General features: G+C 38.3%; 1 protein-coding gene across 2 annotated transcripts; it reads left to right on the top strand.

The window, feature by feature from the left end:
* Window positions 1-2,014: 2,014 nt before the first annotated feature.
* On the top strand, window positions 2,015-24,433 carry LOC126754102 (uncharacterized). 2 transcript variants are annotated; one of them, XR_007666255.1, is made up of 4 exons: window positions 2,015-4,825; window positions 4,880-5,095; window positions 23,878-24,026; window positions 24,127-24,433. XR_007666255.1 is itself a non-coding variant. In XM_050466008.1 (2 exons), exons 1-2 carry the CDS (start codon window positions 3,806-3,808, stop codon window positions 5,075-5,077), a joined length of 1,218 nt encoding a protein of 405 aa, XP_050321965.1. In that variant the 5' UTR covers window positions 2,015-3,805; the 3' UTR covers window positions 5,078-5,282. The 2 variants fall into 2 exon arrangements, 1 of the variants encoding a protein (XP_050321965.1); XM_050466008.1 differs by lacking the exons at window positions 23,878-24,026; window positions 24,127-24,433 and having other exon boundaries at window positions 4,880-5,282.
* The last annotated feature ends 47,656 nt before the right edge of the window (window positions 24,434-72,089 follow it).

Genomic DNA, 72,089 nt, shown 5'->3' on the forward strand with positions numbered 1-72,089 from the left:
GAAATTAAAGTAAAAGTGTTACTGTACTGAAATTTCCGTATATACATATGTATATGAATATATAGGGTGCTCTTGGAAATATTAGATTTTCTATAGGAAAATTTGTCACACCAGCTTTCAACCAAAAAACACCTGTCTTTGACATTTATGCACGATATTCTGTTAGGAAAACTTTCATTATTTCTTTTTATACCCTGAACAGGGTAAGTAGGCCACGATGTTTGTAACATCCAGAAGGAAGCGTCAGAGACATTGTAAAATATATACCATATATGAAATCAGCATGACGATGTGAATCGACGTCGCTATGTCCATCTGTCTGTCCGATTCAGGGTATGTTCATTATCATTCGAACGAACATACTTTGGCATTTATTTTTTGAAGACTATCTTTTTTTAAATGTTGGCCTACGTCTCAGGATTGTCCATCTGTTGAGTCCAATTTTTGATGACCCGATCGAGCATTTCGACTGGTAACTGACGAATGACACGCATGATGTTTTATTCAAAGGCCTGAATTGAAGCGGGAATGTCTGCATAGACTTTAGACTTTACATATCCCCACAGGAAAAAGTCCAAGGGTGTGATATAACGTGATCTTGGTGGCCCAAAACAGGAAACGATGACTGATTTGATGTGTTGGAAGTAGTGCCGTCTTGTTGAAACTAAATATCGCCGGGATGGCGAGCTTCAATTTTAATGATTAAATAGTCGGTTATTATGGTGCAATAACGATCGCCATAGAGGGTTAGGTGCTCACCGGCATTATTTTTGAAAAAATATGAAGCGATGATTCCACCGGCCCACAAACGACACCAAAACGTTGTTATTTCTGCATAAAATGGCAGCCCTTGAAGCTCTTCTGATTGATCTTCGTCCCAAATGCGGGAATTTTACTTGTACCCATACCCATTGAACCAGAAATGGGCCTCAACGCTGTACAAAATTTAGCTTGAAAATGTCAGACCTTCTTGTAACTTTCAAAGAGCTCATAGAGCAAAGTGATGTCGCGTAGGTAAGAGGCTTGAGTTTTTGCACAAGCGTTATTCTGTACGCTTTCACTCACAGCTACAGCCGCTATATTTTCTTCACTGCTGGACGTGACCTATTCGGTCGAATATTATTCAATAATGAATGCTGGGTCTCAAGATGGATGATGGTATTGCGAATAGTACACTCAGTGTGTATTAACCATAAGTTGTGAACCACATAAAGTTCCCTCTAAGCTCTTTTCATACAGAAAAAACTTACCAACTTCGGATCTCTTATTTGAACATATTTTTTGGGCGGCGCCACGCCCACTTTCAATTTTTTAAAAAAGCCTGGGTGCAGCTTCCTTTTACCATTTCTTCCGTAAAATTTAGTGTTTCTGACGTTTTTGGTTAGTTGGTTAACGCACTTTTAGTGATTTTCAACATAACCTTTGTATGGGAGGTGGGCGTGGTTATTATCCGATTTCTTCCATTTTTGAACTGTATATGGAAATGCCTTAAGAAAACGACTCTGTAGAGTTTGGTTGACATAGCTATAGTAGTTTCCGAGATATGTACAAAAAACTTAGTAGGGGGCGGGGCCACGCCCACTTTTCCAAAACAATTGCGTCCAAATATGCTCCTCCCTAATGCGATCCTTTGTGCCAAATTTCACTTTAATATCTTTATTTATGGCTTAGTTATGACACTTTATAGGTTTTCGGTTTCCGCCATTTTGTGGGCGTGGCAGTGGGCCGATTTTGCCCATCTTCGAACTTAACCTTCTTCTTATGGAGCCAAGGAATACGTGTACCAAGTTTCATCATGATATCTCAATTTTTACTCAAGTTACAGCTTGCACGGACGGACGGACAGACGGACGGACGGACAGACAGACATCCGGATTTCAACTCTACTCGTCGCCCTGATCACTTTGGTATATATAACCCTATATCTGACTCTTTTAGTTTTAGGACTTACAAACAACCGTTATGTGAACAAAACTATAATACTCTCGTTAGCAACATTGTTGCGAGAGTATAAAAATCCGGTTTACGCTGTTAAATAGGAGACGTTAGAACCACTTGAAAACTAAAAAGAACACCAAGAAAGGGCCCACACCTCCCAAAAGAGACCCTCTACAAATACGTGTATAGCGGTTACAATCAAAATGAACAAACGATACAACCACAATCAGTGTCATGATGCTTTTCGCTGTCGCTCTCGTTGTTGTTGTTGTTTACATTCCTTTTTGGTTTTGTTTATACTAGTATTGCTGTTGTTTTTGTTGTTTACTTGCCAAAATGTAACTCAGCTAAACCGCAGTTTATGCGTGTTCCACTTGTTTTGCGTGTTATTTTATGTTTTCCGCCACATTTTTTACGTGCAGTAGTGCTCGCTGTTTTGCTTGTCATTCGCTAAGCATGCGAAATGGCGCAGAACTACACGCACACACACACACACATCTAAATTTAATGTGCTTGTAGCCTTTTTATTCTATTTTATGTGCATGTGTATGTGCGCTCTGTGCTATGTACAAATAACGCAGATGCTTTGAGTAGTAACACTTTAATATCGTGTAACGTTTCGCCATAACCACAAGCTAAAATAACGCGCCCACACAGCAATATACATATAAATACATAAGTATGTATTTACAATTACTGAACGCAATGTGCGTAATGACAGCAAACGCAACATTTTACATGATTCATGAAGCATGCTCAGGGATATTAATTTATATGAGAACTGCTAGCCTCCCCTCTTTCGATAGAGGCACTCAATCTCTCTGTCTCTCTCTCTCTTGATTTACATAAGACTTTCATAGTATATGTTTCGATATGTTATATTATACTACTATGAGCAAAACATATGAAGACTTTATTCCGAAGTCCTCCTCCAACATTTCCAGAAATTTGATTCCGCACACGAAATTTAATGGCACTACTTTGTTGAATAATTTCACTCATATTAAAAATGGTCGAATGCACTTTCTTTCACTCCCCAAGCGACATCGCTTCACTCTATGGGATCTTGAAGAGTTCCAAGAAGATCCGACGTTTTCGACCCAATTGTTCAGCGATGAGGGCTGGCCAGTTCCGGCTCAATGGTGTATATAATCAGGCACAATTTACGCGCAGAGCAATCTGATGAGATTCAAGACGGTCAATGGTGACCATTATAGCGCCATGTTACCGACTATTTGATCCCCGAAATCGAAGCTCGCGATCTCAACGACATTTGGTGTCAAGAAGACGGCGCCACATCCCGCAAATTGCCTTAAACAATGGATTTATTGAGAGAAAACTTCGGTGAGCAGATTATTTCACATTTTGAGCCGTTCGATTGGCCAACAAGATCACTTGATATCATACTGTTAGACTTTTTGCTGTGGGGATATGAAAAGTCTAAACTCTATGCGAAGAATCCCGCTTCGGTTCAGGTCTTGAAGCAAAGCATCAGGCGTGTCATTCGCCAGTTACCAGACGAAGTGCTCGAACAAGTCATCGAAAATTGGACACAACGGATGGATCATCTGAGACGTTGCCGCGGCCAACATTTGAAATATATGATCTTAAAAAAATAATGATCTTTCCAATGATAATAAACATTCGCTATTAAATTTGAAGTTTCTGCATTTTTTCCTTAAATAGCAGGGAACCTCGAAATGCATCACCCTTTACTTACTTCAAATACGTTTTCACAATGAGCATCTATTAAGTTAATGACTTTGATAATGGTTAAATTACACGGAAAAACCTTGACGAAATGGGTTAGTCACTTTCATCGCCGATAGTTGTAATTTCTGGTTTTTCACTTCACACCTCGCCGAAGATGGCGCCGGACTTGTTTGCTGTTGGTGTGCTCTGTTATTATAAACTCCTGCGTTTGCTTCACTTCACCGACTTGTATTACAATGCAACTTTAAAGCGTCTTGAGTTTCAACCTCGATATTCCCGGTTACGGCGAGTCATACTTAAAATTTATTATTCGATTTTCGGCATTTACGCAACATATTTCATAACTATACTTTTGTTAGTCGTAATCAGTTTAACGGAGGAACCAGATATATATACAACACTTGAAGTGGTGAGCGTAGCATACGTAACCCTTGTATTATCGATGTATATGGCGACTTTTCTTATAATCTCACACCAAATACGCAAGAAAAAGACGCAAAAGTTTTTGAAACAGTTTTTTAACAAACTTTTTGAAATGCATCAAAATATCTTACGGCTGACCGGACAACATGTAGTTATGGAGATACCCACAGCCTTACTGCTGATGGTAAAATTAATATTCATTGTTTGGATTTTATTCGCATCTTGGCAGATAACCAGCTATGTGAGAAATTTAGCAGCTTTTCCCATTTTCGAACTCGCCTTTATTGCAAACTATTTAGTCATTGCCAGATTGTTGAAACTCCAGCAAGAGTTAAGCAAATGGATTGAAAATCACGAGGCTCAATACAGTTTCAAATTTCAATGCACAGCGGCATGCAAAACGAGCAACTACCCGATTCTAAAGGCAATCTCTTTGTGGAGTCAATCGTGTAAAATAACAGCAAACTTTCTGAATCAGTTCATTTGGTATGAAAAACTGGTTCTACTCGAAAATATATTCTGCATTTATTTGTCCCATCAATTCATTGTGTGCATATTTTTTAAACAATATTATCATGGAGCTCTGCTGCCAGATGCTCTAAACCACACTTTCAATATGCTCCTCATTGGCATGGTTAATGATTCGTTGAAGTATGAGGAAGATTCTCTCAACAACACAATGACGGCATTGGTCGCCAAATTGACACACCAAACACGGTTGTGCAAGAGCTGTAGAGATCTTCAAAGAGCGGTGAGTACTCTTTATTGATTATGCCTGTTCTAACATATATTTCCTTATCCGTAGATCGATATTTGCTTCTGTTGCCGAAATGTGCGTTCCAATGGCATCTATATTTTCGGGAGTTTCTGGACCAGAGGTTACGTAATCGATATTATTCAAAGCTTAGTATTATTGGGAGTTAGTATCACGCAATTTGATACACAGGGAACGTACAATTGTAACTTTGACCCTGAATATTTGGACACATTTGAAGCGCTCTAATGCACCAGGACATGACAGGTATTGCCCACTATATCCAGTAACGAACTTCCTTTTTAAAGCATGTACTGGAGGCTAAAAATTGACGCACAATCATTAAAGCACTTGTCGGAAATAAAATGGAATTTGTCCACACATTTAAGGCTGAGATTCATAACTGTTTCTCTTCCTTTTAAGCACAGCTTCCATTAGTGTAATTTTCTTCAAAACGTACATTTTTATTCACTGCAAATAAATTATTGACTTCGAATTGATTTCTTTTATCTTCAAGGACATAACTTCGGTTAACACCGAACCGAACCGTTACCGCGATTCAAAAAAAGTTCATTGGATCTCTAAATATATCAGTGATAACTGCCAAATGTCACGCGTGATGTTTTGCTCACAGCTTTAATCGAAGAGGGGTGGTTCACATAGACTTAAGTCCAACGGTTTAAGGATCTTGGTGGCCAACCTTAAACTTAAAATTAACTGCTCACCAAATTATTCTCTCAATAAATTCATTAATTGTTGACAAATGTCACCGAGATCGCGAGCTTCAATTTCAGACATCAAATAGTTGGTTACCATGGCTCGATAACGGTCGCCATTGACGATTCCATTCTCACCGGTATCATTTCTGAAGAAATATGGTCGGATAATTCCATAGGCCCACAAACCCCACAAAACCATTTTTTTCTGGATGAAATAGCAGCTCTTGAATCTCATGTGGTTGCTCTTCGCGGCAGTTTCTCTTCTTTACTAGTACATACCCATTGAGCTAGATATGGACCTCATCTCTAAACAAAATTTGGCTCGAAGCCGTCTGAACTTCTTGGGTCTTTTCTCGCTTGAGAAGCTCCACCGACCTCAGCTCTTGTACAAGCTATATGTTGAACGCTTTCAATTTAAGATCTCGAAGTAAAATGCGTCAAGTCGTTCCATACGTCAGACCGAACTTCGTGTACACTCTCAACTACGGCTGTTATATTTTCTTCAGTGCTACTGGCTACTGCTCGACACGACTCACGTGCGATCTGTCAAAAAACTCGTTTTTATATATTTTCTTCAAAACTGGGCTGATGGAACGTAGAGAAACAAAGTACTTGTATAATGAGCTTTTCTTGCAACTTCAGGAATTCAGTTCACAATGCCTTGCATACATTCAGACATCTACCATCAAAAAGTTCAATGACGAAAAACACAAAGCAGTGAAAGAAAACCTGTTTGAGTAAACACCCTAGAATACACACAGCCACGCATTCTTGAGCAGCATCTGAGTATAATGCTTTCAATGCCGTTGTGACCATTTGTCGATCATGTATCAACCTAACTGACCGTTTGCGTTAAGCCTTTTTTATGCCGCAACGCACCAAAATCCGCACACCTCGCACACCTCGCACTTCCTGCACCAAAACTGTCTTCGCCTCTTATGTTTCCCCAATACAAGCACACACTTATAGTGGACGTATGCTGCAGTGGCCTACATGCTAGCTCTGTGTTATCCTTACACAGGACATGGCATTTCTAGGTTAATTGCTTTTAATGCGACTGTCGCACTGAGCTGCGAGTGAGAGGAGGCCACTCGGCAAAAACAAAAGAAAACGGAAAACAAATACAAATACGTACAAGTAAGGAAGGGCTAAATACATGCGTGGCCGAATATTATATACTCTCGTCTTACTCTTTGAGCTATGCATACGGTTTGAAGTCAGTGAGAAGACATTGATGCTACACCATGCCAAGGGGTTATGGGTAATACTGAAGAAACTTTGACCATTATTCCATAGTATCTGTTGCTGTCTGTCCGCTTAAATAATTTCCTTAACATTTTTCCTAAATCAACAGAAATTCTCAGTGTTAAGTCAGCGGTGGGAATGGGGTTCTCATATTCGCTGGCGTAGACAACGCTTACGCGGTTATAGCCGAGTTAACAACGGCGCGCCAGTCGTTTCTTCTTTTCGCAAGGTGGCGCCAATTGGAGATTCTAAGGGAACTCAGGTCCTTCTCCACCTGGTCTTTTCAACAGAATGGGAGTCTCCCCCTTCTTCTGCTTCCCCCGTCGGGTACTGTGTCGAAAACTTATAGAGCTAAAGTGTTTTCGTCCATTCGGATGACATGACCTAGCCAACATAGCCGCTGTCTTTTAATTCGCTGAACTATGTCAATGTCGTCGAATATCTCATACAGCTCATCGTTCCATCGACTGCGATATTCGCCGTGGCCAACGCGCAAAAGACCATAAATCTTTCAAATAACCTTTTTCTCGAAAACTCGTCACATCGACTCATCAGATGTTGTCATCGTCCATGCCTCTGCGGCATATTGCAGGACGGGAATAACGAGTGACTTATAGAGTTTGGTTTTTGTTCGTAGAAAGAGGACTTTACTTCTCAATTGCCTACTCATTCCGAAGTACCACTTGTTGGCAAAAGTTAATTTGGGTTGGATTTCGAGGCTGACATTATTGTTGGTGTTGATACTGGTTCGAAGATGTTCGAAATTATCTACGACTTCGAAGATATAATTGTCAACAATGACATGAGAGCCATGAGGCGATCTTTGATGACAGGAGATATTTTGCTTTGCCTTCGTTCACCACCAGACCCATTTGCCTCGCTTTATTATCCGTTCTGGAGATGGCAGAACTAACTGCGCGGTTCTTGAGACCAATGATGACGACCGTACGCCAACATTTGTACACTTTTATAGAAGATATTACCTTCCCCATTTAGTTTTGCATATTCGGCATCTGGGGGCTAAACAAGGAAAGGTCGACTTCGACAGATTGAAAATTTTCTCAAGAGGGACTGGTGCCAGTTCTCTAATTTTGAATATATTCGTCATAGAGCCCACACTACCATCCCAATATATAAAGAGACTCAAGGAAAGCCCGTAGCAACAGACAGAGGGAGATTAAGTGAGCAAAATCTTTATACCCTGCGCCGCATGTTGCGAGTGTATGAATTCGCACGACACCAAAGCACAAATGAAAATGCATAGAGCGAACACTTGAACGCAGGACGAACAGCAATTGTGCCAACATAATCTGGTGCTAAGTCCAAGTCGATACGAGTCAACTGGACGGCCAAAGACTGCGAGCACTTATGAAGGTGCACTTGACGCCAATGCAGGGCTTCCAATTCAACAGACTGAAGCACGCACTTAAAATGCTGCCGGCGCTTAGCGCTGACGAACGGCACGGCCAAGCAACGAAGGAGGCATGCAACCCATACACTTTTCACTGTTTTCATTGTTGTTGCTGTTGTTATTATTAGTAGTAGTGTTTCGGTTTTTTTCCGCCCTGCTTTTTATGTGTGCTTTGTATTGGAGTGTTGTAGTTAATCTGCCGAAAGGACTAACGCAAGTGAAATGGCATTTGTGTCAGTTAGTACCAGTGTAAGTAGTGAATTTTTCGGAACGCAGAAGTGGCGTTACGGCAATGAGGACAAGTGCGCCAATAAGCGCTGCTCTGTACGTGTGTTGCACGTTGTGCCAATAGCATGGGGCCAGCCAGAGAATTATTGCCGCTTACTGCTCGTAACACATAAATATACGGTACAAGTAATTGTGACAATTTTTTCTACAACAACGAACACACTCACAGTGTACGTTACACATTGCCATGTGTTTTAGGATTCGTGCGCCTTTGACTACCAATTCAATGCTTTGCGAGAATTCAACGTAAACCTGCCCTAATCAGCTCGATAATTCAGCCTCACAATACACGGAGACAATTATTTGCTTTCAGAACAGTCGCAGCTTATCTTCGTTTTGCACCTTTCAGGCTTCGCTATTTGTTTCGACTTTCCATTCGCAATCACCTTGGCTGTAGTCCAAAGGGCTTAATAATCTGCTTAAACTTGCTACGGATTACTTGTGAAATGCTTGCGCTTCTGTGCAATGAAGAGGTGACAAGAGACGTTTAATTTGTTTTCCATTAAGCCAATTCGGGCTGATGAATTACGAACTGAAACTGGCGACTGGGAAAATTGAAGATTTATAATATTGTACAGTGAGAACTCATACAGGGTGCAACAAAAAAAAATCATCATTATCATTCCGCATCACATAATAAATATACGCTTTCTTAAAATCATTACTGCTACGAACTAACACGGCATTTGTATATTTCCTTCCATATCCGGCATTTTCGCGACGATTGCTTTATATGTTCTCCTGTTTTTTATTATCGTACTATCGACGGAACAGTGAAGAAAATATGGCAGCCGTAACTGAGAGTGTACAGGAAGACCGTGGAGATTCGATTTGAGCCGTTCGCAGCAACTCGGAGTGACGTATAGAACGACTTAGCGCATTTTACGTAGAGATCTTAAATCGAAAGCCTACAATAAACGATTTGTGCAAGAACTGAAGCCATTCGTCCTTTCCAAGCCACATCGTTTCGTTCTATGGGCTCTTGAAAAGTTCCAAGAAGATCCGACGTTTACGAGCCAAAATGTAAAGAAGAAAAATTGTAGATATTCAATAGCTGCCATTTCGTCTAGAAAAAGACGGTTTGGTGTGGTTTGTGGGCCGATAGAATCATCCGTCCATTTTTCTGCACCAAGATCGTATGATACCAAACAATTAGACTTTTTCCTGTAGGGATATGTAAGGTTCAGAGTCTTTGCGAACAATCTCGCTACGATTCCGGCCTTGGAGTAAAACATTACGCGTGTTATTCGCCAGTCTAAAATTGAAATCAACGAATGGACCACCTGAGACGTAGCCGCGATCAACATTTGAAAGAGATAATCTCCCAAAAATATATGCCAAAAAATGTTCAGTCGAACAAAAATAAATATTCCCGATTAAATTTGAAGTTTCTGTGTTTTTTTCTTTAAAAAAAAATTGTCACATCAAACAAGGCTCTGCAGAGATCTACAAAAAGCGGCGAGTACTTTCATATACATATGTATAAAGCCAGTTGCAGCATATATTTTTATCTATCGATGTTTATTTCTGATTCTGGATTATGCGTCCCAATGAGGTTAATATTTTTGAAAGCTGAGAAGCTTGGCAAAAATTAAACAGTTACTGAAAGCTTTTGCAAATTCGACAATGATGCTGTCAATATCTTGCATGCTTGTCGGTTAAAAGTTTCATTCCCTAATGAAAGATGAATAAATCCCAATATTTTTGTAAGCAAATTTTTCGGACAGCTGCAGAAGTACATAAATTTCTGAGGACCCTTTCCTAATTGTTCCCTTAATATTTATTTAGAGCCTTTATTAGTATAATCATGTTATTACGTTTCATTACTTTTACCGCTTCTAAGCTCGTTTCGTCCAGTATATGTATCTTCATTAATAATTACTGACTTCATTAAGGATACCGAAAAAATTTAGTTTGGAAGTTCAAAAAAGGATTAAAATATTGAAAGAACAGCATAAATATTGAAAACATAGGAAAAGTGTTTAATATTTGTATTAATCTTTAAGGTAAAATAAGCCGCATTCACAATAACAACAACAGCCACCACTTACACGTACAACAACCAATATCAAACAACCTAGAAAGACACAACTGAATTTCAGCGCGCCTTCAACAGCCTTTTAAGGTGAGGTGAAGGTGCTCCTGAGATGCCATAATGCTTATAATATATAGTAAAAATATACATACATACAAATATACCGTAGCCATTATCAACTGCCTGAATGCCCACCGCATCGACGCTTAAACAAACAGATACCGTGTTGCGTCATCTTCACCGTGAACAGCACTCGACAGCGACACAAAGAAAATGTCGAGAAAGCTATGAATTCACAAATGCAAAGTGAAGTGGAAAGGATAATGGCACGACAAGGAGACGGCCACACCATACACAGACGACCAAACGCCGCGGGACGGGCGCAGCAACAAGGCACGTCTGGTGGAGTGTATGTAAACTGAAGCCAACAGAGTTGAACGTGAGCCGAGTAAATGAAGTACGAGGAGTGAGACGGTAATGGCTTGCCAACCTGCCGTCAGCCGAAAGAAACCGCCTTGTGGGCAGTGGGGAGAGAGGGGCGCAAGTATGCCTTGGTGTATTTAGTTGTATACTTCAGTGGTTAGTTGTGTCGGGTTGACTACCCCGTCTGAATATTTGATCGGTTTTTGTGCTGTTGTTGCTATAAGTTTAGCATAAGTAAATGTTTGCATAGGTAAATTGGCTTCTAGCTTGTTACAGACTGCTGGCTAAATTTTAACATTTGTAATACTTACTCTTCCGATAGACTTCATGCTTTCTTCTTTCGCACATTTCGCTTTACCTTTCAGCTCAACTACTCAATGTTTTAAAATATTTGCCTTGCACACAGTGTTTTGATTACTCAACTTCGATTCTATGCAGTTAATTCTACTTTACAGCGGTAAAGAGTTGTATGAACAACTCTGGTACATATAAATATTTTTGGCTTCAATGCCAGCAGTTGGATTGGAATTGATATCGGAAAGCGCTAGTTCTGGGAATTCGTACAAAAAACTTAAATTTTTAATGAAAAACAGCAGCGCCGTTATTGCAACAGTAGTTACAGCATTTGAGCGAAATTCCGCAGCATTTACAGTTAGGCACGAAAACTCCGCTAAATACAAGCCTGTCAAAAACGACTATTCAACCACATGCCCGGCAAATCAAACGTAAATTACTTTTCCATTTGCCAGCAACGCCATTTATGTGTTGCCCTCAACAATGTCTCAGGAAATTTATTTGCATTTCATTTCAGTGGCATCAGTGGCAGTCCAATAGCCGGGTTCATTGCATTCTGGATGGGCCACTTGAGGTCACGTCAAAAGCGCCTGCAAGTGCGCAACAATCGACTGCACTTCAAAGCGACTGGCCTCAGCCCACTTCAATGCCGACGAACTATGAGCAACTGCCACGCTACCAACGACTCAGCAAAAACAACAATAATATAAATGCACACAAAATACAATAAAGGGAAACACTAAAATAAACGAATGCAAAACTATTAAGCCGAGAAGGTATGCTACGCTCCTGCAACATTGTAGGCAAACAATGAAAAATTGCACTCAAATTTTTTCCATGCCATTTGCGCCGCAACAACAGAGGAAAGCAATAAAAAGCTGCAGCACGTATGTATGTAGTCGGAGCGTGTTGTTTGTACGCTACAGAGCGACAACCTGCCATTTTCGAGGTCGAACACAGAGGCGGTACGTCGACGGAATGCCACTTCAAAGGGCTCTCAATATCTCAAGCTGATGGCGGCTTGGAAAAATGTGGCAGCATGCGTGGCTATATAAATAATATTTAACGCGCTATTTGTTTAAGCAATTTGTTTGTTTACTTAACAAATTATTACATAATTAATTGTAAGCATTTAAAATGCAGTTCATCAATAATTTGGCGTCATTATCATTGCTTGTCTTATTTGCATTCGAGTAAAGCTTTTCAACAATTGCATACAATAAATTTCTCTATGCCTCTTGAAGCAATGGTGCATTACTAATTTATATTGTTGTTGTAGTAAATATCTTTGCTTTGCTTATCATTGTCTTCCTGCATTTTATTTCTTGTGACAATGGCTCACCTCAATTTGGTGGCAGCGCCAACTTACCTCACTTCACAACTCACCTAAAATTCATCTCACCTCACCTCACCTAAAATTCAATTCTTCGTCTTATCTTATTGTCATATTGGCTTTCCACTCCACGGCGTTTGCACTCTTTACTAAAAATAAAGACAGTTACAATTTCATGGCACACGCCCAAATAATACACCAAAACGCTTACAGCGTGTGCATGCCCTTGCAACTGTTACTTGCAACATTGGTATAAAAAACCATAATTTGTAATTTTACACGCTTGATTGGTGCTCCAGCAGGCATGAAGCATTGAAATTACTGCTAGAAGATGGAAATCGATAATTGCAAAATAGCTTAAAAGAAAGCAGATATTGAATGTTGACACTTTTTCCAGCTTTGGATGAAATTATTCACCGACAATACGCTTACCGCTTATAAGTGAGAAACAGGGTTAATCTTGTACTGCGACGTATATTAGGGACCTTCGTTTTTTTTAGGAACAGATAGTCAAAAAAATCTTTGAGGTTTTCAAATATATAGAAAATAAACAAGGATAAGAAGAAATATTAGAGTTAAACTTGGTATCTCGTGACATACTTTAAAAAATAGCGAGTAACACAGTATGACTCTTCCGTGAACCCTGAAACGTGAAAAAAGTATTTTACAAATAAATTTGCTACGAAGTTTTTAACACCCACACTCAAGGAAACGTCGGAGAACTTATGAAATATATACACAAATTATTAGAGCGGCGATGTGAGTCGTTTAAGCCATTTCTATCTGTCTGTGTATACGCGAACTATTTTTTCAGTTTTTGAATTTTTTGAAGATTTAAAAGCATCCTACACACATAGTCGATCTCCGTAGGTTAGGTTATTCTTCTTTTTTATTGGCGTAGATAACGCTTACGCAGTAATAGCACAACAGTCGTTCGTGGAGGTCTTCCTCTTTCTCTGCTTCCCCCGGCGGGTACTGTGTCGAGCACTCTCAGAGCCGGGGTGTTTTCATTCATTCGGCCGACATGTATGACATGTATCTCGTACAGCTCATCTTGCCATCGACTGCAGTAATCGCGGTTGCCAATGCGCAAAAGACCATACACCCTTGACTCTTAAGGCCGACTCATTAGATATTGTCATGGTCCATGCCTCTGCACCATAAAGCAGGACAGGAATAATGAGTGGCTTATAGAGTATTTTTTTTGTGCGTCGAGAGAGGTCTTTACTTCGCAATTGACTACTTAGTCCGCATAGTTTACAAGAGTTATTCTGCTATGGATATCGAGGCTGATGTTAATTGCCTAGGTTAGGTTAGGATATTTGGTAGGCTGATAATCGTGCTCTCAAATAATCCCACTTGGACTTCTAGAGACACTTCTCCGTTACGATGAACGGTACTCCTAAGTATAGATCAAAAGAACCTTCATATATCTACAAAGAGCCTAAAGCCAGCCACAAATTTCTTCATGTCGCTAAAATCCACTCAAGCAAATTCGCCGGGTTCGTATTAAGTATGGCAAACAAGTTGCTTCAAACTTGGTCTTGTGAAAATTGAACTATGAAAAAGAAAGTGTCTAGCTGTGTCAACCTCAACTTCCTCTCTGCAACTATGACATGTTGCGCCCACCAATATGACCATGTGAACCTTGCTAAGAGCGAGTAGCTTCATGGACCTTTAGCGTTCCACTGTGATCAGAAGGCTTTCCCAACCAAACAAGTGCTGGTCGCTAACCAATGCTTACTGAGCTCGCCCGAGGCCCATAGATACAGCGCCTGAGTGCGCGATGACAAAGGAACATATTTATTCGTTCTCATCCTAATAGGATTTGAGTAAGAGTGTCCTTTCTAGTGATCTCACTGACTTTACAGTTTCGGACGATTCCGCTATGGTCAGGCACCCAGACTTTATTATGAACGTAGCTTGCTGCCACAACTAATGAGGTAATGCATTCTTCGGCTAGCTTTGAGCTCACTGTCACAATCTCCCTATCTCGGCAGCGATTCGGCAACGTCGCGAGCACCGATACCGGGCTTTTCTCATCGACTCGGTTATGTGACTGTGTTAAATATGGATATTTTATATGTTCCATGGGACGCGCGCAATACTCGAGTCCGGTGATACCGTTAAGAAAACTCCGTCATCATAGTCAAGAATATCCGAAATAAGGATAAAATTCGTTTTTTTAGGAGAATCCATAAATTAATAAACTATCAATCATTAACTTTCACGTTTTGAGGAATAGTGTTTCTTTAAAGATAACATTTAATTGTAGAATAATATAGTTAGTTCCAGCTGATAAACACACGCTGGCATTATCCTTACTTCAAACCGCAGTTGAGCAAATACCGCACAACGTATACATTCACCCAGAATTTCATAGTATCTCGTACAAATACGTCTATTACTATGGCGAATAGAAATTTCCAAACAGCTTTAGACATTTGCATGACTGGCTCAGAACGCTTGTATATGTGTGTATGCCACTGCGTATGTAGCTGTGTGCACAGTTAAGAGCTGCTTTTAATGCAAACCAAATTGCTGCTAACGACGGCCGACGCAACGGCTGACAATGACGCCGCACATTTTAGCGCTCAATAATGTCAGCAGCAAAAACAACAACACCGCCCACCAGACCACGCGCGCCAGCTGAAATGCTGTCATTATTGACAGCGCCAGCGGCAGCAACAAAATACTTACGGTACATATGTATAAAGCACTCAATGAAATCGGATATACAACCAGTGAGCGTGCACACTCATCCGCCCGCACATATGCATAAGCTGTGGCACCCCCATCCCCCCATCCGGGCTGAAGGACTGCCAAAAGAGCCGCACGAACATATGTAGGTATGTATTTGCTTGCGCCGGAAGTGCTGGCATTGCATGCGCCGCCGCCATGCTGTGTCGTCTCACCTGGCTTTTGTCAGAAGCCGTCAAGTAAGCACAACAGCAACAACAACGGCGCATAGTTTGTATTTAAATGTGAAACGTTAATTGCAGTCGAGCATTTATCTTAATTAAGCACTTCCTGCGCACCAAGCCAGAGAGCCAGAGTTGACTGCGTACTTGCTTCGTACACAAAATGGCACAACGTCGCCCCTTCTGTGCGCCACCAATAAGCAGCTTTGCTTGCAACGGAGCTGAAGCCAGCCAGGCAGCACATACTCCATAACTGTCGCTATTGGCATGTGTAGCAATATTGTTGGCTGCTGCTGTGCTGTCGTCGGAAATCTTGACGCTGGCAGCCTCGGCTCGAGTTCCTCGTCCGTCACACGTCGCAGGCCGACATTCAGACAGCTCGAGCTCGCTTTAATAGAGCGAAATGACGTTCGGTGTTGCGGTTGCTGCATGTTTTTGTTGCAATTAATTTATGCGCAGCATGTGCGGTGTGCTGCCGTGCGGTTAACGGTAGTGCTGTAACACTGTGCAATGCGATTGCATTCCTGTCACTGTCATTTAATGTTTTGTGGACTTTTTTTTTTGTTTTTGGCAAGTCAGCCAAAAAATCAGAGCAGAAATGATTCGAACACGCAACGTCGCACTGCCAACTCGGTGATTATTGAGGTCATTTGCCATGCAAATGCTGCCCTTACGCCTGCGAATATGCGCACAAACCTTGGCACTAATGGATATTAAATTGAGAGATCACATGGGTTTAAATGTCGTAAGCCAAAATTTCATTTAATTTTATAATTTTAAGGAAAAGATGTCAGAAAGCAGTTAACTGCTTGTTATTATGGGATAAAGTTGTGGAAGTTCAAATGTTAATACATAAATAGCCAAGTACTTAAGTTGTTGTTGTAGCGACAGAGTTCTGCCAAGTTGACAGTCCTTGGCCGGATCCGTTCCGGTTACGTAGACCCGACTGTCATGGGAACGGCTACTTAAACTCCTCATGGCTCAATGTGGGTCGGTAAGAGAGAATATCATATGAGAATTCTGTTTACGGTGGGTTCTTCAAAGGTGTCGCCACTGACATATTTCAATCTCAATCCGGCAAAAGCCGGTCCATAAAGGTCCTCCAGGACCATGAAAATATTTAGTCGCACTCCTTGTATACTTATTGGACAGTATTCAGTCGGAAGATCTACAACTGCCTTTTGGTCAGAAAGATGGCGCATCCGCACAAGTTCTGGTGTTGACCGGCGTTTTCTGAGCGCACTGAAGATACATTGGTATAGCGCTAGAACGCAAGATAACAACGAAAAACTACACGCTTCAAATCCGATTACATTGCAGTAAGCGTGTTTTCCCCAGCAAGCTCATGGGCGTTGCAGTTTCCGATGTTTCCGCTGTGATTGGGCACCCATGCAAGTCTAATACCGAAAACTGTTGAGGCTATTGCTAATGTATTGCATATCTTTGACTAGTTTTAAGTGCTTAGTCAGCGAGCTTAGAACCCGTATAGCCACTTGGATACCAGAGTGCGTGTGAAAAGGTGGTAACTCTGTTCGAATTCGAGTACCTTATCTAAATAATTAATTACCAAAAAAATGTTTAATAATGCGTTCCACATTCTACTTCTCTACACAACCACTTCTATTTCAACATAATCAGAGTACCAAATTTGATGAAGACAGCTACTCAATCATGAAACTAGTCAGCCAGCCAAGCAGTGAAGAAGACGGCGTACATCAATTTTAGCCTAAACGTCATTACCTTGAAAATTGTAGCTGAAAGCGCAGACGTGCCTCACAAGTCAAGTTCTTTACAAGTGTGTGGCAATATGTTAATATAGGAGCTCAACAGCTATGATTGAACACATGAGGAGCAGCAGCCCCATAACACAGTGCACGTGGAAGTAATTATACGAGTTCGTAGAATTCATATTAGTACTACTCAAGTCATTACTCCGTCGCTCACTAAAATTTAGATCTCTTGTCGATAAACTTTCATGTGAAAGCAGCAACAGAGTTATCAAGTCGAAATTAAGACAAGAGATTGTATGAAGGACTTATTAAAGTGTTATAATTGCTTGATATTCAAAGCTCATTAGATTATACCAGTCTGTGTTATTTATGCCAGTTGATGTTCGATTCACCACTCTTCAATTTCGATGAATTGTAGACAATACACTGCAATTATTTGTATAAACGAATGTAGTGTTTGAATTGTTTGTATGTTTACACATACAGGATGGGCCATTTGGTGTTTTTACCACATGCCACTTTAGCCGCATTGCTCGTTGGAAGTTTATACCAGATAATCTTAGTATGAACATTGACTTAGTATGAAGATTGGCATAATGCGTTATACCCAGTATTTCTTGTGTAAAAAGTATCGAATGCCAGAAATAGTAGACATTTTGTTCACTTTTACCCCACCCTGTATGTTATTATAATTGATTACAACATTTCCAACAAACATACGTAACAAGACGATGTGATGAATACCCCAACATCAATTGTATTGAATTACTCGTTAACTCAGCAGCAGGTAATGAAAATCCGAAGCAAGAATTTAGTGTTGTAGATAATTTGGCAGATACTTCAGCTATCTGAACATGCATCCACACACTTTGAGTTACGTGTCTACAATATCTATGTATAAATCACACGACCCTACATGCCGACGAGACAGACATTTTGCTTCAGCATGCAATTATCGATAATTTCGCACTGTAATCAAAGTAATTACTGCTAAATGATTGCCGTGTGCGCTATTTGGAGATTACAATGTTAATTTTACCGCAAGTCATTAGGTATATATGTAAATATAGGTTGGAACCCGTGTCGTTTATATTCGAGCAGCTCTTTAAAATTACTAGTAGAAGCATGTAAATTTATGAACTCAATTCTATAGAAATCGATCGTAGTCTGGCAAACCAAAGTTCGTCTATTGCAGTCCTCTGGAAAGCCTTCCTTTCAAGTATTTGCCATCTTCAGCTTTCCAGCTCAATCTATATCATCAGAAGCTCTAAGAAATCTAAAACTTTCTCTGCCTTGCGTCCAAGCCTTAAGGAAGAAATAATGCCGCTAACGTGTTGGTTTCTCTTCGTTGAATGTAGGAAAATCCTTTGGTAGACATCAGTTGACGAATGAATGAGTACCGATCGGCTAAAAGAAGTACGGAACACATAAAGACTGAATAAATTTAAGTAATAAGTAGTTAGAGGGAACAGCTGCGAGTCGTGTCAATAAAGAACTGCGATGGGATAGTGAAACAAGTTGATGAGTTCTGATAATAAAAGAGGATAAGAACTAATTCCCGTAGTAAACAAAAATCAGAGTGATAAAAGTTGTTGGATTAGGTTAATCTAGTAGGCCAATAAGCCACGAATAGACCAGTATGATCCTTTGCGGTACCAGATAAATTTAGTTGATAGGTCCAAGAAGAATAGTCATCCTTTAGGATGCCTGCCCTTGACGGGAATTTCAACAGTTTCTGTGGCCTCATTTTCGATACCTCCTTCAGTATATAATACTTTGGAGGCCACAGCTACTTACAGCGTAGTCTTGCCAAAGCGGGACAAGTGCACATTTTCGGCAATCTAATCGAACTCTCAGCCCCACCCTGCGGTCGTGTATCGCCACCAGACACTAACCAGTTAGTATTCCTCATGACTTTTGCAGTTATGCACCTAGGAAGCTCATTCCATCGGATTTTGGTCTTCTTTACTATGCTTCTGTCAAGATCGTGGTATAAACAATGCATGGGTTTCCCAATGTTGATCACGATTTCGGATGTTAGCCGTACACTACTGCGCCTTGATATCTAGTTGGCTGTCTACGTAGGTGTTGACTCTGGATTTGCCTGCAGGCTCATTAGAGGCAAACTCCACGTCTTTCGCAATAGTAAAGACCTCAGCTGCAACTTAAAACGTTGTATTAAGCCTAACTCTGGGCAGTTTATTCCAGCACCAGCTCAATCGTCCACTTTCGAGCCATCCGTATAGACGTTTACAGTGTTGCCCGTAACTAACAACCAAACTGAACCTAAAATATGGAATATCGCATAGCCGACGAGCGGACGCTGGAATGGACGTAATTTCGATAAACGACAAGCTCGTAAAAAATGCTAAGCCACGTGCAGTGCTGTCGTGATCTTAAGTATTTAATGTGTTTTTGATGGCGTGTCACAAGCCCAGCGGAAGTTGGCCACACAAAGCGATGTAATACGTAGATATCACAACAAAAGCAGCAACAACGACTGTAATACTATTTGTAACGGCACTTATGCTCTACTTTGGTCGTGTTTGCTTGTGTATGTATTTACAGCGAGCAGTAGGCGCTGATGGACAGTAACCGAGTGACACTTTGGCCTAAGCACTCTTTCAAGCTTGTTTAAAAGTCATAAAAAGCTACAGGCTGCGCTAACGACACTTTCGATCTAAGAACAAATATCGCCCGCTAGCAGGTAGATAGAGCAGTCAGCGGCCAGGGGCCGACTTGCGTATCACACTCATATGCCTTTGAGCGACCACCACCACTCACACCACCTCAGTGTCATATAATCTTCTTCGGTTTCACATGGCAACAATTGGCACATCCACAGCAACTTAAGCACAAAGTTTCTACATTTGTATTCCAAACAACTCACACTACTTTTCGCTACTCATCTTCACCTGTCTTGACTCGCATTTGGCAGCAGGTGTCCGTAGTTTGCGAACGAAAGCACATCAAAGCACTTTAACTTTGCCCACCCACGTACTTACTTTGTGTGCGCGCTCGCTTTTATGCTTCAAATGAGTTGTTAAGGACAGTTGTTTGTGTTGTTGTTTCCGCTATAAAGAAAGGGCACTAAAAAATGGCATCGAATTTAAACCCAAAAACGCAAAAGCGTCGGTCATGCGCCCAATTGAAGGCCACAAATGGGCAGCAATTTGGTGTGAAAGTGTCGGTTGGTGGCTGCCTTTAAAGTGGAAAGTAAAAAGGGATAAAATTCCATAAACTCTGAAGTATGTTGTGCGTGTATTATTTTTAAAGAAAAGCTCAGATACATACACTAACACAATTCGCTTTGCGATAGGAGGAACCTATAAAGTTTTTAGGTCTTCTATACACCTTGAAGCCTTTCTTTAGACTCTTTAGTTTATTTTCCAAAACTAGAATTCGCATTGATCATAAGTCTCCCATAACATCCAAAAGTGTTGTTGAAGACAGCAGAAAGCAACTTTAGCAAATATATTTCCCAGCAGCACCCTAACCTGACCACGTGCATATAATATACGAAACGTAATGTGATATAAGATTGTCAGGTTTTATGCGAGGCGCACGTGACCGGAAAATATTATTACTAGGCCCGAAGCTATGGCTGAGTGATCACAAGCAACAGCAACCGTCTTCGGCCAACCTTACCAAAAGCGATTGTTGTGTAAAGCCGCACCCAAACAAGTTTACTTCCGTTAAACCCTTATGCATAATTCCGAAAATGGCATTGATGAGTTTCTCGCCTTCGATTTAAGCTGTGAGCAGAAGAGCAGTGAGGAGGAGAAAGGGAGCGGTTAGGAAAGAAATGTGTCCACTTTTACGCATCTGCTCATTCGTCCGTTCGCTCATGAGTGATAGTGGTGATTACTGTTGGCCGGTAATAGTCTCTAAGTCACTCTCACTTAGACACAATTTCACCTGACCACCTACGTGCGCCAGAAGTTTTAAGTCGAGTGGGGAAACTCATAAAAGTGTGAGTAGATGCACAGAGCGTTCACATATCATTGTATGTGGCGTTATTTCTTGCATGCATCCGCTGAAAATGAATGTGGATTTAAGGTTGCTTGTACTCGTGAGATGAAATGTAGCTAGAAATTTATTTGGATTTTTCTTCCCATTTCTGTCTCTGATCCACTTAAAATATTATTTAGTAAATATTTTATCGTTTTATTTTAACATCAAAGATTTAAGACACAAAAAGTCAGCTGTCAAAGTTCATTCAATAATCCGTCTTCCTCACCAACTAACTCTAAACGAATCTTAGCTTCACCATCTTCCATATAAGTTACTAACAACACCCTCTATTTGATATTTGAATTATCAACTTCTTAGCATTGAGAATCGCCAAAGCTCATTCCATACAAAATAAGCGAAAACTTTCTCGAAAACAACTTCAAAAAGACTCATTGTCTCAAGAAAGCCAATAGAAAACAAAAAACAATCTGCAATGACCTGGATCGCTCATACAATTTAATGGTTTTCAGCAAAACGAAGAGCAGAAAAACTCAACAACAAATGCAGCAATCTCAGCAAATAGATTGACAATAATGTTCGAACGATACTTAACAAATACTTAAAGATAAATAAATAGATACATTTTTCGTGCGCCAGAAAAGTTGTCCGGCTGACAGTCGATTTGGTTGGAATGTGTAAATTCTGTGGACAAAAGCGAATGAATCGAACGAGAGTAATTTGTAGACATCGCCAGTGGCATCAAGGCATCATTAGCACAGTAATAAGAGCAACAACGAAACAAAAAATAATAAAAAAAGAAACACGAAAACATTTGGGCGACTGATAACGGTAATGTTAAGCGAAAAGCAAATACGAACGACAAGAGTTTGAAGCGAGAATGAAGTGACGAGGCATTGTGACACAACATTAATCCGTTGCCAAGCGCTGCGAAGAGTTGGCGATTTGCTGAAGAGCCCAGCGAGCATTTCGGCACTACGTTTTGTACACATATACTTGGGTACAAGACTTGTATGTTTTTATAGTAAACTGAGCCGATGCCGTTTGTATATAAAGTACACGTTCGAAGTGCTATGTTGCAGGTTTCTTAGTAAGATATCCAGTCCTTTTTTGTTGTTGCATCGCCATGTTCAATGAAAATTTTACTAAATCACAAAAGAACTTGGCTTATATGCCGATCAAAACTATAAACGGTAGATGGCGCTGAAATACTTGATAGTACTAAGACTTACCAGTCTAAACTGGGTTAGATCTCCGTAATAACAGCTCTTGGACGGATAAAATCCGCAATTCCGTCGACTAGAACCGGTTATTCTGGGAGTTGGTTTCGCAAGGTGATGTCCTCTCCCTGCTATTGTTTAACTTCTACATCTCGCAACTCCCACAACCACCAGAGGCAGTTTCTCTGTGTTGAAAGGTTAACCAAATCCACAGCGACCATATTTACAAACTGGACGAAGGAGTACAGACTTGGTCTTAATATGGCCACCATGGCGTCAAGATTCCGACTGTCAATAATCCCAGAATTTTAGGTGTAACTTCACTCCTCATAGAAGCCACAAGAAAATCCTCAAGTCGTGAGCCTGCAGCACATGGGAAAGGACAAAGAAACGTTGTTAGCAACTAACAGGGCAGTCGGCTGGCCAGTCCTTAACTACGCTGTACCAATATGGTCCCTGGATGCAGTGAAACGCAGACGAGGAAGCTTCGGACCAGTCGGAATACTGCACTCCTACCACTGGACTACGACTGGATGCCTCTTGATGTATGAGGCCCGTATGTTTCCTGTTAAGAAGCATAATGAAATCCTCTTGAAGAAGTTCTTTCGCAGAAATCATCTTTGCAGTCTCCTGCTTCCTAGGCACATCAAGAGGTCATAACTTAACTACGTCCACGACATCAGATAATACGCCGCTCAAATTTCGGACGCAACAAACTTCCGACAAGCACTGAGTCCTGCGTGCAATGAGTCTCCGCATGCCAAGCCCACCTCTTTGCATGCACCACCCATTGTCTGGACGTAGATGCCATCGAAACAGTTGTCGCTCCCATTGGATAATGTCGAAATTGATTCCCATCCTAAAGGGGACCAGGAACCAGCTAAAACAACAACAACAAAAACACTTCATAGTACTGGAAACTAAAATCCGATATCAGAAATCATATCTATAATATTATATAAAAAGCTAAATATATTTTTTCTGGGTATTACACCAAACCAATTTTTCCGAGAGATTTAATCTTCTTTTGTGAAGGTCCAAGTTCGATCTTCACTTATACACAGTTGACTTGCCACCTATAAAAGCTCGATTTTTCACTAATAACAATTTTTGAAAATTGAAAACTCTCAAAATTATATCTTTTAGCCCTTCTACAAACATGATCTATGCATTTCTCTGCAACGAATTTCATTTTCAAACTTTCCACTAAAACCCTAAAAAAGCTCTAAAATTTCGGGATTTAGCCATTCCTACCTGGTTTATTTGAAGCATGGTTCGAATATGAACCTATATTAGTCTCATTCAACCGCCCGTCACTTCGGCACCTTATACATGTGATGGGCTCACCATGTTCTACTTTAAGTACATTTGTCTTTTCCTACTTTTCGTGCCTGCATTTTTTATATTCTGGCTTATTTAATGCTTTCATTTCTCTATTTTGACTGTTTACATGTTTAGGCACATGAAAGAGGACAATTGAGGCCACATGATGAAACTAACCGTGGAAGATGAATGGCGGAAAGGAAATAAATTGTATAGTGAAAACAGTAAAACTTGAAGAAATAGTAAAAAATGGCCGGCAGCAGCTAATACAAACAGTTTTACAAGTAAGAGAATAGAATTTAGAAATAATACGTATACGCCCCTGCACACTGCTAGAATAACAACTAAATATTGATTTAAATTTTTTTTTGTGAAATTTTATAGAATAAGACCAACCTTTATGGCAACGCAGAGGACTGCATATGACAGTTCAAGTGCAATCTTTGGAGCAGCCATCAAACTTAACCTAACCTAACACTTTACATTTATCCCCCGCAGACATAGTTATATGCGTCCACATGCTTGCAGCAATTTCGATATTAAAAACGCACGAAAAAGTAAATTATCAAATCGATTGCAAAGAAAATAAAATACGTACGCTATTTGCAAATGCAGCATGCATGTCGAAGCTTTAAGCTCGCCCGCATTTGTGGCTGCTAGCAGCTGTAGACATAACCATATAAGTCTAACCATAAAATAAATGCAATAAAGAGAGAGCAAACACACTTTAAATTCAACAACACATACTCGCACATGTACACATAAGTGAGGACAAGTGCCTGTGCATGTGTGAGTTGTTGAAAATCTCAGACCTTTCAATGCAGATTTCGAACACATTTTTCATCTTTTTGCACAGCCGCCGACCCATCCCGCAACATGCTCTTCCCACTCATGTGCGGTGCTACATTTCTTTTATATATTCGCTATATTATTTCGCTCAACTACAAACGCTATTTTTGCTTGTTTTTTCATTTTCTGTATTTTCCTTTCTTGCGCTTGCCATTCGGTTTATTGTTCGTGTTCCCTGTTGGCAAAGATTGATGACTTTCTTGGCACCCACACTGTCGCCTGCAGCGCGTTTTAATGGCGGCGGTTAAGACATGCCAAGCGCGTACAAATACAAACATACTGGCATGTCTATTTTTAGCTTCGCTTTTTTTCGTTTGGAGAACAACACATGCACATCTTTGTAGCGCCTTTTACTTGTGTTGCTTTAATCTCGCGTTTTTTAAAGAAGCACACCGCTTTCATGTGGCAGTGATGTTACTGTATGTATACTGTGGGAAATAAGCATAGCGATAGCGTTTTTTTTTTGCTGTGGGCATCACCAAGTCAACAAAGCAAGGCACAGGCTTGTTCGAAGAGATTGGCTGATTTAAGATAGTCAACATTGCAATTCGGGGATAGAATTAGTTCCCCATATAGATAGGTGTATAGAGAAGACTATCTTAAAATTTTAAGTCGGTCCAGGAGAACTTGAAAACTCACAGGCATCGTTTAAAAAAAGACAGTCTCGAAAAAAAGGTTAAATTTTCTATTTTAACCGAACCAGATTGGATGCCGGGTCAATAAAATTTTTGCACCTCCGATAATAATTTGAACTTTGAAAAATCTTCTCTACACGTAATCTTGAATAGTTTACCTTTGAATGTTAAAAAAAATGATATTTTTATGTCCAGGCTAGAATACTCTCTTAACGACGCTGAACTCATCTGCTTGTTTGGTAGAAATCAAGAAGAAGAAGCTTTTAAATTTTTAGTTTTAGGCCAAAAACTACATCGATTCTTGTATTCTCGCAATATGCCTTTCAAATATGCAGCAATACGCTTAAGTATTGACAGCCCCTCTCAATAATCCCACTCAGCTGTCAGCAGAACACTGCGTATGAGCAACATTTCGTACATTGCAAATGACTGCCAAATTAAATTAAGCCCATCATTTCCTTAATACATATGATACAGTTATCTACAAAACACCGTTCATTTACGCTGCAAGTGTTTCCATACCGAGTTCTGCAAGTTTTTTATTTCTTTTCAGTAGCTTAAATAGAATACGCGTGCTAAAGTTCGTATAAACTGATATTCACAAAAGACACTGCACTGCTGTCAGAAAAACACTGAAAATATTTTACTAATTACAATGCTCTATTAAAATCGTATCTTTGTCCTCAGGCAAAAAGAACGCAACAACAAAATATCTTAAATATTTTGCAAAATTTCTTGCATGCAACAAAAGCTTGTGCATGAAACTTGAAGTGATGCGCAAAAAATGCGTAATAAAATAACAAGAAAGTAATAATAATGATAATGACAGTCAACAATACAGCATAATATAGTAGGGGCGCACGCAATCAAATGCGGAAATGTAGCATAATCAGCAGGAATACCTGCCCGCATGTCGTTGCATAATACAGATCGGTATAGGGGCATGTATGCATGTGTGTATGTGTGCGTATGTCAAAAAACCAACGTGCAAGTCAAAAGAAATAATAATAGTAATCATGAAATGAAACTTTCATATACTTACTTTTGTATGTATATGTTAGTGTAGGTATTTTTCACCAAGCTTGAGCGTATGACTATATTTTTGCTATTTTTGCAATATTATATGTATGTATATATATACTACATGTAATAATATATTTCTTATGTGAAAATTTAAAGCATGTAGATATCATAATGAGCTTTGTATTTAAGCTATTCCTACGTTAGTGACTTCATTTGGGCACATTGTGGGTAGCTGAACTAACTAAAATGGTTAGAAATTTGTAACACTGTACATTAGAGTACAAATAGTTCTAGGCTTCAAATTGGTATAAGATCCTGACAGATTGTAAAATACCTGAAAACACCAAGAATTATCCATTCATATTCCCAGTGACCCACACTAACCGTTCTAATAACCGATAACTCAAACCGATCACATGTAGAACTTACTTAATTGTTTACTGTACTCTCAGTGAAATGGAAAATAAATGATTTATTTTTGCAAAAGCTCACAATTAAGACACTGAAAGATCGTAAATTATCTATAAATACAATAAACAATTGTAGGCTTCATAGGAATAAAAGACCCCGATAGATTGTAAAAAATCTAAAAACACCAAGAATTATTCGTTCATATTTTCAGTGACCCATACTAACCGTTACAATAACCGATAACTCAAAGTGTGTTACTTGGACATTGTAGGCATCATATATAATACACTGGTAGATCGTAAAATATCTAAAAACACTACGAGCCACCGGTTCATATTCCTAGCGACCCATATTAACCGCTATAATAACCGATAACTCAATTCGATTACAATTAGAACTTAATTCATTATTTACTTTACTGTATTCAGTGAAATGGAAAAAAAATTTTTCTTCTTTTTAGCAAAAGTACTCAATTAAGCAAGTAGCTGTTATGGTAATTATTAAAATTAATAAATTCCACAGAAAACCACCATAAAAAAATAAAAATAAAATATGAAGTTACCACAAAGCACTCTCGTAGTAATTTTCCCCCTCTCGCACTTACCTCGCGTTTTAAAAATAATTTTAAAAATAAATAATTATTCTTTATGCATGAAAATAGCACCTAGTCAGCCTTCAGACAACACAAAGCAGCGCTTTAATCTCATTAGTGCATATTTTAGCAGCTTAGTGCGCCGAAGTGCAAGTGAAAGCAACTTAGCTTCACTCGAAAAACCGCAAACTCCGCCGCGCCACACTCCTTTGCTTGACTCCTTTCGCCACACTCCATAACGCTTTGGCCCGCAAAGCTGTAAATCACAGTATGAGTGGCCATAATGCGAGTTGTAATCACTTGAGCGAGCCTGAAGAAAGTCGTAATGGGGTATGTAGGTCGACAGCGTGCGCGTTCGTCGATGGCATGCTACTTCATTAACAGCCACACACTTGGTTACTTCGAAAGTGCCGATAATAATTACAAGAAACCGCACTTAATATTAATTTAAATATTTATGTTAAACGAAATCATAAAAAATATGAAATATAAATGTGTTTGTAATAGTTTTTGTTGCAGTTAGGTCAAAAGCAAAACAAAAATTAATAAGCTCGCTTGCTTGAGCGCAAAATAATCTTATAACTGCTTTCTATATGTCAAATACAAGCGATGGAATTAGCGCAAGCGATTTTTTTTTTTTGTTTATAAAATATTCTTGGAACACTTTTATTACTATTAATCTAATGGAAAATTGACTGGCTGGAGAGCTATAATGAAATTGTATACCCTCAAGGTATTGTCCACAAAATTGGTTATAAGCTACAGTTATTTATGCACAGCAGACATGAGGACGAAGGAAGCATAATCGAGCACTTGCGAGGGTTCTCCTAAAGGTTTTTGGATTGCAGTGATATTTTTTGAACCGATATGAATTGTACCTAGCTCAACAGAATGATGAAAGTCTTTATTTCATCAAAGTATGATAACAAAACACTTCGTGCAACCCTCGCATTGCCACATCTAGTACTTTGTGTGCCACCACAGTCATTTTGTTTGATTGATTATTTTGCAGAAAGCAATCATGGCAATATAAAATTCCCTATCGTCTGTCAATTCTGCTGACACAACAACTCTGCAGCGCACGACCAGCTAATGGCGCGGCGACAGCTTTGACGCATGTGTACATATGGAGCTACGTTTGTGTATAGCTGTGCTCTTTTATATATGCGTATGTGTGTATGTGGTTATGGCTAGATACTGAAATGCATTATTACATTGAATATTGACCCATTGACCTGTTTATGTGAAAATATCAAGCGTTGAACACACTCGAAGCGCTACAATTGGCGAGGAGCAAATACTCGTACTCGTAGAGAAGCCGAAGATCGCAGAGAGCTTGTATATATGTACGTGTATATTAGAGCGGGTTGATTTATAAGGAGCCAAAAAATCAGGAAAATCTCGCATGCGGGAACTGTTCTATGGTTTACTCTAAACAATTTTGTTTAAGAGACCTTTGGTCAAAGACCGGTTTCGAGTCAGCGTTTTTAAAGGCGAAGCTTTTTAGAACCCGTAAGCATTTTTTCGTCAGTTTTGGAGATATTCGAATGAAGTTTAATACGTAGGAGTAGTTTGCTATATATATATGTATGTATATTGATTATCTGTCAGAATCGGTCAGATCGCACAACAACGTTTGTCACATGTTTCCCATTTAATCGATTATTCAGATTTTTAAACTTCGATCAATTTATGGAAAAAAAACCGGCCCCCTCTAGTACGTATGTATGTGGCACACACATGATTTTCCTACAGACACTCGCATCATTGTAATGGCAGCGAGATTTACAGTTATGAAGTCATGATTAATGAATTGGCGTTATGCCTCAATTGGCTATCGGCTCTTCGAAGAATCATACTGACCTATTTAAAGACTAGAAGCCAAAGCTGCGCGACTTTACGCTCAGAAATGTCACTCAATTTTGAGCGGAGAAGTCAAATTGGTTTAATACAATTTTAATATTGGGTAGTCGAAAAAGTATTTTCGTATTTCTAATCAAACTTTCAACATTTTCTTTTTTTAATTTTTTTTATATTTATACCAATAAATAAATAAACAAATATGCATCATTTTAGTCCACCACTTTTTACCATTTTTCCGATAGAGCCATTACTCCATTAGTGTAAATCAAAATTTCGAAAATTTCCAAACCAGAATTTCCAACTTCCTCAAAGTTCATTTTTTTTTTGTTTTTATGAAGGAAGCTTAAGATCTCACGTTTCCAACACCATATGGTGTAACACAATGTGATTGGTAGCACTGGAGATATACGACTGCAACGACATCTATTGACAAAATACGAAAGGACTTTTTCGACTACCCAATATTGTACTTAAAACTTCATATGCGTGCATAAAATCCAATTAAAAATGATGTGACACACACTCTCGCTCTTAAAATGCAATGAAATTCCCGAATTTGCTTTTCCAAATTTAAATTGCTAGTGATAAACTCTTTGTTCAATTAAACAATAAATTATTTTAAATTTATTTTCTGCACATTTTGCTTTATCATTCCCGTAATTTATGCCGGTCCAGCGCAGCTCACACAAATACAAACACAAAAAACTTCTCGCTCTCATTTTGCATATTTAATTAGCTGCAAATTGCGTCGAATATTCATGCTTGTGCGCGTCTTGCCTCCAACACAGGCCCCAAAAAATATTTACTCAACAAACTGCTAATATTTGCAAATGGAATAATTTTAAAATTTTCAACTCCTAAATGATGTTCTACGAAGTCAAACAAAAATGCGTTGTCGCACGACTTCTTTGCGCACAGCCATTCATGCATGTGTGTGTGTGTCTAAACGCATGCCTGCGTATATGTGTGTTTGGGCAGGAATCTGTAACAATATTGCCTATGTATAAGCGAAAATAAATTGTGTGTGAAATTAGTAATTTTCTTTTGTTTTCCGACGTAATTTGCGATAGCGGGCCGACGCGTGCTCACACAGCCACCGACACACACACACAAATATATAAACTTCTTTAGCACGCTTTAGCAAACGCTTGAATTGGTGTTTGTGTTTGCGTGTGTATGTGTGTGAATGCTCAAAAAGTTTTTGTTTGAATTTAAAATTAATTTTCCCTCTACGCGCCATCAAAAAAGTGACGCCTGGGCAGGGAGCACCAGCGAACTATGTCTGCCTACGATTATAGAAATGGAAATCGCAATAGAAATTAATTCAGAAAATAATTAATAAAACAAATACTGCCGTAAAAGTGAAGCTGACTTGTTGGTTTCCTCGGCTACATTACGCAAATTTGGGATTTCCAGTGCTCTAGCCACTTGCTGTCAACTGACGAAGCATACTTTACGGCGCTACCTCTACATACTGCCATTTTGTACTTTCTGGTAACGGTGACTCCTTCCGGCACGTGCCGTGACCATCACACCGAAACATCTCAACCATGCAAAGCCTCGCTAACCTTTGAAGTGAAATCGTGCACACTACAACAAAAACAACATAAAGATGTGTAGCACCTCGGCGCCTACAATAATTGAATTAGCTGGTGGGCATTGAGAGCGAAGATTGAAAATGGTTTAAAATATTTCGAGTTTGATTGGATCAGTCAGGGTTTGAAAAGCCTGCACAACAAAGAGGAGAATTTAGTAGATTTAGTTATTTACTTTGAACTTCGACTGGGCGAAGCTTATCGATGGTTTTCAGCTTTTGGTGGGAGAGAATTCTAACGAAATCATTAAGCTTTATTAACATAATGTCAATTTGGTAAATATGTGTACGTTCAAATAAAAAGATCATAGTAACTCGTGTATGTCACAATAAGCACATTCTGCTACTATTATAGTCTGTATAAATGAGCGCCATCTTTCCGCTACATTTCAGAGATATATAGTAAGACAGCGGTTAAAATGTTAAGGTGCTGAGAGTAAGAGATGCTTCAGTCATACATTAATCAGTTTGGCACTATATATCAAGATTCGATGGCGCTTACAAAAAAATTTTTCTGACATTATAAGTACTCAGTACTTTAGTTTGAAACCACAATCCACTGTGTAACACCAACTCACAAAACATAACCGACTATGAAGTTCATTACGCGCTTAATTACCTATATTTATTGTATTTATTACTGCCACAAATTATCGTAATTTGTCAATGCACACATGCACTTACAAACAAAGGCCTCGCCGTACACCTGCGCTTCACTCACATGCCTCCATGTCGGTTGGTTATTTGTTGTTCAGCTTCGTCGTGGCGCACAAGGAGCCATGGACTATTTATTTAAAAAATCTGCATGGTTTTACCACCAGTTGTCTCGGCTGCTCTACTTCACCGATCTATTTTACAACAAGACAACAAAACTTTTGGAGCATCAACGACGCAATCCACGCAAGCGACGCATAGTTCATCGCGTATTGTTCTGGATGATCGGCCTGTACGACGCCCAGATATTAATCGCTCCAATTATCTTGTTATATAACTTATCAAAGTTCGCTTTAGAGTATGACAACTACAAATTTTCCAGTCTTCCGTACATATTATTTTGGTGTGTTGGATGCCTCGCCAATGCTGTCATTATCTTATATCAAATGCAGAGGGGCAGCACGAGCAAGATTCTGTTAAAATTGCTCAACACTTTATTCGAAATTAACGAAAAAGTCAGAGCACTGACTGGTCGAAGCGCTATGGTTGAGTTATGTATTAAATTATTATTGCTGTCAAAATTAGTGTTTATTATTTGGGATTTAAAAGTGGCTGCGCTAGTTTCCAACCCATGATAAGTGACATCTTTGGCTTTCCAATATTCGAACTTGCTTATTTTGCAAAATATATGCTGCTACTAAATTTGCTAAAGATCGACCAGCTGTTAGGCACTTTTCTCAAGAGTCGGAGTGAGCAGCTGGCCTACAAACCGAAGTGCAACGCGACATGTAAAGAGCATAACGAGCCAGTTCGTGAGACGATTATGCTATGCAATCAGACCAATCAGGTGCTTAGTAGTTTGCTGGAGCGTTTCAGTTGGTTTGAAAAACTCGCCATCTTTGGAAATTAAAGGCTCATAAGGCTGCTTAACCTTCTCCTAATGTGTATTAATTCTCCATGTTATAAATGTGAAACATACATACCAAATGCTTTATTGTACATCTTCAATATGCTACTATATGCCATGGTTAATGATGAACTGGTGGAAGAAGAAGAAACTTTCAATGGAATGCTGACTATAATCGTGGGGAAGTTGCTGAAGCGCGACGTCGTTTGCGAAGACTGCAAAGATTTGCTGCGTTTGGTGAATAATTTACCATAAATACATATATTTTACTCTAAACTGTATTTATTTAGATTGATGAGTACTTCTGCCGCAAGAACATAGGATCCAATAACATTAAAATCATGAAAGGTATGAGTTGGTCCAAGGTGTATATGTTCGACCATATTCATGGTTTGATACTCATCGCAATTAATATGGGCCAATTTCAGATGGATGGATTAGGTAGTAATTGCACAGTAAACAACAGCAATGTGGCAAAAAAATGTTGATATAGTACAACAATAAAGACTCAGTTTGATTCTATTTAGGTAAAGATTTTATTTTAATATTTATTTAACATACAAAAGAAACACAGGAAATTGTAAAAATTGTGGTTAATTTTTCAACAAGAAACGTCTAACCCAGTGGCTTTGTAACCACTTCTTCCCGTCACAAAAATAATTTTCCTGGTGAATCGGAGCGCAGTTCATCCATTTCGAACAATTCAACCAAGGATGTCTCAGCTTACGAGTTTTTATGGGGTAAGCCAATTTCTTCTCATACAAAGGGAGTCATCCGATAGAGCAATCTTCACCTTATTCGAAACAATTTTGCCACTGAAAGTCACGTTTTTTCTTTCCGTCACCTCTGAGGTATAGAGCTAGTCGTGTCTTCTCGACGGTCATAAATAAATGCAGAAACATCTTCAGTTTGTGCTTGAACCGAATCACTCGCTGTTCTGTTGCGGTCTCACTGTTGCGCTTCTTATCTTGAGTAAGCAAACAGGAGACAGAATAATATGGGAAAACTATCACAATTTGCTTGAGATACCTCTCTCTTTAACCTGTATGTTACTTCATACTGCAATCGAGCGTCAATAACAATTAAATCGGTTATTCTGTTCATAAGAAATTATTTTGCCTCTATTTTGTTTGGTAAGCTAGTTTCTGGTTGCAAATACTTTCATTTTCTACCACCTTAATGTGTACCTTTCTTTGCGCTCTTCATTGACACTTAGCCTTTATAAATGAATATTACCTTTAATTCACGACATTATACCAATTAAGGTCGATAATTTTATATAAATGTCGAGTACATTTTGTTGGCGGTTTCCGTCAGTACTCATGTTATTGAAAGTACGAACTCCATTTCAGGCTAAGTCTCGTACAGTGATGGACAACTTATACCTATTTGTCGCCAAATATGGCTTTAAACTTTTTCGTTCGTTTCACTTCGTGGACTTGTATTACAACGAGACTACAAAACGTTTTGAAAGGCATAAACAAAGTCCAATTATTCGTCGGCGCATTCATCGCACACTCTTCGCACTTGTCACCTTATACTCAATAGTGATGTTATCTATGCCAGTCGCAATAGTGTACAACATAGACGAGCTGACATTGACAATGGGTGAATATGCACTGATTAGTTTAGCTTCCCTTTCAGTCACTTGTCTAACCGTCGTTATCAACTTAAGCACTATTCTATATCAATTTCAAAGGAGAAGTACTAGCAAATTCTTAAATAATTTCTTCAATAAAATTATTGATTTACACGAGAAAGCCGCAACACTGCCGAATTACGTTGTAAGCTCCGAATTCTACGCACACATACACCTTTTGCTGATGTTGAAATTTCTATTACTCATATGGATTTGTGTTGCAGCTGCAATTAGCTTTACATTTTTTGGAAATGATATCATCGGATTTCCAATACTCGAGCTGGCGTTCTTCGGTAATTTTATGATAATGTGGAAATTTCTGAGATTCCATCAAAGCTTGAATCGTTTCATCAGAAAACATGAAGAACAACTACAAAGCAGCAAGTGCTGCACTCAACGATGCAAGCCAAGAAACAGCACGTTTCTAGGTGCCCTCACTCTGTGGTGCCAATCGAAAAAGCTGTTCACTTGCTTTCTGGAACGCTTTCGATGGTTAGTAAAGATTAACCTTTCGGAGAAATTCCAAATCATTTTTTTATCCAACCAGTTGCTTTTGTGCCAATATGATTTGTGCAGTGTTTGTGTGGCACAGTTGCCAAAGTTTTTGGTTCTGGTCTTGGATGCACTTCTTATTGCGCTCATAAATGACGCTTTAAGGAATGAAGAAAATGCACTGCAAGACATTCTGATAATAATAGTAGGAAAACTTACAAAGCGAGGGCTGCTGTGCGCCCATTGCAATGAGTTGCTCTATGTGGTGAGTATAAGACAACTGAAGTAAACTCACTGACCGCAACCTAAAATTGTGTTTCATACATAGATCGACTTGCGACTATGCGACCTGAATCTGCGGGAAAACCACATACAAATCTTTCACGCCTTCTTTTGGACCAAGATGAGCGTATTAAATTTTATCGGCAATTCGGTATTAATTGGCATCAATATGGCGCAATTCGAATGGGCTGCAAATCACAATTCTAGTTGTGGTTAGGAAAGCGTATAAAAAAAAAATACACTCAAGTGAAAACCAGATACCTTCAACCTCAAATACACGCTCAATAAAAATAATCGCATTCCTTGTGCATAAATGGATGGGGCGAAATAACTGGAGAAGAGGTAGAGTGCGATATGTTATGAATGAATCTAGGGTGAAAGGTAGGAGGGAAAGACTTCCGTCGGGAGCTCGCCATTAGCTTTAACATCCAAAATCAGACCACTGTAACTTTTTCAAGAGCCGATGAACTTGCTAGATATATGCAGGAGTGCTTGGTACGCCGCTATCCTTTTATCCACTAACATAGTTTTATAAGGTTCTGGTTATTCGTATCCAACAGTTTTGGTAAGCACAAAGCCAGCCGTTCACGGCTGATTCCTGCTTTAACTTTGGTTCTTCTAACCTAATGCGTTTTTCTTTCATTGGCTTTCTCATACTAACTATATATTATTTCAAACGGATAAGCACGATTTTTGTACTCTTGCAACCAGTTGCTACAGAGTATTATAGGTTCGTTCACCAAACGGTTGTACGTATCACCTAAAGCTAACCGAGATAGATATCGGGTTATATATACTATATATAAATGATCAGGATGACGAGAAATGTTGAAATCCGGTTGACTATCTGTCTGTCCGTCCGTACGTCAGTCCGTGCAAGCTGTAACTTGAGTAAAAATTGAAATATCTTAATGAAACTTGGTATGTGGGTTCCAAAGTACGAAAAAAATCGTGTTTGTTGATAAGTGTAATCGGACTACTGCCACGCCCGCCCTCTAATAAGTTTATTGTATATATCTCCTGAACCACTTAAGCTACAAAAAACACAACCAAATTTGCTGGATGAAATCGGAGGATAATCCCGCTCACTCCCCATGTAACGGTATGTTAAAAACTACTAAAACCGCGATAAATCAATAACTAAATGCGCCAGAGACATTAAGTTTTACCACCGAGATGGTATGAGAAAGCATTATTGGCAGCCGGTGTGAAAACTGGACGATAGGCATGGCGTTGCCGACTTTTTTGGTGAAGTCCCATATATCGGCACCCAATCAACCGATTTCGGCAATTTTTCTAACATTCTTATCTCACAGTGGGAAAATGGACGAAATCGGACAACAACCACGCCTATTTCCCATATAGCACAATTATAAATTCCACTTGATTCGTTCAGTTTCAAAAAGCAACTAATATAATATGATAAAACTTTGCACGAGTAATGTCTTGAGTATGTATGTATATGACAACTTATGACCAATATATATTATACCGAATATTTGGACCAGAGTGCCCATAGTCGCCTGCTGATTGAAAATGTCGGTCAATGTGTGATATATATAACTGAAATTATGAGATAATCCTTCTCTTATAATGGTTCGCCTGTATATTAAAAATGGATTGAATCAGACAAATACTGCTCTTAGCCCCCATATACTTAAAATATAGATTTTCGAACTTCCGGTGACTTTGTACCGCATATATCGGCCAATATATTTGTTATCTCAATGAAAATAAGAGAGCGTGTTTAATTCGTAACAGTGTATCTTCGTGCCTTAAATAGATAAATTTGACTTTCGAACATCCGGCTGATTTTACTCTATATGATTTGTTTTACACCTTAAAGTATTTCCCTGGCTTTGATTCTTGCAAGTTGCAAGAGTATAAAATGTTCACTTGCACCCGAACTTAGCCCTTCCTTACTTGTTGGTTTTAATATATCGTTTCTCAGTGCATGTCATATTTCTAGTAATGTCCAGCAGATGACTAAGTATAGGCTAGTAGATCGGAGCTACGAAAAAATTCGGAAGTCAAGTTTTACCGATTCATCATTCGCAGCTCTCGTGTTTCTTTGTAATGGATTAGTTTTTGAAACAAAAGAATACCTATGGTTACAAGGTAATGAATTTTTAGTGCCCTTGGAGGCTTAAGCCATTTGGCTTTCTTGACATAGAAAAATTTTTGGCAGTGTTTCATTTCCTCAACCCTTGAACTCTATTTTTCCCCTTAGCTTGTTTTCATTGTTCATCCCTTCTCTACATTGTTGACAGCTTTCTCATGCCACGTATTTCTTATAGTATCTGACCCATGCGGGCTTTTGAGATACCCACTGCCTCAAATAACTCACACATATTACTTTTAATTCATAACATTATATTAATTAATGTCGATAATGTCATATAAATATTGAATGCCTTGTGTTGGTGTCTTCTGTGAATATCTCATGTTTTAACCAGCGCGAACTCCATTTCAAGTTTAGTCTCGTGCAGTGATGGACAACTTATATGTATTTGTTGCAAAATATTGCTTTAAACTTTTTCGTTCGTTTCACTTGGTGGATTTGTATTACAACGAGACTACAAAACGTTTTGAACGGCATAAACAAAGTCCAATTATTCGTCGGCGAATTCACCGCACACTCTTCGCAATTGTCACCATGTACTCAATAGTTATGCTGAGTTTACCAATAAGAATATTGTATAACATGGCCGAACTAACACGGCGAATGGGCGAATATGCGCTGATTGGTATGATTTCTCTTACAGTCACCTGTTTAACTACCGTTATCAAGTTAACTACTATTCTATATCAGTTTCAAAGGAGAAGTACCAGTAAATTCCTAAATAATTTCTTCAACAAAATTATTGATTTACACGAGAAAGCCGCAACGCTGCCGAATCACGTTACAAGCACTGAATTCTACACATACATACACCTTTTGCTGATGTTGAAATTTCTATTATTCATATGGATTTGTGTTGCAGCTGCACGAAATTTTAGTTTCTACCTAAACGATGTTATCGGATCACCAATATTCGAGCTGGCACTTTTCGGTAGATTTATGATAATGTGGAATTTTCTGAGATTTCATCAAAGCTTAAATCACTTTGTGAGAAAACATGAAGAACAACTACCAAGCAGCGAGTGCTGCACTCAACGATGCGAACAAAGTAACGAGCCCTTTCTATGCGCTCTCACTCTAGGGTGGCAATCGAAGAAGCTGTTCACTTGCTTCCTGGAACGCTTTCGTTGGTTCCAAAGGATTGCGCTTTTGGAAAAGCTTCAAATTATTTTTTTATCGAATCACATGCTTATGTGCCTATACGACGCTTGCTATACTTGTGATGCGCATCTGCCGAAATTCTTGGTTCTGGTCTTCGATGCTCTCCTCATTGCTCTTATAAATGACGCTTTAAGGAATGAAGAAAATGCACTGCAAGACATTTTGATAATAATAGTAGGAAAACTTACAAAGCGAGGGCTGCTGTGCGCCCATTGCAATGAGTGGTGAGTATAAGACAACTGAAGTAAACTCACTGAAGACAATCTAAAATTGTGTTTCATACATAGATCGACTTGCGACTCTGCGACGTGAATCTGCGGGAAAACCATATACAAATCTTTCACGCTTTCTTTTGGACCAATGTGTGGGTATTAAATTTGATCATCAATTCGGTATTAATTGGCATCAATATGGCGCAATTCGAATGGGCTGCAATTCACAATTCTAGTTGTGCTGATGAAAATGTGTAAAAATAATTGAATTAATAAAACGAAAAGCTTTCAGCCGAAAATACACGCTCTATAGCAATAGAATTTTAGGTTTATTTTCAAGAACTCGTTTTAATTATGGGTAATATATTCTCAGCGTCTTTGGAGGTTCAAGCCTCCAAAGGAAAGAGGATGTTTCAGCTGGTAAGCTTATTTTGTTTGGCGTTAACTTGCCTTTCGATATACTTGCGCTTTATCATGAAAACATAAAATATCCCCACATCTTGTATACATATACTATATATTAATTTTGTGCGTGTGTATGTCACTAAACTCCTCTTAAATGACTGGGCCGATTTTGATAAAAATTTTTGTGTGTGTTCAAGCAAATTCGAGGATGGTTTAGATTCACAATTTGGTCTAACACGATATGACTGCACGACTACATGAACATTTGTAGTATGGCAGCGACATAACAAGCTGCCCGTTTTGTATGCACACAATTCCGTTGTTATCATACCTTTCACTTCAATGAAATTTTAATATTTTGTTGAAAGTAAAATTTTTCAAAACTAAAAAAATCGGCTAAAGAAATTTCCGAAAATTCTTATATAGCAAATTTCGTGTTCAACCGGAAACATTAATAAGACATTTTTGGTTAAAAAATGTAATTAACTCGTTATGTTTTACGCTCTTTAAGCTCCAAAAGCTTGTAAGGTGGCCGAATATTCTATTTGAACAGTACTTGCGCCCTCCTTACTTGTTTTTGATACATATTTTCAATTATCTTACATCTCAATACTAATTCCGCGATTTCCACAACCGAATTGGAATGCTTGAGATATTACACCAGCACACAGTTCCTTAGTTCCTTATGTTAGATTGAGGCAAATAGAAACGGCCAAAAATACGCTAGGAATAAGGCACATTGACAAGCGAACTTAAATTTCTGCAGAATTTTCGTATTTTTGATATTGTTTTAATAGAACTCAATTGCTTAGGCGCTTGGTTCTTTATTATAATATATTCACATATATTATAGCATATCCGCATATGTATATATAGCCACATATGTATGCATGTCATGCGAAAACCACTCAGCAAAGCAAATAGCAACATTTGTGTGACTGTAACTATGTTTGTGTGTGTGTGTGTGTGTGTGCCACTTTGTTTGCTTTCGCCTTCGCTTGTGCGACGCAAGTTTGTCTAGTGCGTACGTGCGCGCTTACTGCGCTCCTTTGTTTTTATTATCATTAAGCACCAGCTCTGCACGCCTGCACTCGCCGCGCTACGCCGTCGCTTTATGAATTTGAACGGGAAAATTGCCGTAGACACAAATGTTAAGCGTGTCACAAGGACATTGACAGTTACACAATGAATACGAAAATAAATACAGTAACAGTAACAAAAGCAAAAACAAAAAAGCTCAATTATTGTTTCTACTACTCGGCGGATGCGAAAACAATAGGAAAATAGTTTCGGCGACCGAAAAGCGTGGCGCAATGACAATAACGTGGCGCACAAAGACCCAGAGACGCGTACTGCCAGCGCCTACCCCGCCCAGCGCACAGCTCACGCAATTACAGGCTGAAGTTGAAGGAAAAAGTAAATTGAATACGAATTATGTAAATGTTGGTAAATTACACAAAAGCTGCCAAAGCACCGAAATGCGCCTTCGTGCGGCGAAAGTGAAGGTTTGTTGGAGACAGCAAAGTGGCGGACCGACAGTGGCAGCTACGTGCGCGCTGGTATGCGTGGCTTTAGAATTGCTGCCGGCAATCGTCTGCGCATATGTGTGCGTGTTAGCACGTAGTTGGTATTTTGCTTGCTGAGGCTATATTCGGCAAAATTACGAAAAAAATTAATGCTTCGTCGAAAACACTTTAAAGCGTTGTAAACACACCGTTAATTTATTGAGTTTATTTTTGTAATTTTTTTTTGGAGTTTTTCTGCCGAAAATAAACAAATACATATGCAAAACGGCGTCAGTCAGTCAGTAGCAGCAAGCGAATGCCAACACGTGCCTGCTTCATTTAAATGTTGCGTATACGCCACCGACCACGCTGCGCTTCTCATTAAGCGAGCGGTTAATTAACTTTAATTTCGCAAACTGAGTAATGGGCAAACGGTTAAAAACTTAGAAGTTGTTCTTAAAATACAAGCCCAGCCAAGTTCTCCCAGTTTTTGTCATCATCAGTTCATCAAAGATGTGTGTGGTCTAGCGTTGCCCTAATGGAAGACCAAGCCCTTTCTGTTGATCAGTTCTGGCCGTTTTCTTTTCGATTGCTTGCTTCAATCTCATCAGTTCTTGATAGTGAAATGTAGAACCAATCACTCAACGAGACTGGAGCAGCTCATAGTGGATGATTTCCTTTCCAATCACAGCAAACACTCAGCATATCCTTTCGAGGCGTCAATCCTGGCTTTGCGACCGTTTGTTGAGCTTCACCACGCTTAGACCACGATCTCTTTCGCACATTATTATCGTAATTGATCCACTTTTCGTCTCCTGTTACCATTCGCTTCAGAAATGGTTTGATTTCATTTCGTTTTGGCAACGAATCGCAAATGTTTTTAGGTCCATTCAATTTTTCACAGACCAAAAACTTAGAGCATCTTTTTATAGCCAGCCTTTTTTAAATTTTTCAAGCCATTTGATAATGAATGTTAAGTTCCTTAGCAATGTCATGGCTGCTTATGTGACGGTTCTGGTCAATCTTTTCCATAATTTCATCGGCATTGTCAACGATAGGTGGACCAGAGCGAGATGCGTCTTTCATATCGAAATTTACAGAACGGAAGTGAGCGAACCATTGCTACACGAACTGATACAGCATCGTCAACTAAACTTCACAAATTTCATTGTTGGCTTGCATTGCATTCTTCCCTTTTTTATGCAAAAATTTCAAAATAAATCGAATTTCTTCATTATTTTCACTCATTTTTGAACAGCTGTACCTTTTTTTCATCTTTCCCGAATTTCATTTATTTTAGTTAAATGAAGCTCAAAATCTCTCCTATCCAACACTATATGGTATAACAGAATGTGATAGGTAGCACGGATGATATTCGCCTGCAAAGGCATCTATTGACAAAATACGAAAAGACTTTTTCGACTACCCAATTTTTGTAATGAAATTTATAGATAAGCCTAAAAGAAATATCTTTAACTTTGAACAATTTTAAACCACATCTTAAGACTTCATGTTCCATTAATAGCTCATACCATTTCTCCCGTGAATAGTTTTGAGACCGGCTCTCACTTTCAAATTCGGTTTTCTACTATTAAATTAATATCTCAAATAATTACTAGTAAATGTATAGTTCTTAAGTTTTTATTAATTATTATTTTCAGACTTTTTCCGATTTTTTATAATTTTTTCCATTTTTTGCATTTATTAATTTTTTTCTGACCGTTTTTTCCCCAGCTGACTTAATACTCAGTAAAATGTAATATTTATATGCCAGCAATTATGAGATTAATAAAAAGCTTCTAAAATAACGCAAAACATATTTTATCCTCACTATACCAAATATTAATTTGCTTTTACTGTTGCGCAACATTTACATTAAAAATTAATGAAACATATACCAAAGCATAAACATACCTACATATGATGTTATAACACATATTTCTAACCTAAATTGTACAATCTTTTTTTTAATTTTATTTTTAATATTTTTTTTCGTTTCTTCTTCTTTCGTAAAAAATTATAAAAAAATGTACTTTCAAACTTTTTCCACAAAATAATTTATGTTGCGCGCCACTGGCATTCGGTTAGTTTTATTTTCCATTCTATTAATTTCAATGTAAGCTGTTATTTTAGTTAAATATTGCAATATTTTTGGGTTATAGTTCATTGAAAGCCTTGATCGCGTAAAAAGCCGAAAGTCTAATTTTTGCAGCCGCCAAAGCCACGAATTTCGGCAGAAAAGGCAACATACGCCACATTAATTTCGAAACCAGAACATCATTTATCATTTCAATTACAAGTCTGAGGTTAAATAAATAGCGAAATGATGACTTGCATGCCAACTAAAACACGCACGCTTGTATTTGTGCTGGCTTGTTGTTTGGATTTAGAAAAAAATTGGTAAAACAAAAAAGACAACAATAAAAAGCACAGACAATAAAATCAAGCACACATGCACAAAACAACAACAAGCCACACATGCAAATGCACGACAATTTTCAGACTTTTTGGTACGATTTATGGGGGGAAAAATCAATAACACAATGGCACAAAACGCGCTAAACAACAGTTGACTGTTGCAGCAAAACAAATGAAAACAATATTTATAAAAATTACAAGCTAAACATAAAATGATTTATTTAGCACAAAACAACATATCCATTTCCACTCGAATGCGGCTGGCAAGTTATTACACCGCACACACTGCCAACACAGCCGATTGTCGTTCTAAAACGTTTTGTTATTTTTTATTCCTTTGTCGGTGTTTCGCGTGATTTCCCTGCCAAAACGAACATGCAAACAAAGCGATTTGCAAGCCGCACAAAACGAATGACAAAACTACCATTTTATTGTATTATAAAAAATGCGCGCATATAGAATTTCCATGCAGTAGCGCAGTGTGGGGAAGCACTTGGCAGCCGTTGGCAAGCCCCAAGCCATGAATTTATGTGAGCGTGCAATTGTAATATTTTCAGTATAATTTTAAATTTTGCCTGAAACTAACTAAAAACCCACAATTGCTTAATCCCTCTAGTATGGTGTGTAATTTACTGCAACATTCACGCCAAAGTGCGGTTTCCAAAATTCATTAAACTTTGCTACAGTGAATGAGAACAAAAAGTCACTCATACGCATAGTGGCATGCGTGGTGGAGCACGTGCAGAGTTCAATTAGCTGTGCGCTGTAACGAAGTATTGGCCACATATATTTATATATATATATATATGTCTAAATTAATTAGATCATTTATTTATGTTTCTTTGTTTTCAAGTATTTTTTTGTGGTTGCCAAGGCCTCCAGCTTGCGAACTTAAAAGGCGCCTTCGGCTGCCAAACACAAGATATTGTTGCGAACTTGGAATAAAACTACTAAGTCAATTGCTATAAAATTTTAAAAGTATGTTTAAAAATACTTCAAGAAACCCACAGTAATGTTTATAAAGAAAAAAATAATATTTTTCGAATTACACGTGAACTCCGACAGCGCTAAACAAGCAAAGACTTCCACCTACCGTAAGAAAATATTAAAAATTGAAAAATTAGCGGTGTTTGTCTAATGAATTCTAACCAAAATTTTGGGTTTTGGTCGTTTTAACAAGCATAAATACGATTTTCGTTCCTATCCGATCAACCGTTAGTGGACAGGGGCCGATAGTTTTTGAAAACAAAAAAAATCATCGTAATGTATTTGGGGCATAAATAGATAAGTTTACTTCAAATTTCATAAAAGAAAATAAAATTGTATAAAACTCAAAAACTTTATTTTTTGATATTTTCATATAAATATTGAGGATATGTGAAAAAGTTTTCATACAAAACTTATAAATCTTTTCATTGCCTACAACACTGCCATATAACTTTTTTCTATAGGACTCGTAGCTTTGTCAGAAATCGAGATAAACCATTTGTAATACTTAAAAATATAACCACACCTCTTCCCTTCCTTTTTTTTGACCTCAAATCGTCCGTTAATATTTTTATACTCTTGCAACATGTTGCTTGGATTAGGATACGTTAGTTAACCATATACATCTTGCAACAGCATAAAGGTTGGGTTTCACCCGAACTTAGTTAGTAGTCCTTACTTGTTTCTTTAATGTTAGTTATTTTAACTTCGTTTGCGGTGGATTTCCTCCAACTCTGACTTTCTTTTTTATCATTTTCAAACGCTTCTGCACCAGTCATTGTATGAAGAGCTAACGGTTTTTTTAATAAAGACACTACAAAATTAGACTGATATGGACAGCTAACGACAGCCAAATTTTTTCTACTCTTTTGACATTTCTCTTCAGTACGATTTACAATTTCATTATAAAAAGATATACGATCCAACAACGAGTCGAAATTATTAAAATTTACTATCGAGTCGGAGTCAGTGGCCCCAACTTTAATAGCGCTACGTTCAATTTATGGTCGTCATAAACGTCCTGTCAGATCAACAATTGAGCGTCTAGTGGAAAAATTTAAATCACAGGCACAGTATAAAATGTTACCGCGCCAGTGAGACAAAGAATCCGTACCCGTGCTGTCGAGAATATTGCTGCCGCTAGCGCATAAATTGAGGAAGACCCAAATCAGTCCCTCACACAAGTCGTTCTCAAGCGTGTGATCATCTCTGTGACGTAGTTGTGGCGAATTTTCCAAAAGGATCTAATTCAACATCTTTACAAGATCAAATTGACGCAAGAACTGAAGCCGCTTGACCAGCAGAATCGTCTTATGTTCGTGAATGTGAACTTGAAACTGATGCGAACTTTTATCGAAAAATTATCTTCCGCGATGACGCTCATTTTTGGCTGAAAAGCTTTGCAGATAAGCAAAATATGCGTAATTGGTCAGGGAAGAATTCACATGTACACCATGAGTCATTTGGGTTTACGGTTTGGTGCGGTTAATGGGCCGGCGTCTTAATTGAGCCGTACTTCTTCCGTGATGATCAAGACCGGCACGTTACTCTGAATGGCAAGCGCTATCGCTCAATGCTTACCGAATATTTTTGCCCCGAATTGGCTGATATGGATTTGGACAATATGTGGTTCTAACAGGACGGCGCTACAAGCGACACAGCGAATGTCACTATCGATTTATTGAAAACCAAGTTTGGTGAAAGTGTTATCTCACGAAATGGCGCAATCAATCGGCCAACTCAGTCATGCGATTTGACGCCGTTAGACTATTTTATGTGGAGCTGCGTCAGGTCTGTGATCTATGCCAACAAAAGAAATCGAATTTCAGATATATTATGTACTTTCACAGGAATTAAGAATTTCATTAATATCCCAAACCGAAAGCAGTAAGCAAAAACCTCTGATTATTCCCAATTATTCAAAGTCCCGAGTCGATTTAGAGATTTTTAAAAGTCTCACATACTTTCAATCAGTTCGATTAAGCCCCGTTTGCATGACTTATAATTGATACAGTATTTTTCTCCGAACCGAACTCCGCTATTAAATCAGTACGCATTAATAACGCAATGAATATACTTTCCTTATTGTTTTGCATTGACATATTTATTTTCCCAAGACTTCGAACTTAAATTTTGATAATATGAAGCCATCAGAGCATTCATCGTTAGTTTCTCGACTTTAAATTTATTAATTTCTAGCCAAAAGTTAATGGCATGAAACTTTTGAAAATGTCTCTTCACTTAAATTAATCCGCAATTAGAATAATATCAAACTTCAAAGGCAAAAGCCCATGCCGAGCTGCAACCAGTTGCCAAAAACAGTTTCCTTGCAAATTGCTAAAATACTAGTAAATTAAAAAATTCAATTACGCTTTGAAATCACAACCACGTGCGCACGCACACACGCACATAAACAAGCAGGAATATAGAGTTGGTGAAAGATAAATTTCCATTTTACCACCGCATGCAACCACAGACCAACAAATGCTCACCACACTTCTCGCACTTACGACTGTTTGTCAATCCAAACCCTACATATGTATATATGTATGTATATATATACACATATATAGTATAAGTATGAGTAGCAAGGCAGTCCCCCAGTCATTTGCATTAATTTGAAGTGAAAAGATCAAAGCAAAAACTTAAAGACCATAAACCGGAAACCACAAAACAACGCACAAAACATAGACGGTAGTAGAGACCAAGACCAAGGCGAAGCGAGATTAGAGCAACGAAATAGCATGCAAGACTGCGGATGATGGCGAGCGGCACGCACCGAGGAATGGCTAGACAAAGTGCAATAAAACTTCATCGCTCGCTGTAAACGGACTAACAAAGCAGAAATAATTGTCTAGCTTTGGGGTCGCATTGGCTAGGCTGCAGCGGACAAGCGCACAACCGAAAAAGCACGAAGGCAGAAGCGGCAAAGCAACACGCACACACAAACACAATAAATAAAATTGTGAGTAAATACGGGAGGAGAGACATGAAGTCAGTAGAAACAGAAGCGAAATGCCAAGGCGCATGTAGCGAATGCTGTAACTTTGCTAGCAAACCTACAAAAGCGGTGCAAGTTTCGTAAAAATGTCATGATCTAGTAAGAATATGTCCGCACACTATATATACATTACATATGTATATGCACAGTGTATATATGTAGCCATGCATGTGGCGAAATAAATAAGCATATTCAATGTAAGTGCTTGTCCTCATTTAAGAGGCAATATGCACTCGACTGACTGCGCCGTCAGCTGCTAGTCTCAGTGGGTAATAGACATGGCCACTGTAACTATATGCTGCAGCCGAGTGCACGAATTTCAAATTTCTACCAAATGTTATGCACTCACTTTGCTCCGAAATATGCAAATGACAGCGCAGCAGAATAATGCATAGCCACAGCGCATTGTTGTTGCGCCAATATACATGCAAGCGTATGTGTGTGTGTGCGCTGGTAAGTCAGTTTGCTGCTGCCACATAATATTGTAACCGACTGCCTGCACTGAGCGGCAAGTTGCTGGCCGAAAAGCAAAATGAGGAGGAAAAATTCGCAAGCTGTGTAAATATTATTACAATTTGGTCAGTAGAAAGTAAAGTGGAAAATAAAGACGAGCATAAAATGCATAGCAAAGGCACTGCCTGTGCCGAATGCCTTAGGTAAGCAGCCTGGTGTTGATTTTGTAGGTAAGATTTTGCAAAAGATTCGAAATGGCAGACAATTTAATCGCATAAAAATTGCTATAAGGCAGCTAGGCGATACTGTTATGCGCAAATATTTGTAGGATTAAGTGAAATATATTAAGGATTTGTGATTTTTCTGCAATATAAATGCCTTTTACTTGGCATAAATTGTGAAATTTCAGTTCGGCTTTGAGTTTTTAAACCCATAAGGAAAAGTCTCTAGAATATAGAAAAAGTCTTTTCGCATTTTTATTAAAATTTCAACCTTTTTTTTATATTTATAATGAATATTTATAATGAACTTTAATGCCATTTTTCCGCTAGCGACATTATTCCATTAATGTAAAACTTTTTTGGTGTCTCGACGCAAGCCTGCGATAAGTAATTTTCACAGGCTTTGAAGCCAACTTTACTCTATTAAGGGAGTTCTGATGGTGCAAGGTAAGGTCTATATATTGGATGCATCAAACCTTCCCAGCCAAGCTCTCCCAGTTTTTACGGAGTCATCAAAGATGTGTGTGGTCCAGCGTTGTCCTGATTCAAAACCAAGCCTTTCTGTTGATCAGTTATGGCCGTTTTTTTCGGTTGCTTGCCTCAATCTCATCAGTTGTTGATAGCATAATGTGGAATCAATCGTTCGGCAAGACTGGAGCAGCTCTTAGTAGATGATTCTTTTCCAATCACACCAAACACTCAGCATAACCTTTCGAGGCGTCAATTCTGGCTTTGCGAATTTCTTGAGCTTCACCACGCTTGGACCATGATCTTTTTCGCACATTATTGTCGTATTTTATCCACTTTTCGTCTCCTGTTACCATTCACTTCAGAAATGGTTCGATTTCATTTCGTTTGAGCAAAGAATCGCAGTTGTTAATCCGCTCTATTAAATTTTTCACAGACAATCGTTCCAAAACATGGAGCTTCTTTTTGTTGCTTGCCTTTCTTAAATTTTTCAAAACCATTTGATGATGAATGTTAAGTTCCTTAACGATGTCATGGCTGCTTATGTGACGGTCCTGGTCAATATTTTCCATAATTTCGATCGACTTTTCAATATTAGGTCGACCAGAGCGAGGTTCAACTTTCACATTGAAATTTCCAGAACGCAAGCGAGCGAACCATTGTCGTGCTACGCGAACTGCTACAGCATCGTCCCCGTAAACTTCACAAATTTCATTGGTGGGTTGCATGGCATTCTTCTCTGTTTTATACAGAAATTTCAAAATATAGCGAATTTCTTCATTATTTTCTCTTATTTTTGAACAGTTGTAACTTTTTTAAACTTCCCCGAATCTAATTATTATTTTTTTTTATTGAATGAAGCTTAAAATCTCTTCCTTCCAACACTGTTTGGTATGCCTCAATGTGATTGGCAGCACTAAAGATATACTCCTGCAACGATCTCTATTGACAAAATACGAAAAGGCTTTTTCGACTATATGCTCAATCTCTCAGTTTGGAGAGCTCGACAAATTATCTTCACGAAATTGAGCTAAGATTGTTTCGACAGCATCGCTACCATATCTAAACAGATCCACAAGAGTCCCAAGGAAGCCACACTCAGCCTTCTGTGATCAATGGAACCACTTCTTTACTCTTTTTATAGTTTGTCTTAGAATCATCGTAACACTGACGAGCTTATAACAAAAATTTTAATATTCATTTAACCCAACTTTGTCTTCAAGTGCTGTCATGTACAACAGAGCGCAATGCTGTTGTGGATTCCATCGAATTTTATTTCGCTTTAAATATTTGCAATGCCCTTTTATAGATTCCCCGTCTAAAATGTGTTTTTCTCTTTATGTCATACACACTCAAGAGAAAACCTTGCAATAAAATAAGTGATGCCACATGTACATCAACTAACATTTAACCTAACGCCAAAAAACGACAACTACCAATATATATTGTTGCTATGTTGCAAGTACACTTGTATGCCAAATAAGTTACCCACGGCTCTTGTAGCTGCAATAAACATGGAATTCAAAATTCAGGCCAAAACTTCACTCTCTGTCACCGCCAGTGCTGCCACAAGCCCAAATATCAATACCAGTTAGATTCCCAGTGTAGTTGCTTTTATTTGCAGCCATTTATGTCTCTGCCTATTACCAACAGCATAGCAGTCCGGTGTCACCATACTCACACACACACACACTTACACATGCACAGCAGCATGTTGGTATTGGCGGCCCTTGCAATGTATATAAATGTGTTTTTGGTTGCTATCTTGTCGCCAATTTCAGCTTTCCTTTTGTGCCCTGCACTCTTGTGCCATTGTGTATGTGTGCGTGCGTCTGTGAGCTGTGTAGAAAATTTGTATTTGTTTACTGGTCGCGTTGTTTCACTTGTTTGCTCTGTAAACTCGTACATGAATTAATATTTGTGTATTTCTGCTTTTTGTTTTTTGTTTTTATGACAAAAATAAACTTGTTTAAAACTGTTACTTTACATAATGTCGTGCATTTGTGTAGTTTATTTGTATTCACTATCACAACAACACTATTTACATGGGTGCTTCTAAAAATTTACACAACTTGGCAAATTGTGTCATGTTTTTTTCATTTGGTGCCACCGAAAGTAATCGAACTAGAGGCCGTCGAGAAAATGTAGAGCTTTCGAAACAGTCAGTGTAAATGAAGAAGTCCACCAATTTCGGTGTAATCCATCGGAGATTCTTAAATTTTGGGTTTAATGGATAATTTGTTGATTAATAGTTTTAGTCAGTTCGAACCTTCGGTAATGGCCAAAAATCTCATGTGATTAATGTTTGTTTTTACCCTTAACAGGGTATATTAAGTTTGCCATGAAGTTTGTAATACTTAAAAGGAAACCTCGAGGGCACTATAAAATATATATGGTGTACAAATGATCAGTATGACGAGCTGAATCAATTTAGCCGTGTCCATCTGTCTGTTTATACGCCAACTATACCCTCAATTTTAGAGATATCGATCTGAAATTTTGCACATTTTCTTTTGTTCCCAAGAAGCAGATTATTTGTCGAAATCGCCGATAACCGATCACTATAACATATAGCTGTCATACAAACTGTTCGATACAAATCAAGTCTTTGTATAGGAGGCTTCCTAATTTGACGAGGTACATTCTCGAAATTTGGCATAGATAATTATCCACAGCATCGCGATAATCTCTGAAGAAATGGTTCAGATCGCATCACTATAGCATATAGCTGCCATACGAACTGATCGATCGTAATCAACTCCTTGTATGGGTGACTTATTTATTTGACAAGGTAACGTCACGAAATTTAGCAATCACTGTTATTCAAGGGAATGCAATAACTTGTAAGCAAATCGTTCAGATCGGATCACTATATCATATAGGTGCCATACAAACCGACTGAACAAAATAAAATTTTGTTTAGAAATTTTTTGTTTATGAAGATTATTCTAGCTTCGGTTCAAACTGAGTTAAGTTTATTTTTAGTTTATTTAAGCTACTTTAGCTTTAAAGAGTAAAAAGTGTATTTGTGTAGCATTCAAGTTAAAGTTTAATGATAACATCTTCACTAAAGACATGAAATCAAATCAAAATACTTTACTTGCAAGAGAGCTCACAGGCAGCCGAGTTACTTTACTGTTAAGCAAGTCTGTGAAATACAAAATTCTGCTGTTACAAGTAAAAGTTTGTTCTAAAAGTTTTAAAACCTTTACAAAATTGGCATAACAAATAAATTCTTAGCATAAATCGCCTTCAGTTCCTTTGCGGTTACGTATACGCCACGTACGCCGGGTGTGTGTTAAGCAGCAGTCAGCTGCAAAACCAGCACTTAAGTAAATGAATTCATATTATTTAAAAATTTATATTTAATAACTTGCATATAATAACGCGCAGCGCATATACAAGTACCGTTATCAGATACAAGTGTTAAATTGTTGATTGCAGCTTTTGCTTAAAGCGCTTGTCTGTGGTTTGCCGACACTTGTTTAAAGACACGCCTGCTGTGGGCGTGCCTTTAAAAATTTACACTAACGGTAATTGCACATGCATATGTATAGGGCATTATTATTATTGTTGTTTTTAATTAACGCACTTTTCACTGCGCTAATATTTGATTTTTTACGATTATGGTTGATTAAATGAGCGCCCTTCGTATTTACAGTACGCCTTCTTAATTGCCGCATTTTCACATTTTAATTAAAATAATGCTGCAATTGGATTGTTGTGGTTAAGCTGGCTGCCGCCCAGGCGGTTACTTAAGTGCTTATGCAAATGTAACAACAATTATGTTTAAATATTATATTTCAAGCTCTTTAACATGAAAACCCCCACCCCCCAAAAGCAACGTGGCACACTTAAAGCTGCGCAAATGAAAAGTTTTAGCTTATCTGCGAAAAAGCACAGTTATACGGAAAATACTACAGAGAAAGAAAACACAAAACGAAAGGAAAGTGCACACAAATTTTCCTTTCCACGCAGTTGACCTGTAAAACTCATTTCACCTTTGGCACGCACAAACACTCACACACACAGCCATGCAAAACGCGATACTCAGCGCAAAGCTGAAGCTGCCAGAATCCACTCAAAGCCGAAAAGCGCACTCGTACAAGAATTTCGTGTGCCACATGCACTTGCGTTGTAGTTTCTCGCGAGAAATAAATAAAAAACGCCGCAACAATAAAGAAAATAATGAAAAAGCGCCTGGTGTTGGACGCCAGCCACCACAGCGTATATGCCGCCTCAGTGTAAATATGCGGATGCACCGATTGCTGCAACCGCAGCAACACAGCCGCGCGCTGGCGAACGCTGTCGAAAGTGCTTGAAGAGACTACGCCGAAAGGAAAACACCGAAAATAAATAAACGCGAACCGCAACATGCGCACCGCTCGCCATTATTGTTTTAAGCACAGTACAGTCAACAATTTGTGCCGAAAACCAAATATAAAGCGCCGAACGAAAGCTGCGCGAAATTAAATGAACGCGAGCAAAAACTGCAAATGCTGCCAACAAATTGGGTTAAAGCGTGCAACGAAAAGAAAAGTCGAACAAGTGAAGAGATACAAAATAAAAGCAAAAAAAATAAAAATAAAAATAAAAATAAAAGCAAAAATAAAAATATAATGAAATAAAAATGTAAAACTGCCGCATGCTGAAAATACTGCACAACCTTTGCGCACTAAATGCCGCGGCCGACTTAAGCGTTTCAGTCTGCTCCACATGCAACGCGGATATTTTAAATGCAATTTGGGTTTGCTGCCCCCAAATTCGTTTGCATTTTATTTAAAATGCAAGTCAGCTGCAGATGAAGACAGGCCAGCGCCGTAACACGTTGCCCGGGCAATGCGGCGAATTCAACACGGAAAAGCGGAGAAGCAAACGCGCGCAATTAGCATGCAAATCCTGCAGCACAATACAGTCTGTGTAACTTAAGAAGAACGTGTGCATTTAAAGGCACTACATTGCATAAGAGTCGTGGCGCCGCATATGTAGCGCCGCGCCTGACTGAAGCACGAATGTCGTTGCAGTTGAGCGCAGACTATCAACGCGGTAAGGAGCGATGACTCACGAGCATAATTTGAAGATTTCATAAAAGTTTATATATTAATGACGACAGTTAAGGGGAATAACTGCATGAAAATATATGTTGAACAGCTGTAAGATTGCTTAGAAGTATGGCAATTTAAATTTCTTTGGAAGAGTTCAAAAAATTAATATTAAAGAAGCAATATTGGAGTGGGCCCCTATACGAAATTAAACAAAAATAGAGTTTTTATTTTTTCCCATTTTTTAAAAAGCACATATTAAATTTATATTAAATTTTCAAATCGATCTTAAATAGTTCTTGAGTTACAGCCTTTTCAAGAGTAGCTTCACAGTTATATCAGCTGCATCAATTAATTTTCGAACGCTTTTTTCTCGACAATCCATTTTCGAATTTGCTGCTGATAACAAATGATCTGATTGTCATGAAATGTTTCCTGCCTGTTTCTAATATAATTCTACATACATTTTTGATCTGATCAAAGATCGAACTTTGGTAGGCCAAAAACGAGCAAAATTTTTGATAAAATTCAACTTTTTTTTTCAAACGCCACCTTATTGTTAATTTTTGATATTTTTTTATCAAGCGTCATTGTTCCGAGAATGTTTCCAATATATTCTAGTTCAACGAGAATTTTAAAATTTTATATTTCAATCATCCACGGAGAAGGGCAAAATCACCGCAGCTGTGGAGGATCTTTTTTAACGCCGTCGGTGATCTCGTTTAACTCAAAAAATATTTAGATAAATATATTCTACACTTTCACTGTATATTCCAGAAAAACTATACATATGTACAAATATAAACAGAAAATTTCAAAACGCTCAATTCAGTAGGTAGGTAAGTAGGTAAGAGTGCAGTCCTCTTATATTTCGGGCTCAATTAGCACTAACTGTGTCATTTTGATGCGATAGCCGTAGACCTTTTTATTATTGCTATCATGTTTCATCTTCTCTTTCAAACCATTTTGTGATTTCGATGAAGCTAGAAATGTCCGACATTGTTTTTGTGAACATCCATTCAAGGTTTGATGTTTGATGAATTCCAAGTCGGCTGGAAAGTCACAGAGAAAGTGGAAAATTGTTCCCTTATTCCTGACTAATTCACAGCCTTGGCAGATGTTATTGCATGGCATACCCATTTTGAACGTATGTATGTTCTCCAAGTGATCAATGCCCCGGTATGGTAACAGTTAGTCTGAAGATACTTTTCCTTGACCTCGTTAGTTCTCTTCTTGTCACATTTTGGCCATACCGAAAATGTTTCTGTGGCCGAGAACCTAGATCGAGTCTATGTGGAGCTTGTCTCCTAGTGAACTCAGTGCCTGCTTGCAGTTAAGGACTATGCTGGAATAGGCAGGATCACATTAAGCGCATCAATCAGACATGTCTTGATTGCACCAGTAACGCCTGCACATGCTGCTCTTTGTATTCCATTTAATTTTCTAATGTTGTATTGTTTGATTAGCGCTGTTTATATAAAGAAAATTTTTTGCAAACTTCTAGAAAAATATCTCCAATGAATAGATATCTTAAATTTCCGTGTATTAAACATTTCATTTCTTTTAGTATTCAATTTACCTCAAACGGAATAACCATTTCTTTACTTTCCTGTACTTGCAGTGTCTAAAGTTCTTCAATTTCTCACTAATAGCTTTTAAGTGTCTGATTTTTAGTTTATCATTTGCAAAGAAAAAGATTAAACAGGTGGCAACTCTTCTCAATATACCAATCTGGAACTTGAATGCTTTTTTTCATATCTTGAATTTTGTGCACATATTGCAGTTTAAAATAAATAAAAAATGTAAACAGGTGGCAACTCCAAAAAAAATATATATAATTAAAGCTTAAAATTTCAATAAACGTAATGTATGTTTATGTTTTTATTTTACGGATACCATTTTTAGCTTCAAATTTCAAACAGGTGGCAACCTTTCATGTATACAAACATATATGTACATATCTCCTAAAAAAAATTGTTTTATAAACATATTTTTAATTTTTAGTTTGATGTTCACATTATAATACATCAAAATTTTAAATTTTTAGTATAAAAAAATTAAATAGGTGGCAACCTTGCTCAATATACTAATCTGGAACTTAAATGTTTTTTTAATATCTTCAATTTTATGCACATATTGCAATTTTAAATCAATGACAAAATGAAACAGGTGGCAACTCCACGTAAAGCTTAAAACTTTCAATAAGCGTAATTAACATATACTAATGTTTAATTTTAGCGAAACCATTCTAAGCTTCAACTTTGAAACTGGTGGCAACTCTTCATGTAAAAATCTCCAACACATTTTTTTTTAATTTTTAAAAATGTTGAGTTTGTTGCACACACTATAATATATCACTAATTCTATATTCTTAATATTAAAAAAAAAAAGTAAATAAGTGGCAACCTCACAATAATACCAAAAAATCACTACGCTTAACTTTTTTTCAGCTGTATAGTTTAATTTCCATATAATGCCTATTGTATATTAAAAGCTTTGACGTATTAGTTAACTTTAAAAAATATTTAACAAGTGGCAGCACTTTTCACATAATTTCATTCAAAATCTCAGTCGTTTTTTAAAAGCAGTTTAATTTATAGTTCATATTTTAATTTGTCATTTATTATATCGTTCTAATTGAATAACAATCGTTAAATAGTGGCAACACTGCTCAAAAGTATCATTCATTTTCAGTACTCTGTGGCATAAAGATTATTTCTACTGCTAATAACAATGTCACACACTTCTCAAGCTTTTCAATAATGTATTTTAAACACGAGTAGCTTTGGAACTTTCGTGACTTCCAGATTCCTATTTCATAAATCCTTTAATCATAACTTTGTTGTCATCTTTTATATGTAATTGTAAACCATTAACTATGCATATTGGCTCAACTCAATAGAAATGACACTAGGTGACATTATCCACCCATTTAGCTGTCGGCAATGAATCCATTTCACAACAAATTTTTGGAAACGTTCTTATGCAAATTAGCTTTTCTGCTTTTAGTGCTGGGCCCTTTGAAATGTACACTTCGCACAATCCAGCATCAAAGCAATGTCAAAACTCAACCCTTCAAGGGCAGCAGCCATTAGCTGTTCTCCATTGCTGCTCGGAAATTAATATGCTAGTGCTTATTAGCATATACGCCTCCACCGCAATATTTCGAGTCATCAACAGCATTGCAACATTATGCTTGCCCCTACCGCTTATTATGTGCATTCGGCAATACCAACTCAATATGTCAGAACATTTGCGACTGCCACAAGCATTGGCGTACAAAGCCATCGAATCAGCTTAATTAGCATGGAGTTATGCGAATTTCGGCATTAATATGCTGTACACGGGCAAAATTCATCGAAGAAACCCGCAAACTTGCCACAGTGTAGGCAACTGAAATGAAATATTTGGAATGTTTTCGGATAGTTATTGCTGAAACTAGATGCTCTTTGCAGAGCCTTTGGGTGAGAATAATTGGAGATATTCCAGAAAATGTTCTACGATGGAAATATAAAGGGTTTGTCCGGAAAGTAATGGGACTGAGTTTGGGAGCGTGCGCGCACCGACGAACGAGCGGCTGGTCAATTGTCTCCGACCACCTGGAGAGTCAGGACAAACATTTTCGCGCAATGTGTTTCTGTGAGTGGTGCAAGGCCAAAGAAGCACAGTTCGTTAGAGCAGAGATACGCGAATGAATTCTGTGTAAAACTCTTTAAATCTGCGACAGAGATGTTTGATATGATCAAGCAGGCTTACCGAGATGTTGCTTTGGCAAGAAGTGGTGTGTTTCGGTGGCACCAGGCCTTTTTGAAGAGCCGGGAAGAGCCCAGATATGACCCCCTGGACTTTGTTTTGTTTCCTTGCCAGAAAAATCCGTTGAAAGGCAAGCATTTTGAGACGACAGAGGGGACCCAAGCAGCATGCTCCTCGACTCTCAAGGCTATTCCGGAGAATGCCCTCCGTGACGCCTTCAATGCTTAGAAATCGCGATTGCGGTAATATCAGTTAGTACCAAAAATGGCTGAAATTGGTTTAGACCTTCCCTTAGCGCTTTTCGAAGTCTACACTTGACACAATAAAATGGTGAATAACTGGTGACCAAATTAGATACATCACTATGTTATCCTTGGTACAAAGATCCTTTGTACACTGTTTAAAACTTCAAGTAAATACGGATTCTGTTGCTGGTGTCGATTATTGGTTCCACTTGAATTTAGTTCTACCTTAATTATTTAGTTCACAGCTTAACTGTTAAAAAATCGTGATGTATATGATGACTATACCTTTTCAGCGTGTTCGGCATAAATTTACGACTCATTTTCACAGAATCAGCATTTCAGCCACACACATACCTACTTAAAAAATAACATAAAAAGTGTCCACATAACTGTAGTCGTTTTTAATTTCAAAGGACTTATGCAGCAAATCTCTAAGGATGGCACTTTGCAATTAACTAATACCTGCAAGCGCTTATTTATGCCTACAATACACATACACACACAGCATAAAAGCTCACACTGATTACATACCTGAGCATATATTTGTGTATTCCAGACAGTGCAGTCCTTTAGGATGCCACAGGATCACGTTCCTCAAATAAAATACACACACAGACACGCGAGCATAAAATCATAATTGGAAGCTACGTAGATTTGCTGCCAGAGAACGTGGCCACTCCGCTGGCCATTGCTTTCCACTGGCCGTGTTTTTAGGTTAATTTAGCCGTGCTCATTGTTGGCCTACCGCAAGCAGCAGCAGAAAAAATCCAACAAAAAACGAAGCGTTGCAATTTTAAATAGGGAAATATCAGGCGCACACCATTCTGCTGACATGACACTTAAGCGCTTTCGACAGCGCCGCGGCGCACTGGACACATGCAACACCATTTTCCTCCAAAAACTCCAAAAAAAATATGGCAACGTTTTCTCTTTGCAAGCAACCAAATGTTGGCGCGCCCATTGCAGCCAAATTAAATGAGCGCTTCCAACAGCGAATATAATGTAAAACTAAAAAATTCAAAAACAAAAAGAAGTGAGTACATTTTCCGAAAACTACATACAACATCGCCAGCATGAATTATGCATTTTTGGTCACAACCGACTTGGTTTGCCTTTCCAAGGATGATATTTAATTAACATTTGCTGTGTCAGCCACTGCCTGACAGTGCATTTTCTGAATAATTAAAATTTATACTGCAGCAAGCTGTAAATTGTCGCTTTTAGGCTGAATGAGTGATGTAGAGCCTTGAGTAAGTTTTTCGTGAGTGGAAAGTGTGGGGAGTAAATTTTAGTTTTATAGCGCCGCAAACAAGTACTAACAATGAATATGCAGTTCCTTAATAAAAATTTAATGACAGAAAGATCTCATTAAATTTTGTTCCATTTTCAAGACGCGGAGTTTTAAAAAAGACTTGACTATAAAGAAAAGTAAGACAAGCGACGTAAATGGCTCCACCGTGCAACAGAAGACGGAGAAGTTATGGTAATGGTAAGTTATGGGATTCTACTTCCCTTCGCTTTTTATCTACTCGCTTTATTTGTGATCGTCTCGCTTGTTTTCGAAAACGCCTCAATAAAGTGTAAGACCTCTTTCTTTTCAATTTCTATTTTAAGCGAGTTGACTATTCGATTCGCCAATCTCTAAATTTTGAATAATATAAAATATTTGTGAAAGCCTCAATAAAGTGTAAAACCTCTCTCTCTTCAATTACTATTTTAAGCGAGTTGACTGTTCGTTTCGCCAGTCTCTAAATTTAAAATAATTAAAAATATTTGTGAATGGCTCAAAAAAGTATATAACCTTTTTCTATTTAATTTACTTTAAGCGAGTTGCTTGTTCGTTTCGCCAGTCTATAAATTTTGAACAATTGAAAATATGTTTGAATGCCTCAGTAAAGTGAATAACCTTTTTCTATACATTTTTGTTTTTAAGCGAGTTCATTGTTCGATTCGCAAGTCTCTAAACTTTCAATAATCGCATTTTACTAATAAGTAGCAAGTTTAGAAACCTCATGGTTCAACAAGAGCCGAAAAGAAACTTCTTAAGCTAGCACATTTCTGATTACACTGCATTTTTTCAGCTTTCCAAGAATCAGTATTCTCACAGTTGTGTCCTAATATTTGCTGTAAGCTTATTTTCTATCAGCATTTAGTCACCTGGTCACCGAGCTCTGGCACTTAGACTCACCAATAGATCTATTCTTTCCAACAAAACCTTACATTTTCGTCCTCTTCTGCAATCAAGTGGATCATAAGCTTACTACTCCAGCAGCCATTTTGTAAAACTCTTGCTATAATTGCTTTGATTACCCCCGCCTAGTGGGCGTCTCCAATAACATGACAAACAAATAATAATAAAGTCGAGTTTTATTAAGATTTCTATTATATGTTTAGAAAAAAAATCAAATATAGCTAAATCGAAAGTGTATACACGAACATACATAAACACACACACACTTCAATGTATGCGTATATTTGCTTTCGGCTGGTAACCAAATAACGGTGCGTCGCTTAGCAACAGCTGCAGCGCGAAACAGTCCAGGGTCTCAGGTTAATTTTGACAAATGACTTTGATTCCCCTGATGTATTGAAGTAATTTAGCAAAATTAATGCCCCAATTAATCAAGGTGGTGGCGCTACACTAATGCCCTCAGCTTAAGGCTACTGCGCCACAGCCAACGGCAGCGCCGAAGGCCACCATTGGGACGCGATTGTAATTGTGGTTGTTAAATGCGGCGCGTGTGTGGGCGATGCTGTCTGCGTCGGCCTGTCAGTCGGCTGACTGAGCGCCGCACACGTATTAAATCAGTCAACATGGCTGATGTTAACGTCTGACAGGACATTTGTGAGTCGAGTCAACCTACAATTACTACACCGCCGCGCACCCAAATCGCATCGAATGGCGACGACACTCACCGTGGAGTTTAGGTGGCGTTAACGGTTCCCTGCAATTTACCAATTTCTTTGGCTGCCACCCAAAGTGACAACGTTTGCGCAAAGGTCGTCTTCTATTCATTTCTGATTTTACATTTAATTTGTTTTCACGTCATTTACGTGCCGAGTGCTTCATTTGTCATTTGTCCATCAATCGATCGACGGTGCGAGATGAATTTCGCTTGGCTGGAGATATGAGTTTGGGGACAATTAATTGGACATGACATAATAAGCAAAATTGGAAGTAATGAATGGAACTGATTAAGTAAAAACGCGACAAAAGTCACACAAGGCCCAACAAGAGAAAACATGAAGATATTGTAAAAGCTTCAGGGCTAATTGAAAGCAAATAAAAAAACGCGCAGATACAAACCTAGGCACAGCAGCGTGTGTGGCCAATTAAGTAAGTAAATATGATGAAAGCGTAACTAGTTCAACAGAAAGAAAAGCAGTGTTTGGTCGGGGTCAGAAATGTCAAAATTGTTTGAAGATTCCATATTATATAAATTTAAGCATAGAAGTCCGAGATAAAGTGTGCAAAATTGGACCAAAGTTGATCTTCTTAAAGTATAGTCGAACTTTTGCAACTAATGCAGCAAAAATGTTGATGACTTCACTATTTTGACTATTTTTTATTTTATTTGATATTTCACTGCTTTACCCCCAAAAAGCACCCTCTATTATCCCAATATCACAACTATAAGCAAAGGACTACCAACCACATTCAACGTGAGTAAATGCTGCAGTGGCAACTTCTAATGCATGAAGCTAACAACATTTGGGCGGAGGAGCAGGCTATTGCCGTTGTGTCACTTAACACGCCTGCATCAGTTGCAGTTGCACATTTCAGCCGCACAGCAGCAAGCGTGGCTGCCACATGACACATGAGTTGCATGGAAATATTTGATATACAGGCAACACAGTTGTTTGGCAACTTTGTTACACAATTTGCAGGCTCACTTAATTAGCATTGCTAACACCGAGGCGCACATAAATATCGAAGTTTTGAGTGTGGCTTGTTAGGAATATTTTGCATGCAACATACCGCGCTGTGTTATGTGTCTATGTGCATGTGCGGCAATAAATTGAAAACATTATCGAACTTACATAAATTAGGAGCAAATAAAAGTGCGCGATTTTTTTCTCAGAAACTTCGTGTACTACAGTGCGTATGAGTAACGTATGTGGATATGAAAAACAGGGGATATGAGAGAGATTGATAGTGCCCTTCTAAGATATTGTTTTGCTTAGTTTACCATAGTATTTCGCTTCGATGGAGTGCAAATTTCCTCAAATGGTTCATTTACCCGTGAATTGATAAGACTTGTATGTACTTTTGAAACTAAAAATTAATACGAACTGCACTTTCCAACTTCTAGTTTTCTTTAAAATTTGTAACCCATCTCTAACTGCAGGTCTGTAGAGGAAAAGAGCAACTTTAGTGAATTAATAGACAAAAAAATCTGCGAATCTGGGGGCCCACTGAGAACCCCAGGCCCGGTAGGAGTTGTCACCAATCTCCCGTCGCACTTTCCTCGTTCACTGTCTAGCTCCAAATAAATTTCTTGATTCCACTGCTACTTTACAAAGAAATATAAGACTCTGGAGACAAGTATACGGCTTGCAATCTGCGGATACAGTGAACTTTTTACGGCTCGTCCTAGAGAGGAAGTTTCATGACAGCCAGTATCAAAGAGAAAGAGGAGATATTGGGAAAATGTGGAGTCTGCAACCGAAAGAAGCCCTCTGGCTCTACGACACCATAGTCAAACCCATTCTGATCTATAGAGTCTATCCGTGAAAGATAGTCGTATTAGAAACGACCACATTTGCAATAAAACTTAAAAGCATTCAACGTGCGGCACTGATCAGTCTATGGGGAGTTCTAAGGTCCTCTCCAACCATGGCACTTAATGCAATTTTGCATTGCTGTCGGAGAAGAGGGGCAGTGAGCTTCTTTACTTAAGTATCAAAGCTTGGAGCGAAGGTTGGTGGAGGAATATACAAGTATTATCAGAAACTCTCTACTAACTTCAGTTTAATACTTTCTGACTATATCTACTGCTCCGGTATGCAGCCTCCATCAGAGAAGTCACGCTCTGATAGCAGGTTGGCGATACCAGCCTTGAGCTCACTAACGTTCGTTCTGGTGAAGGAATGCCTAATCTCCTTATCAATGGGAGCGAACTGCCACAGCGGAATCTAAACCTACTGTAAAGCTGATGAGCTAGCAATGTACCCTTCCTAGCCCCTCTATCAGTCGAAAGGGAACGAGTCGGTGCTCCTAGTAGCTGAACTCCGCGAGAACTTGGCCTATTGGTTTATGCGCTATCGCAAGAGCCTTTTGGCCCAAGATCGATGGTTAGCGCTTCAGTTAACTCGTTTCCATGAGTAAGGCTAGCATCAGCTTTGCTTTGGGGAGTTTTAACAGGCCATTGCCCTATCGCCGTCCATGCAGTAAGGTTTAGAATCTTACCCGACGACAGCTACAGAAGCTGTATGGAAAAAGACGGGGTGAAATCATCTGAGCACTTCCTTTTTGATTGTCTAGCGTTTTCGTGATCTTAGAAGCTCACGCGTTCAGATGTCCAACCGAATTGGTGGAAATAGAAATTAAACGCTTGAGCAAATTTTTATTGGCCAAAAGGCGCTTTACTGATTTGTAAGTTCGAATTACAGGAATTACATATATTATTATGACATCACAAAGGGCTGCACATAACGGTCCAAATGCGATATTTCGATCAGTCATTTTACCTAACCTAACTGCCACTTTTGCTGTGGTATAAACTACAGGGCGTATGAGTAACGCACTCATGGTAGAAATACTCTCAAACAAATAGGAAGTACAATACTCAATTTTAAAATTTTATTTTATTAATTAACGCATATGTACATCCTAATATATTCTTATATATACACTGTAAGTGCACGAATCACAAACACATGCTGCGGTCAAGTAGATATCGACTTCAGCTCTGAGCTGGCGCACCCAGTGATGGGAAGAGATATTTTGTTGTTGTTGTTGTAAAAGGCAGAGTAGCCAGGCATGCGGAGTATAAACAACAGCAACAAAAACAAAAAATAAAATTTTAGAAATAAAAAACATGTACATGCAGTTTATATGAATGTAAATAAGGAGACATGCGATTTTCGATAAATGGACGACGGATTTTGTTGCGTCAGATAAGAATTTTCACTTAAAAGGAGAAATAATCGTTCATTTATTTTGAGAGTCTGAATGGAAGTTAATAAAGCAGGGAACCTCTTTTCTCAACGTTGTCATTTGAAACACTTACTCTCTCTCTCCATACAAGCAAACATTTAGCAAGAAATTATTAATGTGTGCCCACCATAAATCTGTCCGTTTTCAGAAAATTAAATTTTAATTTTCCATGCATGTTTCATTTTCGTACGTTTGTTGTTTGCTTATGGGAAAATTGTTTATTATATTCTCAGCGTCTACAATTTGAAAGGCTAATTTCGCCAGATCCACGCCAACTCATTCAGCTTTCCACATTTATTGCAACGAAAAGGTTTCAGAGGATTTTAATTAAAACATGGAAGCACACGCCAGTCGCTGCTTTGTGCTAATGAGTTCGAGCAGCCCGACGAAACGTAAATACAAAGGCACGTCGTGTATTCTCGGCATATATGCTATGTGTGTGTGTGTGTGTGTGTGTGTGTGTGCAGGAAATGGTCATCGGTTAAATATTTTATAATGTTTGGTATTAAAATGAAGTATGTGTTAAATGAGTATGTGTGAGTGTGCGCGTGGAACTGGGTCATTCGCAATGCTACATATTTAAACTCGTGTGTGTGCGTATGTGTGTGTGAGTGCAGCAAGCAATTTGATGTTGCAATTACGGTTGAGGCATTGTGCTACATACGCAACCAGAAAGCTTTAAATTATGACTAACCTCATAAATTATTCGTCCATTAATGTATATGTGCTCAGTATCGGGCTTAAGTGTTGACTAAGTTAATTCTCGTTTGTGTTTAAGTGCATATATTAATTAAGGCGAGAGAGAGGCGAGTGAATTTTAAATGATGCTTTTAAAAGCCGAGCAGACTTTATACACAATGTTGCATGGTGAAGTAGTAAGACTTAAAACTTAGGCAACTCGGTTTGCTTACATATAATCACAGCTTCTTTGTAAAGGAAAGAGTAAGCAAAGGAAGACATGGTAGTTAAGAGATTACATGGGTTTCACGGCTTCAAAAATTCGATATTTTGTTTATTGTCTTATTTAATTTTATGATATCTCTAGAATATTTTGGATTTTTGGAAGAGACAGTCATGTATTTATTTAAAATAATATTTTCAATAACTAAAATTGAACTTGAAAATTTTGTTCATGCAAATTAGAAGTTTTCAGTGAGCAAGGGAGAGGTTCCAAAATTTATAATATTCAGAAATTCAGTACTATTCTCTATACATTCAAATACCCACTCGTACAACCTCCCTCTTTCTACTGCTCGAAACTATGCCACCCGACAGCAGTTTTCCCCGAGCTACTCGTGTCCGAAATTTTAAATTCAAATCTATTTACTTTCAAGCAGCCATTTTTGGTTTTCCTGTTTTTGTTTTCTTTCTATTTTTCTATTTAGTGCGCCCGGCAAATGCTTGGCAAATCAGCTTACTATTCCGCTTAGCCTTTCAAACACCTGCTCCCAATATGACTACCCTGTCCGGCTTGAGTTTGTGTTCTTTAAATAATAAAGTTACCATTACCTGGCAAAACAATTTTAGCATCGCATCACCCTCGCTGACCCTCGTCATGTCGCTTTCACACTCATTTCAGCGAAAAGGTCAAGTGCTAAACTTTAGCATGCAACTCTCTAGGCGCCAAAGCATATCTTAACCGATGTGTTTACTTTTATAGCCAGTTAAAAAAAAAATCTACTTAGCTGGGCTATAACGAAGCGCTGCAATATTAATGGAATATTTGAAGCGCTCAAGTAAGCCGGTAGACTGTGCAGAGAGGGCGGATTATATTAGAGGAAACTAATATTATCTAGCTGCAATATCCAAAACGAAAATGTTTAAAGATTAAGATGCAATCATAATATGGACCACAGCAATTTTAATAATTTTATTAACTTGAAAAAATTATAATACTTTTGCAACTAACTACTAGAAATGGTAAGCTCTAAGTCGAGCTCTTTATATATTCAACCTAACATGAATATGACATAGCGTTGCTTTTTTAGTAAAATAAATCTTCAATGTAGTCTTCTAAAAAGGCTTTAAGAAATAGATAGAGGTTAGAAAGCAAGAAGAAATGTCCTCAAGCGCAACTGATCACAAAGTGGTAGACTGGCTTTTAATATTTTTGAGCAAATTAGCAATAATATTTTTTAATCTACCTTAAATATAAGATGTGGACATGTTGTGTGTTGAGTCATACTCATTTTATGAACCAGATATTACGAACTTTTGATAGCAAACCTCAACATGTAAATATCCTTAAGGTCAGTTGAATCCGATATTTGTGCGATAAACTCAGTGGGGGGAGCAAAATTCCTATAGAATGAGGCTAATAACCAATAATCATACCTTCATCATCCAAATCACATTGATTTTTTCTGACTGCAGAGGAGTTTTGAGAGATGCAGATGCAGAGACTGCAAGCTCTGGAATTTTTCTTAATCACATGACTTAGCAACAGCTGAAAACGATTTTACGATAAAAATGTAAAATCAAGTTTGTCGCACGAAACGCGAATTTTGAAAATAAATGTCCATAATTTGATAGCATTTTGTTACGTAAGCCTTTATAAAGTTATTTGACAATAAACACCGACTTAAATTTCAAAGCCATATGCTTATTATGACAGCTGAGTTGACAGCTATCTCTCTAGGAGATTATTTTCTCCTAAAAATAACCTATAGGTTATTTTACCTATACATAGGTTATTTTACAATACTCCAGTAGTTAAAAAAGTGAACGACTATTATGCTTAATGGAACATTTTGCAGGAATTCAACGAAGCTTAACTTAACTACTCTTAATGTTTCCACCAAAAATCCATATGTCTGTGTCACTGTGCTTCATTAAGAAATTTACAGGTTAAATATAGAATACCTTACCAAAATTTCACTAAAACATAAACAAAGTTTTCAATGCATACCAGCAGTCTAACTTGCCATGACTAGAAACCAGCGTGTCGCCCTTGGTATTTAAGCACATTTTAGGTGAAATTCAAAGTAGATTAGAAATTAAGACGTACTTTCTTAAAGTAAATTGGTTTATTCCAACACTCTGGCACTCACAGTGGCAACGCTTACCCATAGCTCTCGGAAATTTGAGCAGCCATCAACATAGGTAACTTTCCGCAGGAATGTATGGGGTAATAAAGGTGCATATTTACAGATATATATGTGTAATACATAAATATATATAAATGCAGTGATGTGTTGCAAATGTACGCTACAGAGCAACCTTGCATGTATTTGTGTGACGAAAGCTGCACTCAAGTGCCGCCATTTCGCTTACAATTATCATTTATGCCACAGCCACTTAGTGTGCATGTGCAACAGCGCTGTATGTCAACGGCATTAGACGAGCGCACAACGCTTACTGCATTTGTGTATAAATCGCTCACAACTACACACACATATACTTAAAGATTTATGTATGCAAATACCGGAGGTATATGGTATTCAGCAGCGTCTACGCGTTTGTATGTTTCTTGTCTCGCGCTGCAGCCATTAATAGCCGCAGTAACTTCCTGTTAGTGAAATTTTCAATTATTAATGACCAAGTTGAAGTATACTTATATTAGGGTGGAACAAAAACAAAAATATTTTAAAATTTTTTCTTATATACCATGAAGATATCATCTGAAATAAGAAAAATTTGTGGTAAATTTGAGTAAAGTTTTAAAACCTAGTAGAAGTATATACATACATATGTATATATTAGGGTGGGGAAAAAAATTTAATTTTAATTTCAGTTTTTCTCCCTTAAATATCTTCCGAAATGACAAAAAATAATGGTAACATTTGAGTAAAGTATTAAAAGCAACTAAAATATATACATATTAGGGTGGTTTTAATTTTAATTTCTCTTCCTTAAATATCTTTCGAAATGACAAAAATATAATGGTAAAATTTGAGTAAAGTATTAAAAGCAACTAGAAATATATATTAGGGTGAGCCAAAAATATTTAATTTTAATTTTTTTTTCTTTGGATATCTTGAAGATATTTTCCGAAATGATATATTGGTAAAATTTGAGTAAAGTTTGAATAAAAGCAATAAAAATATATATTAACGGTACTTTGAAGATAAAAAATTTTAATTTTAATTTGTTTTTTTTCCTTTGAATATCTTGAAGATATCTTCCGAAATGATGAAAAAATTGTGATAAAGTTTGAATAAAGTATTAAAAACAGGTAGGACTTTATAGTAGGGTGGGCCAAAAAAAATTTCTTTTTAATTTATTTTTTCCGATCTTTTAACGGTATCAAAGAACAAAAATAGAAAATTTTTTGGGCCCACCCTATAATATATGTGCGTATATGCAGAATTTGTTGGTTGTGCTAACGGTAGATAACTAACGGCGCAAGGACATATCATTAGACCGGCTTAGAACAAACTTTGCTGGGCTAAGTTTACACACACATACAAATAGTCACGCACACATAGTAAATACTCATAACTAACGACCAGCATGTTTATCTATCTGTCAGCCCATTCTCTATGTCAGCCAAAATGGGAAGTACATAACTTGGGCTTAGCCGACGGCACATAGTCCCAATCGGCTCGGCTCCCCGCCACTGCGCTGACTTGTCGCTTGGATTGCTTTGCTTAGCGTGTTTTTTTCACCGTTGCGCTTTGTTGCATGCTGTCTACGCTGCTGACGTAAAAGCAAGCAGAAAGCCATGTTGATGCGCCACTGATGGGACTTTGTGCATTTTTCATAATTTTGCAATTTTAATAAGGAAATAAAATCAAGCAGAGACATGCAGCTGAACGAAGAGCACACTGCGCGCACAGACACTTGCAGACACAGAGTACACGCCGTTGCATGGGGTGAGTGCGTTGTAGCCAGCCAACAGCAGGAAAGTGGCTTAAAGTAGCAACAACAACAAATACTATAAAAGCGCTGCTAACTGCAGCTTTGTCAAGTCAAGCGCAAAACGAAATCACACAGTACACAAACACACACAGACACTAGTGTCTCAGCATAACGGTATGTATGCATGTTTGAAAGAAAATGTTTGACTTGACTTAGCTATACCGTTAAGTGCACGCTGGTGCACCTTGAATAGTGAACGATGAAGCGTAAAATGTTTATAGCCAGTCTAGTTGACAGTGTTGCATGCCACACATTGCACACATGCACGTCTGCCGCCACTTTGTTGTGTTTTATTTTGCAGCAACACAACAACACCATGCGCAGCGCAGCTTTCTTTTCATCACTTAATGCTGTCGGCAGGGCTGAAGCGCGCTGTTGTTGTTGGTAATGGAGTAGCTAAGCCCGCTGGTGCAAAGCTGCAGCCACACAGATTCTTGACACGTTGTTGTCCCGCAGCGAATGCGCTTCGCTCATTGACATTTGAAAGATGCTTGTCACATAGTGATATTGAAGATGTCGCTGCTGTTGCTGCTCGGCTCAACTACTCATTTGTAGTTGTTGTGTCAGTGGTTGTTGTGCTTTTGGCCATGCACTGCGATTGGCCAGCGCCATCACTTGCAACTGCAGTTCAAGTTGAAGTTGATGTTGCAAGTCAACGACAAGCTGCTGTGTAACGAAGTCACTGCTTTGCGCGCTGCCAATGAACCAAGGGAGGAAGCAATGCTGGGGTTTTACTAGAGAGTCATGTACTACATATGCGATATGCGTTTCCAGAGCGTGTACATTTATATGTATATTAGACATCACGCAAATCAATTTTTTATCGCTTAAGTAAGATTAAATTATAAAGATTAGATAAATAAATGAGGATTCCACAGCCACATAAGATATATTGTGCCCTATCCTAAGTCACAACGTCTCATCTAGCCTCAGCAAATTGATAAATTCCAATACAAGGTGCATTCCAAAGTGAACAGGAATCTAGCGCCTCCTGGTGGCGCCATCTATATGGCGACTAGTGCGGTAGAATCTGCAATCTTTATCGGTCCAGTGAGAATTTCATGACATTTCATGGATTGGAAGTGAAGTTATTGCGTTTTAAGTGTCAGTATGTTTGTGTTATCGGTGCGAATCATTTAATCAGCCGAAATCATCATTGAAATTCATGGAAATGGAATTGAACATCTCCAAAACATCGATTTATCGCATTTTGACCGAACATTTGGGCTTACGAAATGTGTTTGTTCCGCACAAATTGACTGAAGACCAAAAATTGCTCAGAATCGTCTCATCGATCGACGCTTGTGACCGATTATTTGACCAAAAATTACATTTTAACCTTTAACCATTCCCCGTATTTACCTGATATGGCACCGTGCGACTTCTTCCTTTACGGAAAAATGCATTGCCCGTGAAAGGAAAGCGGTATGCACACGTAGAGGCCATTCAAAAGGCTTGCACCGACATACTGGCGGCCATACCGGCCAACGAGCTAAAACACTCGTTTGACATGCTTTTGGACCGTGCAAAAAGCTGTATTGAAGGGGATTATTTTGAATAAAAGAAACTGATTTTGCCGAAAAAACCATTTGTATTGAAGGGGATTATTTTGAATAAAATAGAAAAAAATGTACTGATTTTTGCTAGTACGAAAAAACCATTTGTTATCGCTGTTTTTTTCAAATTAATACATGCATTTTATTCAAGTCAAAACAAACAACACTATGGCAACACATTATGGAAATGAAAACGTACGCATATAGAGCATTTAAGGTCTGCTCAAATGGTTAGCTTCCATGATTTTGGAAACGGGTGAGCATAAAACAGAAGTATTGCTTTTCAGAACCAGGGAAAATGAGGTCAAATGGGAGAGTGTGCTATTACTTCACAGCCACAGTTGAAGTATTTAGTGGCAATATTGAACTCCAAACTGAAATTCAAGAAGCACTTGGCATCAAATAAACCAAATAAGATTTACAATGCCTTATCAAGAATGATGGCAATTACAAGCTGTGTGCGGTGCAGCCGTGACTTCTAATCGCAAAAGCGATGAGTTCAATAATACTACATGCTGCTCCAGTATGGATACAGGCACTAGACATAAGAGCCCATGGCAGACCAATAAATGCAAAGCCTCACAGCAATAAGAGTAACAAGTGCTTTCCGAGCAATATCCATGAAAGCAGCTGAAGTACTAGCTAGTATGCCGCCCATAAAAATGCAGGAGACAAATTCACGAGATTATGTGAGCTATTAGCGCCAACTACAGACATCAAAAAAGGAGAGGAGAGAAATAAGAGCATAATTACATGATAGCAACGGTGACAAACCTGAACCAAAGGACGGTGGACCCGCAGACTTATACCTGACTTCCATACATGGATAACTAGACAACATGAGGACCTGGACCCAAATATTAAGTTGGCATGCATGCTTCAGACGTTATCTAAATAAATTTCAAAATAACATCAGTCTGTATGTTCGATGAGAACGGAGTCCATAGTAGACTCTGAAGTCGTGTGAAGTGTTGCTGAAAGCCACAACTTGTTGATTGCAAGCCGTTTCCAAGAATTGGAACTGTCTCACATCACAGACTGGCGAAATTTGAGAAAGGATTTGGGCTTACATCCATATAAAATTGTTCTCACTCTCGAACTGAAGCCACTGTACCACCGTAAACGTCGTGAATTTGCTGATTTTGCCTTGGAACAACTTGAAAATGATAACGATTTTTTTAAGAAAATCATCTTCTCCGAAAAGGCTCACTTTCATCTGAGTGGTGCGGTAAATAAAAAAACTGTCGATTCTGGTGCATGGAAAATCCACAAATTATACATAACAACTATTACATTCACCTAAATTAAAAATTTGGTGTAGTTTTTGGTCTGGTGGAATCATCATCGGTCCGTTCTTCTTTCGAAATGAAGCTTTTGACACATACTGTCAAAGAGGAACGGCACAGATCGTTAATAACCAACTTTTATGGCTGCAGTTGGAAGATGTTGATCTTGACAACACCTGGTTCCAACAAGTCGGCGCTACGTGCCGCACAGCCTATGCAAAAACCGAATTATTTCGTGAAAGGTTGGGAGATTCGGTTTTTCCAAAAAGTCGTGATTTAACACCATCTGACTACTTCTTGTGGTTTTTTTTTAATTCATTGGTCTTTAGCAATAAACCAGACATTCTTTAAGCTTCAAAAATCAATATTGAACGTGCTATTCATGACATGTGACTTGAGTTAGTTAAAAATGTACTCGAGAATTCTCTCAATTGCCGTACAAATAAAAAAAATTTAATTTCCTTAACAATTAGTTGTTTTTTTGTAAGAAATCATATCACTGTTACTGGAAAACCCGGCGGTTGGCCTTTTACTAAATTGTATTATAGTTTATTGCCAAAAATAAGCCATAAAAGTATTTACCATGAAAACCAAATATTCGCTCAATTTATAGTTTTAGCTGTCACAAAAATATTTGGTTTTGAAATTGTTCATTTTCGCATCAACAACTTTCAAATCCAAACAACTTCCAAGAGAGATGTGTTTCTCTGCTTTAAAATAGCAAACTATTTAATATTTTGAATAAGCTGGTGAAACCGTAATTTACTAAAATTGATTCAATAAGCAAAAATCTGGAGCAAGCAAGAAATTTGCAAAGTACGCTACATTAGCTCTGTGCGCTGCACTTCGAGCACACAAAAATTGCACATGAAATTCATATAAAATTCATACACTTACACTAATTGAACTCTTAAAGTGAGGGAATAAGCAATTTAGGTCATTCCATCATCAGCAATGCAGGCAACTTCTTGATTGTAGTTATATATGTGTGTGTAAAACACAACTACATGCGCACAGTTGTAAATACTGCACACAAATAATATACAAAATCTCATAAAGCAAATGTTTATGATGCCATAAAATAAACCAAGCGCAAATATTTTATTACACTATAACACAGCAGTGAAGCTACAGCCGAACACAGAGTGATCCGCACACACACACCTACATGCATGTGCACACCTTTACACTTGGACGTGTGTAAGTGCCAGTACAGGAGGCAAATGAAAGCCTTATCTTGGCGAACTAGTATTTATGCGCTCTAGCCGCGCCACGCTGCTCGCTCATATGTGCTCAAACGGTTTAATATGTTATTACTTATCGTACGTAGTGTGCCACTAAATAAGGCTAGCGTAGAAAAAATTTAAGTAGGCTGCAGAGTTATTGCTCGAAAGTTTAGTTTCTGCATTTGCCCGCCTCACCTGCAGCTAGAGAGTTTGCTACGTGCCGCATAGTGTTTGCGCCGATTGTAAAAATCCGTGAAAGCTGTAAAACACACACGAGCGTACACACCATGTGTGTATGTGTGTGTGGTCGAGAAAAAACATCTTA

The sequence above is a fragment of the Bactrocera neohumeralis genome, chromosome 3, assembly GCF_024586455.1.
Source record: "Bactrocera neohumeralis isolate Rockhampton chromosome 3, APGP_CSIRO_Bneo_wtdbg2-racon-allhic-juicebox.fasta_v2, whole genome shotgun sequence".
In the NCBI taxonomy this organism is placed as follows: domain Eukaryota; kingdom Metazoa; phylum Arthropoda; class Insecta; order Diptera; family Tephritidae; genus Bactrocera; species Bactrocera neohumeralis.

Coding starts and splice junctions, on each gene's coding strand:
- LOC126754102 (XM_050466008.1), top strand. CDS start 3,806: ATGGCGCCGGACTTGTTTGCTGTTGGTGTGCTCTGTTATTATAAACTC. Junction 4,826..4,879: donor GTAGAGATCTTCAAAGAGCG/GTGAGTACTCTT, acceptor CCTTATCCGTAG/ATCGATATTTGCTTCTGTTG.